The sequence below is a fragment of the Tasmannia lanceolata genome, unplaced genomic scaffold (assembly GCF_043159265.1).
Source record: "Tasmannia lanceolata isolate RefF3 unplaced genomic scaffold, GAP_Taslan_0.1 ptg000002l, whole genome shotgun sequence".
In the NCBI taxonomy this organism is placed as follows: Eukaryota; Viridiplantae; Streptophyta; class Magnoliopsida; order Canellales; family Winteraceae; genus Tasmannia; species Tasmannia lanceolata.
In genome coordinates this window covers 24439188-24511276 of record NW_027518679.1, presented here as the reverse complement: position 1 = coordinate 24511276, position 72089 = coordinate 24439188, and the positions used below count along the sequence as shown (strand labels likewise).

The window sequence follows — 72089 nt, the reverse complement described above, 5'->3', positions numbered from 1 at the left end:
CAAAATATTGCTCTCCTTGGAGGATTTGAACATATTAGATAAGTTTCTAATCCATTCCATAATGAGCATAATAAATAGTTGGTAGTGCAATAATTATCTTCCCATCGTCTCTTACATCTGTGTTTCCAGACCTCCCACACACAGTTGCAGCTGTCCATAATGTTGGATACTAATGAGTCAACATCTCCAACTTATCCCCCATCAATCTCGCCCACTACCTCAAATTATTTGCAAGCAATCTCTCTAATTGTCAAATTAACAAACCCTATCTTTCTCTCAAAGATTAAATCCTTACTAGAGATGGTTGCCCGACCTTGGTGCTCTATTGCATTCCCTCTACCTCCTTTATCTGTCCAATAAGGCATGAGTTAAGGAATTCCCTTCTCTGCATCAATTCTTTAGTTTCAACCATCAGTTCCTATCTACATCATTAAAAATCAAAGTGTTTTTAACCTCAATATTCATGTGGCAAACTGATGTGAACCTAGGTCTGATACCAAATTGATGCAAATCCAGGGGTTTGCGGCTCATGTCTAGGCTCTAGAATAATAATATGCTAAAATAAATGGTCCTAAATACAAAAAATGAAAACAAAATCAATGCAGTCACTCTAAACACGTGTAGTTATGGCCGGATCACATCACAAAAACGATGGACTAGAAACACAGCTTCAGGTGAAATTCAAGCTTTGGCCACAACAAAAATAACCTTGGCCTTGGAAGCGTTAAAGGATAATATTATACATAACCATGTGTGTGTAAACCAAAAGGAAAAAAAAAAACAAATTTAGGGGGGAGATATTACAACCTCAATTGGCATTTCCACCGAGTTTCTACTATATGTAAGGAAGAAAATAGATCAAATAGGAAAAGCTAGCATAGATGTAAGTGCACAAATTTATAAGTGGCAATACTAACCCCAAATCCCCAACAAATTTGTATGCATAAAGATATACAGTTTTTAAACGGTGTCTGGGCGGACATGCGTGTAATCAAGGTTCTGCCCTTGATATTTGATCCAACAGTAGGACACTTTTTAAGAAGCTTTTGTTGGATCAAATACCAAGGGTGGCATTTCTGTTGCACCCCCATTACGTGCATGTAAGCGCATACACCGTATAATTTCTCTTATATGCATGTGTGTGTACAACATATAATTTCTCTTATGTGCATATGTGTGTGTATGTATAATGGGGAGGACGAGCCTTGGCGAAACGGGAAAGTTGCTCCATTGTGACCCGGTGGTCACGTGTTCGAGTCACGGAAACAGCCCTCCCCATACCCCTCAATGGCGGGAGCCTCGTGCATTGAGCCGCCCTTTCTATATATAATGGTATTGCAATCCTTGAGAGCAGTTCCACCTAGGTCAGTCACTCCTATATGGAGAATAGTATAAGTATATCAAATAGAACAAACTGACATGGTGGAACTATATATTTATTGGTAGAAATATCAGCCCCATATATTTGACCTAAAAATTTCTATTTTAGTTTCCAAATATTGCTTAGCTAAATCCAGTGGGGCACATTGCATAGGCTATCCCAGGAATTTGGATGGTCTCTTGGTACTCACTATATCGACAAATATCTCCAAGATTTTCAAAATTTCCTTACAGTTTAAAAAAAAAAGATTTTTTGATAGAAATGCAGTAATATCAGAATATATCTCAAAATTTCATGAGGCTTCCATATTATTTATATTTATCTGTAAATTTTCTACAAAAAAAAAAAAAAAACTTTACTTTTGATTTTATTTTGCATTTTTGTAATTTTATTTTTGGCAAGATTTTCACAATATATCCCAGGACAAAAGTAAAAAATTGGATTATCGAGAAACACCCATGGCATGGAATTCATGAGAACAATATTTATTACGATGGCATTCGCACATATTGAGTTTGCTTCTTCGTGTGGTACCATAGCTAGGAATCGTTCATTGATAAGTTCCATAGCCTATCAACTTCTAATTTCTGGTTTATTGTTTAAATTTCTGGGTAGATATACTGATTCATTTGATTCCTACTTTTATGATCAACTGACACCACATAAAAAAATTGCTATGGGTATGAATGTTTGATCCAAGCATAGAAACTTCTTTTTACGGTCTCACAAGACTCTGATCAGAAAGCACATTTCTATCAAGAATTTCGGGACCAAAACTTCTCAAAAATGAGAATATAGTTCTGAATTGCAATAATTTTATAAATCTGGTCGCCAAAATCGAACCATGGTGTCATTACAAGCATCTGGCAATGATAATGTGCCATACTGTATCCATAAATAATTATACACAGTTAGTTTCTCTTTCAATTTTTTTTAAATTACTATATTAACTATGTTAATAATTAAATAATGTGAATTTAGGAAGCCCTTCAGTAATGAATCGCAAATTCCGTGGCGACTAGAACTTATTGAACAAAACAATGTGCATGGAATCACCACTTTGTGATTTCAAACATGGAAAATAATAAAGGAAAACATTATTGAACAAAGTATCAAAAGGAATGGAGAGGCAAAGCTCTGAAGTATGCTAGTACCGCCCAAATCGGCCACTGAATCATATTCCATGGATGGATCAAATTTCGGTCGATAGAACACGTGTCTAAGAACTCCAGAAACTCTCCTCGACGAACTTAACAAACCATTATCTGCATCCGACAAACCTAAGAACAAGACAATAGGAATAATTCAAAATAACATAAATGTATAAAAAGAAAACAGGTAGTCATCATATAAAAATAGGTAGCACAAGATGATAAATAAAATTCCCCAATCACATGCTGATGCAAACGCGAAGGCACTGCAACCCCCAAGGATCATGAATAAGAAGAAAGAAAGAGAAGTCGGCCCAAAAGAGAAATTTCAGATTACATAAACAAGAACTCCCCATCCCTGCTCCTTTTTAATTTCTGAATTTAGTAAATTTATCCATAATTATCTGGAGTATTTTGACTAGGATTTGTAAGCCACCAATTCAATTAAGACCATAAGATTGCTTTTGAGCACTGATTCGATTTGGTAAAATGAGTGCATGTCAGGGTCTCAGGATTGGAAAGTTGGACTGTTGGGCCGACTCTAAGACTAGAAGAGGTCCACTTCTGTGTATGACTCGAAAAAGGAAGTTTCTAATCTGATTTTAGGAGTTTTATGTGATTTAAGAGCTGGTTTCTGGTTTCTCAGGATTTGTACAACATTTCCTCTCATATTTGAATGGAAATTATTCTACACTTAGGGATTTGATCATGAAAGAAAATGGATGCAGACTGCAGTTGATTGTTACTAAGGCCTGAGAATTTTTATTTTTTTTTGAAGGGTGGCCAATTTCATTGAAAAAAAAAAGACCAAGATGGTCAAATACAAAAGAGAGAGAGAGAGAGAGAGAGAGAGAGAGATAGGAAAAAGAATAGATAAAAACTACAAAAACTCAAGGAGTAAGGAAGTCAAAGAACGCTAGAGCTTTTTTGGAAACCCCCTCCCGAGCAAGACGATCAGCCACTTCGTTGGCGGATCTCCGAACATGCTTGAAGACGATGGATGAAGAACCCTTGCGATCACAAATCTCATCAAAGAACCTATCGAACCGCCAAGGATGTTTGAAAGGACCCTTTAGCCATCGAATCACGTTAAGAGAGTCCCCCCTCCACAACCACCGATCTAAAACATTTTTATCCAACAACTTAAAACCTTGATGCATGGCCCGCACCTCCACCTCTGTAGCGTCGACAATACCAATGGGCCTGGCAAAAGCCCATAACACCTCACCTAGCTCATTCCTCAACACTCCACCGATTCCCGCAGGTCCAGGATTCCCAAGACTAGAGTCATCAAAATTAAACTTTAAGAAACCGGGGCCGGTGGCTCCAATACCGAACAAATCTTGGGTTTTAATTCACCACTCCAACAGATCTCCTTCCACCCGTGCCATAAATCATAGTCTGGGCTACGGCTTTAACATAAAGGAAGCTCTTTTTGCTTTCCCATCAAAGACTAGCGTTCCTTTCTTTCCATAGGACCCAAATGATAGCCAAGAAGTCCACATCCCAAATGATAACCAAGGCCTGAGATTAAGATCCCTGAGCTATTGTGATATGTCTACAGAAATCAATAGCAGTCTATGATTTTGTATACTCACTTGAGGAGATTAAGATCACAAAAGAAGGTGGATACAGGCTGTGGTTGCTTGTTACCAAGGTCTGAGAATAAGATTGAAGAATCCTGAGTTTATGAGCTATTGTGATATGTCTAAAGAAATCAATAGCAGTCTAAGATTTTGTTTACTCACTATTTTCTAGTGCTGTTGCATGAAATTTACCACTGCTTTATCAGTTTTCAAGCTATTTATTCTTTCTATATTTTTACTAAAAATCACATGATATGGAATAACTTGTTCGAATCAACTTTCACAGATAGTTTCGTAGGCTAGTTGGTGGTTCCTTATGGGAGGCCGAAATTCCAGGGAGTTGGATTTGTTAGGCAGATTCAAAGAGACTGAATTTTATCAGTTTAGTATTACAGCAAGTTTTCTTGGGTTACATTTGTGGATTCCATAGCTCCAAAGAAGGTTTCTGCCGGTCTTCATAAGAAAATAGAGTCTCAAGGTGATTCTCAAAGAAGTAATGCAATGACAGATCAGTTTGCTATAGTCGTAGATTTGATGGGAGATGGAACCCCCAGAACAGTGGAGCAAGCATGCAAAATAGTCCTCTTCAACGAAATAGGTCTCCAATCAATTTACTAATGGTTGAATAGACAAGGACCAACTCGGTTGGTGTTCTATTCATAGATTGGCTCCCCAAGGTGGCAAATGTTTTGAGTACAAGGAGATGGTGACGATAAGAAGGTGACACTCATTACCGCCATGTTGTCCAGTTATACTTTAACTTAGTCGAATAAGATCCAAAACAATCACTTCAATATGGAAAGAAGATCCATTCATGCAAAAGGAGGTTCAAAAAATATCGTGCAAGTCAATTCTGCCCATGAGCACTCTCAATCATGCCAATCAAATATCGATCATACGTAACCTCAACGGATTTTGTTTGCACCATTCAATAAGGGTTGGATTTCAGAGTCTTCAATCTGATGCATATCACTTAGCATTGATGGTGGAGGAGATCCAAAATTCAAAGGCTCTTTTGTCAAAGAATTTTCCATGCCTCTTCTTCAAGACAAGTATCAAAGCCCAAGAACTAAGGATCATGGGGATTGTTCTAGCCATATGATCCAATCCTTACAACCTAACTATCTATCAGGGTAGCTAAGCTGACCTTTGATAAAACAAGTGTCCTCGAAGAGCTAAAATACAACAACTTGCTGAAACCGAAGATGAGTTGGAAGAAGTTGAACATCGTGACAAATGAGTGGATGAATGGCAGGGCCATGAAGAATCAAGCATAATTTGGAGATTTCGTAAAACTCTCCTCTTTCCAATAGTTGATGATGAGGTATACTTTGAATTGAACAAAGTGTACTTTGGGGGAGAAAGTTGTCACCTTGTCATTGAATGGCTCAAGTGCAATTTCAGGGTGGAAGAGAATGATTAACAAGCCCAAGAAAAGCATTCAAGGCTACATAAGATTCAATGGCTCTGCATATAATGACAGTATGTATAGTGTGACATTGCTCGAGTAGATGCATGCATGGTACTTCTCAAAAACCAATGGCAATATAATTAAGATCATCCATCATGATAGAAGCAGTATTTATCTTTTGTGAAAGATTGGCATACAATATTTACAATTTCACCAATTTAGGAGTTTCAAACCAAATCTCAAAAAGAGGAGAGTGATAAAGTTCTAAATTTACAAAAGTCTGTCAAGTAAAGCAAGAAAAAGGGAAGAGTGTGTGCAGTAATTACTAAAGAAAACACTCTACTGACTCCCATCAGGATGGCTCTTCAGTTTCTTCTGAAATAGTATGAAGGTTCAACACTAAAAGCACTTTATCTTGAGAGGAAGATTCAACGCCACACATGAAATTGCCAGATGAACCCAACAAATCAAAAAGAACCTCAGAAAGAGTTGATCAGGGAGTGCATTGTATCCAAGTGCCATTCCATCTCTCCTCACTCCGAAGAAAGAAGAAAGTTGAAGGATGCGCATCAATTGTTGCACCACCACCAAAATTATGACTGAAAATTTCTTTCCGGTCAGTGTTGGACGCACTTCATGATTCACAGGTCTTCATAATGATAGGCCTCAGAAGCTCTAAAACAAGTACCACCAATCGGTATGCCTTCGAGAAATTAATGGAAGCTCACTTGGAAGACAATGACTTTATGACAGGTTAGTGGTGTTATTTCAATTTTCTAATGTTCTTAATGAGGTTTATAGTTGCCTATTTCCACAGTATTCCAGTTTCATCACCATCCTGATAAACATGTATAACATATATGTGTTGTACAATACTTGATTAATAAAATTATGTCTGAAAAATGCACAACATAAGATTTCTTGCAACAAGAAATGTTGTACTTGAATCTCAAAAGTGCACTTTTCCTTCCAGTTTGTATTTTTGGGTTATATTGTGTCACCTTAGGGTTTCAAAGTGGAAGATTTGAAGGTCAAGGCAATTTTAGATTGGCCCTTGTCAGCTAAACTCATTCCAGTTAGAAGCTTCGACGGACTCGGAACACTTTGTTGCCATTTCATAAGACATTTCAGCATGGCGGTAGCTCCAATTACTGTGTATGAAGGCTGAAAACTTCATGTGGCACATGCCGCCAGTGAAAACTTTCGAATTGATCGTAGAAATGAATTGTTCCCGACCCCGAAATTGGTAGCTATTGTCAAGTTTCAAGGTGGCACTTCCAAAATAATATTTCTACACACCATTGTCTATTCCATGTGAGACACGGGAAAATCCAACTATGGATTTGGTGTTGGGTTTGTAGCACAACAAGCTATGGACTTTTATGTTGGGTTTGCTGCAAACTCAATGACTCGTTTCATGAGACAACCAAAAATTTTATGGTCATTGCTTCCATGATAGCGCGACATCAAAGGGTATTTCAAAGGATATTTCAACTCTATACATAAAGTATGATGATTAATTGGCCAATATGTTCACCAGAGATCTTTGGGCATCACTTCCATCATATCCTAGCCAATATGGGCAATGGGCATTATAAATATGCCATGACTTACAAGCAGTGGACTCTTTCCAGCCTTCACTCCTCTTCTTCTTCCTCTCTTCTCTAAACCTAGATCACTTCTAACAAAGTCTTTCCTCACTGTTTCTACTCAAGTTGTTTTCGGTCTACCCCTACCTCTTTTTACTCTATCAATTTGGCACACAAGTTGCCTCTTCTCACCGGAGCATCCAAAGGCCTACGTTGGATATGTCCAAACCATCTTAAGCGGTGCTCTCTCATCTTCTCCTCAATTGGTGCCACCCCCACCTTTTTACGAATGTCTTCATTTTTAATTCTATCTAACCTTGTGCGGCCGCACATCCATCTTCAACCAACCTGCTCTTATTCTATGGTTAGAGGAGAATGCATACGTGAAAAAAGGAGAATGCATACGTGAAAAAGAAAAGGGGAAATTTTATTAGTGTTTCTTGCCAAACTTCTCTTGGTGAGAATCAGGAGTGTTCTTCATCAGCTTATACGCAAACATCATAGTGCTTTCATAGTGGGTCACCGTATTCTAGATGGGGGTTAATTGCCCAAGAGTGTATTGACTCGCACGCCAGGACCAACAGGGCGTGGGGACTTCCTTGATTACATGTTCTGTTGCATGGGTTTTGGTGTGAGATGGAGAGGCTGTATGAGATGTTGCTATTGTTCAACCTGGCACTCCAAACTAGTCAATGGCTTCCCAAAAGGATTTTTTTGGGGGGATTGCAAATTCTCCTATAGGGAGACCAGCTATCCCCATTTTTGTAAGAGTCGGTAGTAATGAGAGTGGAGCGAACAGGCCTTCCGAGTTCTTCGATGAAAACATTACTGCAAGAGTAACCCATGCCTGCTTTGAAACTCCTGAGCATGCTCAATGCAACAGACCATTTCTAGGCATAAATACCATTATTTCAACTTCTAAAATCCCACTTTAGGAAACATCTTGTTATTTTCTGCAACTCCTTCCTCTAAAGTTAAAAGACTCATTTGGATTCCTAGAAGAAATGAATATTCAACATATAATTGTTGTGCCTCATAATTGCTCAGGTTTGTGACAGTACTACATTATGTGGTTTAACACAACAAAAAACCCAGAGTACACACAGGAGAGTAAAGCAATCTAAAGGAAAGAAGAGTGCTAAATGCCATAACACTCTATAATACCCCATGTACTTAAAGTCTTTTTCTGTATGATTCACCTATCTCCACTCTCTTCACCTCAACTTTCTAGGGCTGGCTACCTAACCCTAACCCTAACCCATTCCAGTGCCTAATAAAGTTACCCATAACTGTAAAAAAATCCAACTGTTGAAGCCCATTAAAACTGACTTCACAACATGACAATTCAGAGCAATAATCAAATAATTATCAAAGGAATAAAGAGGAAACACTTGTGGTAAGTAAAAATGGGTGAAAATGAAATAGAAATTTGGGTTTCATTCTAACCAATCTATAGAATCAGAAAGAGTTGTAAAATGCAGTAATTATAAAACAAGACCCATCAACATCAAGAACATGGACCCATTAGAAATTACCTATTTCAAGCTCAAGTGACACTACCTGAGGAAAAGAAACGAAGATGTTGGGCATATGCGGGCACTCCCTTTCTCCAAAAACTAGACCGGGCAAAAAGTACCCCGGACCACGGGTCCACCCTACCCACCTGTAACTTATGGGCCTGGGTCACTAAATTAGTGACCCGTTTAAATTTGACCCGGCCGGCCCAGCCCGTCAAAACTGGGCCTGGCTGGGTAAACCCGTGGGCGCACACGGGTGCCCGTAAAAGCCCAAATGACCGAGATTTTATATAGTGTGAGCTCTTATAGTACTGTCAGAAACCACTATAGGACCACATCATAAGATGATCTAAACCGTCCATGTGATGGAACACAACATTAATAGGTTGTGCTCCAAAAATCATTTCCATAGGATGATACTAGCCCTCCGATCTAAAGAGGTTTCCATAAATAATAATATGCAATTCCTTCATAGAGCAGAGGGCTAGGATCATCCTACGGAAATTATTTTTTGGGGCACAGCCTATTTACGTTACGGCCCATCACATGGACGGTTTGGATCATTATATGGTGTGGGAATAGAAACGGCAAAAAAAAAAAACAAAGAAAGAAAACCTGGGTGACCCGCGGTCGACCTGGCCCCTATGGGCGGGGTCTTGGTTCACAAAATAGTGACCCCTAAGATTCCAGGTCATTTGTGACCCAGCCCGTACCACCCGGCGGCCCACCCATTTGCCAGGTCTACCAAAAAACAGAAAGCCAGAAATGCTCCAAGTGGGGACGCGACCTCATCGTTCAACAATGTGGCTCGCCCACTACAGCCTAGTGGGTCCCACCTCTGAATGATCGGAACCGTTCATCTAAGTGGCTTTGCTTTGGATCTCCTTTGGACCATGAATAAAGTATTAAATTTCATTGCAGTCCATGTTCATCATCTAAGAGGCCTTATGGATTATATCACTTTCCTAGCTAAATTGAAATATGACATTTTAATGATAAATTCAACTCCGAAGGTTTACCATGGATCCTTCGTGTCGATAATATTTAATAGATCGAGAATTTAATGGCCTGTTCGTTTGAGATTGTGACATCAGTTGTGAGCCCAAAACCTATCATTGGCCTCAAAAGTACATTCAAATTTGAGTCTGATAATTGGTTTGGGGCTCGCAATCGGTTGTCACAATCTCAAACGTACAGGGACTAATTGTGTAGCTTACAACAAGCGGTTTTCTTTTATCTTGATGCACCCATCTTAATATTCTTCTTTAATGAATACAAAAAAATGTAAGATAACACACTTTCTATCTGTTCATTTTGTAGCTATGATTTGTGGACACGAACACGAGTGTCGCTTCTTGACACAGACATGGGTGTCAGGCATGTCAAATTCCCAAAATTTAGAAACGGGGACACGGCTAAAATAGAAAGTATATGTACTCATAATTTGTGGGCACGGATTCATGTGCCGAGTTTCGACATGGATATAAGGTATCTGACATGGAAACCCCTAAAAAACTAAAAATAGTGTCACGCTCATACACACACATACATATAAAGTTGCTAACACTTCTAGCATCACATCTAAAAGTGTCTTAAGGAGTGTCGATACATGTGGACACGGGCGACACGACACTTGTGTTGCCAATAAATTCAAAGTGTCGGCTAAATCTTAGTTTTGTAGGTATGTGACCTAGTGAATTGCAAGAAGCAAACGACCATCGTTCCCACTCACATGGCATCTATCAATAGTTTCACAACAATGCCAGTGACACGGAAAATGAGGTGGATGACCAAGGAAGTGGACTTGTAGAGCTAGAAAGGAGAACGGTATGGAAGAAGATAGGAGGAAGATAGAGGGATGGAGGGAGATAGTGTGAACAAGTTGAAGAAGAAAACACCCAAAGGTGTGAGGGTAGAGGGGCTCTACGCTCTACCAATGACACGAAAAATGACCGCACTTACAATATACGACAAGAGGGCAACTAGCAAAATGGGAATTCTTTTGGAAAATAAAGAAGAAACCTCATGTTGTGAAACTTGCACAAGAAGACGATGAAGTAACAGTCGGCCAATCCCACTATCGTTTGAATACATTACTTTTACAACTCAGGATTGTAAAATTCCCGGATTTTATGAGTTAATTAAAATATGGATTTATCAAGTTCAAACCTGTATTTTATAAGCTAAAACTTGGATTTTACATTCCATGATTTAGCTTATCAAAACAAGGTTTTAGCTATAAAATGCATCTTTTAGCCTGTAAAATCAAGGATTTTACAATCCCGAACTATAAAACCCGTGTATCCAAATGGCCTTCACAGTTTGTACCGTGATGGCGGCTGATTTTAAGTACTATTTTACCACCCCCTTTCCTTTTGTTTTTAGAATGATTTTTTTAATTATTTTTTGGGAGATGATTTTTTTCAGACCTTATCATCCTTAGAACAGCCAGGATCTGTCCCACTCCTAAAAGACAAGCCACAAGAGCCAGCTCCATTCTTGGTTAAGCCACCATCTGAAAAGTCCAGACTTTGGAGTCTATTCCATGTTGGCCAAACAAAGCCGTGACTTTCTTTGATACTTTTGAACAGGGTAAGTCTTGTAAAAGACGTCAACAAAGACAAAGTTAGGACAAGCGGAAAAGACTACTATTAAGAAAAGTCTAGAGAACTGCGCGCAAGACTCAATAAGACTGAGAATTCTAATAGGGATTCAGCAACTGGCGATCCCTGGGTCCCTGGATCCCTAGCCTCAGTGATCCACTCCAATTTTTACAAAATAAGTTTTCAGACGAAATGTTTTGTACAAAGAACCTGCCCTTGCATCTTGCTAATGTTGTGGCGAGGATCTTAAAAAACTTCACTAGGCTCGCTTGATCTCATACAATGGTTGACTCCACTTTCTCTCATGCTGCCAAAAAATGAATAAAGTGGTTAAAGCAGCATAATAAGCGCTGTAATGGTATAATAGATAGGCACTTCTCACGAAAAAGCATAGACCTCATTTCTTGCCATGTACCAACTTCTTAGCTCTGCTTTCGCTAAAGCTCACTTCGCTTAAGCTCTATGACCTGCCAGGGTTGTCTAAACTTTGTTGACTCCACTTTATTAAAGACGAGCTCGAAAGCGACGTTCGCGAAAGTCCAACTTCGGTTCAATAGTAGACGTTTACGCAAAGCTTTGCCGAAGTTCACGTCGAGACATTTAGGCAATGAAGATTGAATACTTCTCCAGGAGGTACGAGTATCGGTACACATACGTAGGGCTTTGTTCACTACCTTTTTCCCGAAAGGAGGTGACCGAAGGGAATGAACGAGAGTTAAATAGTATATAATAAATGAGCGAGAGAGAAATACAGAAGAGCGTACAGCGAAGAGTCGAAAGAGGTCAACTCTAAACCAGTAATTCCTCAGCCCTAATAAAGTCTTCTTCAGTCGCGATCTTTGCTATAATTAAAAAGAAATGACAAGGTAGTTAGTCAAAGACAGAAGGCGGTCTTATGGTAGTCATTTCTTTGTTGAGATTGGATGAGCATGATAGGATTGTCCTGGACAAGATGTCCATGATTGGTCTTAAAGAAGCGGAGTACCATTTTGCTTAAGATGGATAGACAATAGCTGATATTCATCTTTCCCCTACGCCTAAGACTTGTCCGTGAAAGTCAAATCACAGAACAGACAAGGCCTATAAACATCACCGTTTACAGACCACTCTACTTCTCTTCAAGCAGAGGTAACAGCAATAAACTCTAATTCCATGAAGTAATGAGTTATGCCTGTCTGCCACTTGATTTCGATGAAATCGCTCCTCCACCTAATGGTGAAGACTCAGGCAGACACCGACTTGGAATATTCATGATCTGAATTCCAGTCGCGTCACTGTAATCCTCCTCGATCACAGCAGGGAATTTCCCTCAGTGCTACATGTAATCCATTTGACCTCTTAGGTAACTCAGAACTCTGGTCAGAGCACTCCACTGCTCTTTCCCTGGATTACTTGAGTTCTTGCTCAACATCTCCATAGCAAAAGCTATGTCTGGTCTCGTACAGTACATTACGTACATGAGACTCCCAATTTAGAATAATATTCAGTTGAGCCACAATTCTGCCTTTGTTCCGTATCAACTGGATACTGGGACTCAATGGAGTTGGAGCAGGCGCACACTCGAAGTGATTAAGCTTCTTGAGAATCTTCTCAATGTAACTCGACTGGGTAAAGGTTAACCCGTCCTTCTGTCTGACAATCTTGATTCTCAGAATCACATTAGCCTCTCCCATTTCCTTAATGTTTACATTATAAATGTCTGTCCCAAATCCTCATACTGGCAGATTCTCGCTCAAGAGTTCTCTATTCATTTGCTGAAGATGCAAATGTCACCTCCATTTATCACGAAACCGTTGGAAAACATCACTTCCTGAACCAGTCATGCCACTGCTAAGGAGCTTGTTTTAGGCCGTATAGTTACTTTCTCAGCTTGTAGACCTTCTTCTCATTTCAGGAGTGACGAATCCTTCAGGCTGCTCCATATACATCTCTTCTTCCAAATCACCGTTTAGGAAGGCAGATTTCACATCCCTCTGATGAATAATCAGATTAAGGATAGCAATTAACAGCCGTATTACTGTGATCCTCGCTACAGGAGCAAAGGTATCGAAGTGATCGAAACCTTCCGTCTGCTTGAACCCTTTTGCTACTAATCTGGCCTTACACTTGTCCAATGATCCATCAGCTTGAATTTTCTCCTGATGATCTACTTGCAACCAAAAGGTTCGCATCCTGGTGGTACGTCTACCTGAATCCGGGTGTTATTGGACATAATATAGTGCAATTAATTTTCTATTGCTTAAACAGCATCATGTGATGACGTAGCTTCAGCATGCGTCTCAGGGTCCTTTTCAACCAAGAGACCATAAAAACGGGTCAAAAGTCTTTTGAGTCTCCACTCTCAAGCTCTTTCTCAGTTCCTGTAGCCTCAGAGATCTCAATCTCTTTCCTCTTCAGCTAATTACTAATTAAAAGACAAAGCAACTTCTATCTCATCCATTTCGGATTTTAGAAGGAAAAGTTCTCGAAGAAGGTTGCATTGATTGACTCCACTATTACACCCCTTGTGACTTTTTGAGTATCCAAACACCATTACAGTCGATACCTCTGTATCCAACCTTTTGAGTCTTCAGGTCCGGCAACTTGACGTGAGCTAGACAATCCCATACTCTAAAACTGGCTTTCTGCTATTCCATACCTCGTACGGAGTAACGTCAAGCTTCTTATGTGGGACTCGGTTGAGAAAATAACTCGCTGAAAGCAGTTCTTCAACCCACATATATTCTGTAAAACCCGAACCTATCCGCATGGACTTGATCATCTCATGATCTTCACTGCAAACTTGATCTTGATATACTCTTTTCCTCTGTCCAATCTGATGGTCTTGATCTTCAGGTATAGGCAATTCTGCACCAGAGCTTTAAGAGCCTCATCCCTAGTTCTCATAGGCATATCTCAGGCATGATGTAATATCACTTTAATCAACATTTGGCTTAACCAAGCCTTTTCCAGAACCAGAATAGCCCTTCTCAACGAATACACTGGTCAGAATCAATTTCTCAGACTCGAAGACCATCTTAAAGCCGAATACGCACCCCTTCTGGGGGGGTCCAAAATTTCAGATTTCGGTCAAGTCCGAAACCGAAACGTACTGAAACTGAAATTCCCGAAATTTACCAAATTTCAGCCGGAATTTCTGAAATCTCGGGAATTTTGGCCAAAATTTCAAAACAAAAATGCCCTTTTTATTTCTTTACAGAATTTCGGTCGAAATTTCAGGACTTTCTATCGAATTTTGGCCAAAATTTCGGGATTTCAGTGAGGACCGAAATTTTATCGAAAACGAAATTTAAAACCACGAGTGGTAGTCCCATGAATGCCACCTTCCTTAAGCGCCCTTAAATAATTTTTCATTCGGTAACTTGAAAAAAATAAGACAATTATAACCATTATTTGCAAACAAGATTGTGTGTAAATATTTTTAAACCTTAATTTCCAAGCTCCCACACTGTTGGGAGGTGCCCAAACCCTTTTAAGCCCATCCACATCTCTTTATCTTTCTGATGTGAGATATGTGCTTTCATGTGGACCCCCCAACAATCTCACCCTCCGTGTGAAGCACCGCGGACACTTTCACGTGGACCCCCCAACAGTCTCCCCCTCTGTGTGGAAGCACAACGGACAATCTCGCCCCTCCACGTGATTGGAACGTGGGAACTACAAGATCTTCCATGTGGGATTTTTTCATCCTCGAAGGCATGTGGGGTTACTCGAGGGATTTTTTTCCATCCTCTAACCGTTAAGGGGAGGGTGCCCAAGCCCTTTTATACCTTTTCCGATGTGGAAACTTGCTTGTGCGTGGAACCTCCCAATAATCTCCCCATCCAAGTGGGGGCAATGTGGACAATCTCACCCCTCCAAGCTAGAGCAATATAGGAACTACAAGATCTTCCCGGAGAGATTTTCTCCATCCTCAAGGGCACACTACGGTTATTGAGATCTTCCCCAAGGGACTTTTCCATCCTCGGAGGCACATCAGAGCTATCACGCCCCGGCTTTGATACCACTTGTTCGGACCCGGGTAGAAAAGCTAGCCGTTAAGAGGAGGGTGCCCAAGCTCTTTTCAGCCCATCCACATCTCTTCATCTTTTCTCTATGGGAACTTTTCTTTCACGTGGAACCCTCAACACACCCAACTCTTCTGTCAGTACGACCATATGACAAACATGCCTATCTTTCCTAGTGTTTGAGAAGCCTTTCATGGATGTTTCCGTAGGCAGGGGCCTTTAATTTATCGGAAATAATAAATAAATGAGAAATTATACGGTGTGACTCCGCAAACTCATACTTTCAAAAGTACAGTACTGCCCAATCCATAGGATGATCCAAACCGTCCATTTGTTGGGCCACAACAAGAAGCAATTTTGTCCACCAAAATTATTTTTATGCATATGGAACTCAACTCAATTCTTTCATATTAGTAAGAAGTCCAATAAGTATGTATTCATCACACATATCATAACATTTTGGAATACAGTACAAAATTCACCTTTTTAGGCCAAATATTTTGAGTAAACTTCTATATATTTGAGGTTTAGGATCATTCAAATGATTTTTGCCACAATCAATTTATGCTGTGGCCCAAGAAATGGACGGTTTGGATCATCCAATGATGTCCGTACCGTACTTTTTGAAGAATACTGGTTTATAGGGTCCCGCATCATATGAATTTAGGGGAAAAAATATTTAAAAATAGAGTTTTTATATGGTGTAAGCTCTTATAGTCCCGTATATTTTTCAAAAAGTATTGTACGGGCCACATCATAGGATGATCCAAACTGTCCATGTGATGGAATACAACATAAATAATTTCCATAGGTTGATCCTAGCCCTCCGATCTACAAGGTTTCCATAATCTTCAGTTCTTCTACGGATTGGAGGGTTGGGATCATCCTATAGAAATGAGTTTTTTAGGCACAACATACATGGACGGTTTGGATCATCCCAAAAAATAAGTACCATCAGATGCTTAGTAGTTGTTGCAGTAGTGACAGTGACAAAGCACAAGAAGAGGACTTTCTTGGAAATAAAACTAAGAAATGGCGCCATATTCTAAAACTCCAAAACCTAACACTCATCTCTCAAACCCAAAAAACTCCTCATGAAAACCCTAAAATTCATCTCCTCCTCTTTTCCTTCATCTTCTCCACTTTTTCACTCCATTAATCTCTCTCGTGTCTTGAAACCTTTTCTCTTCTCTCTCTTTAGCTCGTTCCAACAGGTATTCTACTCTCATTTCTTAGTTTTTTTCTTCTCTGTTTTCTCTCTCTTTCTGTACATATGATTCCGATGAAAAATTATTTCATATGTTTATTCTCTTTAACCGCGACTGTGACTGATTGATTTTTGCTGCTTTATGAATTAAACGATCTCATCGATACATTAGAATCCGATGATTTTTGGAAGAATTTCATTTTCTCATTGTTGGGTTGTTGCAAACCCTAGAAATAGTCTGAAGACTTGGAGTTGTTATCTACTCTCTTGTTAAAGTGAGTTAGTGCAGTTATCAAAACATGGTAGTACCAACATTAGTAGCCTATACCAGTGCAATCATAAAAAATTATGTTATCTGTTTGTTTTGTTTAATTGACTGCGACTGATGGATTTTCACTGCTTTATTAATTAAACGATCTCATCGATTCATTAGAATCTGATGAAAGGAGCGATTTTTCTTCATGGCATTATTTTTTCTTTTTATTTGTCCTTTTTTGGCTGCAAGTTTGGAAGAATTTCATGTTCTCATTGTTGGGTTGTTGCAAACCCTAGAAATAGTCTGAAGACTTGGAGTTGTTATGTACTTTCTTGTTAATGATATATTAGGGTTACTGATATTGGCACTATCATGTTTTAATAATTGCACAGACTCAGCTTGTTTTTTTTTTTAAATTTTAAATTGGCTTCTTAGGGCTTTTTGGGAGCTGTAAAAACTTTTGACAGCTTTTTTAATAATAAAAGACAAACTGAGTTAGTGCAGTTATCAAAACACGGCAGTCCCAACATCAGTAGCCTATATCCGGGAAAATGTACCTTCTCAGTTGATTTATAAGGGTTCATCTGGTAGGGGCCCACAATGGATGGTCCATGTACCAAATATTTACCTTTCTCAGATGATTTATAAGGATTGTTATTTAAGTTAGATTTACATCATCATTTTATTGTGATTTTTTTATTTATGTTATTTTGTTATTTCGCATTATTAGCATGGAGCCCATCATAGATGGACCACTTATTCTCCTCTACTTTCATCATTTGTGATTCTCCTTCTTCCCTACAAGTTGGAGGCCGTGGATTGTTAAAAGATTAACATGGTATCATAGCGTGGTTCATCGTAAACAAGATTCAAGAGGTCTGTTCATCAATCTGAAACCCTAATGCTCCATAATAATGAATTGGCAACTAGAATTTTCATAAAAATCCAAAGCTTTTAAAAGTAGTCATCAATAGATATCAATTCATCCGAGTAAAGTATCAACAATAAATTCTAATGTAAGAAAATGTTAACCAATCAATCAAAGAAATCAGATCTCAATGTATGTCTAACAAACAACATAAGATCTACTGAATAATGTCTAACTATGAACCAAAAAGTCTAGCAAAATATAGGAATGATGTGGTGATGGGTTCAGGTTGTGTTGCAACGGGGAATGAGATGGGGAATATTAGGATTAAGGTTGAGGAGAAGATTCAAAAGGGGAATATGGGTAGGTTGATGCAAAAATATGATGGTTTCGTACCTGTAATGTCTTATTGGGCTCGGGCATCGCCCTGCTGCAGGTCTTCAAGAAGGGGAAGAGAGATAGCTATAGTAGAGCTGAAAATGAGCTGATTTAACGCTATTTATGAAACTGGTATTTTGGGACCTCATATGGGTGTCATTGATTCTCTGCTATGTTCTCATGTCCAACAACATTTCCATAACTTCTTTTAGATTCTGCTTCACTTGTTTCATTTGTGATGCTTGTCTTTATGACTTATTGCTGTTGTGATGGTTTTCCCGTCCGGATGGATTAGCATTTTCTTTCAATTGCTGTTTATGACTCAATGTTGTGTGTATATGGTTTTGTGCGTAATTTTTTTTTTCTATGGTTAATTTATAGTTTGCCGGATTGTATAATTTTGCTTTGTAGAATGGAAAAAGAGATGGAATCGCTTCTATTGGGATACACACTCATTCTCTTGCTTCTCAAGGTATCAGCACTTGACATTTAATTTTCCAGCCATGCTTTGAGCATTTACTGTTTTTGGTGTGACACTGTTGCTAATTTTCTACAGGTGGTATTGTGCATGAACATCAAAGTTAAATTTGTCTTATGTAACTTTTATTTGCATTTCTTGGATTCGTAAGTTGGATAGGTATGCTGCAGATGTTTTTTTTGAATGGTTGCATGCAAATTTTGCTGTTCTGTTATCCATTTGAGTTACAACTTACAACACTTCGTACTGTGGATTGAGATAGCCTGCAAATGTTGTGTTTCTGTTTTTTTTAAATGGTAGCCAATTTTATTGCATAGAAAAAGGACCGAGATGGTCAAGATACATAAAAGTCGGAAACAAATAAGAACAATGCTAAACTCTACTACAAAGGCAACAAAAATCAAGGCCGAAGAGAATCAAACAGAGTCAAACCTTCTTTAGAGACTCCTCTCGCTAGACTGTCCGCCACCGAGTTGGCGGATCTGCAAACGTGCTGGAACCTTGGATTTAAATTTCAGTTTCGGCCTTGGCCAAATCCGAAATTTCGGAAAAATACTAAAATTTTTGAAAAAAAGTTCTAATTTTTCGACGAATTTTTCAAAATTTCGGTCGAAATTTCCGAAATATTTCCGATTTCGCGAAATTTGGTTTCGTTCCGAACTGAAATCCGAAATTTAGGCCCGAAATTTCAGATTTCGGACGAAATTTAAAACCATGGCTAGAACACTACAGAAAAAGATCCGACCCAATCAAGTATCTCATCGAAGAGCCTATCAAATCTCCAAGGGTGTTTATGTGAGCTGTTAAGCCACCGGATGAGATTTAGGGAGTCCCCTTCAACCGCTACCGTTAGCCATTTGAGTTCTCCCCATCAATTTTAAACCTTGCCTTAGTGTAGTGCACGCACTTCTGCCTCCGTTGCATCTGCTACCCCTAATGGGCCTGCGAAGGCCCAAATCACCTCCCCAAGCTCGTTTCTCAGGGCACCTCTAGTACTAACCGGACCAGGATTCCCCATGCTAGATCCATCAAAGTTAAATTTAACAAAGCCCTGTGGAGGCGTACCCATTCTTGCGCCACATTTTGCTTTACCTCCACATTATTACATACTTCCCTCTAACCTTCCCATAAGTCATATGCTGAAACAAATTTAAAACACCCTGATGGTAGCTAGGAAGGACATGTTCCATTGAATTTTCCCTTTTTTTCTTCCATGGGACTAACGGCCATCTCAAGAGGAGATCCAAGAGTTTTGATGGAAAAACCCAAACAATACCAACTCTACTCGGTAATTTAGCCCATACTTTCCTAGCAAGTTTGCAATGCATGAATAGATGATCCACGGTTTCCCCGGCCTCAATACATTAGGCACAATGGTTGATGATGCAAACCTTCCTTTCGCAAAAAGTCCACAGCTCGAATCCTTTCCTCTAAAGCCGCCCAACCAAAGGTGCACACTCTAGGAGGTGCCTGGAATGAGCACACTCTAGCTACCTAGAGTGACCGCCCTCAACCATTTGGAATGACCACACAACTAAATCTACCCAGTATTTATTTTTTCTGCTGTCCAATGGAGTTACGAGACTTAGATCTGAACAGGTTCAGATTTGTCCTTCCCCTCTAAAATGTTGGTATCTGTGTTCCATGCCCACACTTCTTCCACCCATATTCTGATTTTGGCTGTTACATCATATAAATTGGAAATTTTAGTGAAACCATAGTATGTGTGAAATAAAGAGAAGAAATGAGAAAGGGAGGGGGGAGTGCAATTTGTATAATCTAACATGTTCTCATATGTACAATCTGCCATGTTGTCACCTTCTCCTTGATGAAGTGGAAGTCAACTTCTATATATTTTCATATTTTGTCCTCTCATGGGACACTGGATTAACAATGAGATGAATAGTTGCCTTATTATCACAATGAAGTACAGGTGGGTCAACATGAACACCAATCTCTGTCAATAAAGTGTGAAGCCACAGAAGCTCTGCTATAGCTTGAGCCAACCTAACAACCTCCACACTTGATCTAGGCACATTTACCCTTTCCTAGATAAAATAAAGAAAGCCATTTCCTCCCTTCAAATGTGAAGGATATGGTGGACAATCTTCGTATGAGATGTACGAGGCGTACGTAGAATTGGCAGACCACTCCAACTGTATATGCGATAGATCAGCATCCACACGACCCATCGATACCATCTTGGTCTTCAAGCAAGTCCCATTCTTTCAATTTTGAGTGCAAACTATAATCTAAAGGAGTGATATCAGGTTTTGCACCCATTTCATTTGTCTTGTTCCTTGTAATAGGTTTATGCCATTTTTTCTGTGTTATAATGATACCTTTCTGTGGCCATGCAAATTCAATCCCTAGCAAATATTTAACAGGTCCTAGATCTTTAGTTTCAAACTTAATTTGTAAATATTCCTTCAACTGAATAATTGAATCATGATTATCACCTGCAACATCAACATAAACAGTTAAGATAATGGGTTTACCCTTCACTTTCTTAACAAAGGCAAAATGATCTATTGCACTTGTTTGAAAACCAACCTCCAATAAAGCCTTGCTAACTTTGTCAAAACCATGCTCTATGGGATTGTTTCATTCTATAAATGACATACCTTTCGTTTTATAGTAGTTAAGTATCCATGCGTCATTTCTGTATAATCATGTAATTTATTTTAAGCAATAGGTTCTCATTCAAAAGCCTTGAACTGTTGCCAATTGTAGGCATCAGTCCTGAAAGCAATCTAAATCATCATAAGGACATTCTCTCTGTATGTTCCTGATGAGAAGAAGACTTAGTTGATCTTTTCCTAAGCCATCATTTTAATCATGTCAATTTGAATGCTCCCTTGTTTTCAGTTGAATCTATAACAGAATATGAAAGAGATCAACCATTTGACGATGGCAAAGTTATGGAGAAAGATGCCGCACTCCATCTGGCTCTCTCTCAGCTTGCTGGCGATTTTGGTAAAGAATCTATGTTATCGTTGCAGCGTTTTTATGGTTCACGATATGCACCAGTTATCTCCACAGGCTCTTTAAAGCTTGATCTGGCTCTTGGGATTGGAGGATTGCCAAAGGTAATCATGACTAACAATATCCACCGATTGGAACTCATGTCACATCTCTATGAATTACTAAAATGTCCTATATTTTGTTTGTATATATATTATTTGTTATGGCGTGTTGGTCTATTTTCAATCATGAAATATACATTTTTTGGAATATATACCATGCATTTGGTACTTTGTACTTGTTGAATAATATGTAAGGGTAGTTTAGGTATTACTTGTAGTCTTAGGGGTATAGTAGTCATTGTACATTGGATGCCCTATTTGGGCCTATATATACATCGTATACACGAGGAGCTCCCTTAGTGGAGACTTCACATCTTCTCTACTCCTCTTCTTCTTCCTCTCTTCTTACCCTAACTCCATTTCTAACAGTACTATATGAAGATCTCATGTGTCCAAGTGGAAGGAGATCTCAGATTCTTTGGTATTTTAGCACCAAGCTTGATCTTCTGGGCGGTGGCGAAGCAATTTTGTCATAGGAAAGGATCCAATGTTTAAACACTTTTTTCTCCCTAATAGTATCTAATAATGTAAATATGGGACATGAGAATGTGATGTCTGGACTCTGGAGTGATCATGCAAGAGGCCCTATCCTGGATGGGCCATAGCCCAAAATTACACAAATCAGACAATCCTGATTGTCCATTAGGCTTTCTTGTGCTCATTAAATGTAGACCCTTATCGCTCTTTGTCCGCCCTAAGTATCCATCTGTATTTCTTAAAAGGTCCTCTGATTGGACATTAAGGGTCATTCAATTGTGGCCCAATCATAGTGTAGCCTGCTGGATAAATGGTCTGTATCTTTTTAAACATGTGCCCCATCTATGCTATTAAATTCACTAATTAGGGGTAAGTGTCATTTGTTTCATTTCTTACTTCGTTATAATTTAGTTCTACTACAATTATAGGAAATCACAATTAAGAACTAAAGGCCAAAAAGGAGACTTAAGATAATGCATCCCCTTTCTTTCCGTAGTTTTCCAAGTCTTCTGCAGTTTCATCAAATGCGTGAAATGAATACGTTTTATCGGTAAGCTTGTCAACTTTAAAAAGACTTATTTTGAGCAGTTTGAAGTTCGAACAACTGATTATGTTAGAATGCCTCCCCTTCAACCTGAAGACAAGGGCGGGAATTTATGCTTGAAAAAAATTTCAAGTCCTTATCTATTCTAGTGCCTGAGGTTCTTCTGCCTCCACCTTGCTGCCAGGCAAGCAATAAAATCACAAATATATTTGGATCATGGAAATTCCTATGGATTATAGCAGTTTCTATGGTACACCTTATGGAAGTAGGAGTTGACTTATAGAGTTATAGTTATGTCTATGATGGCTTGAGCTGACATCTAGAGGACACCAACCTCTAGTTGCAAAATTCTTGTAAAGTAGGTAACTGCATGAGAGCGATGATCTGTGGACACTGGCTCCACCATGCTTGGAGGCATGCCGACACGCGCCGACTCTAATGCAGCTGTGGACATCAGTTTAGACACACCCAGCACAGGGAGGGAGGGAGGCGACAAGTTTCATTATCTGTTTAAAAGTAACAACATGTTTGGAGCTTCATAATTTCGTTTTCCCTTCCCTTTTTCCTTGTATTTTCCCTTTCTTTTTCTAGATTTTGGAGGTGGGAGGGTGGGGTTGGCATGGATTGCCATGTCCATGTTAATACATGACAGTTATGTCCATGTCCACAGAGCATAGTATCAGAGTAACATCACTTGGATATGAAATATGATGTATATACATGATTTAAATTATGGCCAACATGTAGTTGTAAGTATCTTTGAAAGAAGAAATACTTGGGGGTTAGAGTACTATCTTTGAGTTTAGGATCAGTCCTAGATTCAAAATTGGGAATGCTGAAAACTCAGGTTCTAATTAGAGTGGATAAATGTTTGTGAAGCTTTTCTCCAATGTTGCTTTGAACGTTCTCGATGAAAATTTTGAATGAATAAGTCCTGGTGTTTTGTGGGTGCTGAGGTGTAGAGAAGCTCGTAGGTGCAAGTCTTTGAGAGAATTTCGTAATCATTCAACACTCCCAAGGTTTTAAATTTCGACCGAAATCGAAATCCCAATTACCTGAAACGTTAACTTATTTCGAGGAAATTTCGGGAGATTTGTATTTCGTCCGAAATTTATGGCATCTAAATAGGTGGTTGAAATTTCGACGAAATTGTAACGAAAATTTCAAAATTTCAACCAAAATTTCGAAAATTTCACCCAAAATTTCGGAAAGGTCGAGATTTGAGAATATTCAATTGTCACAGAAACCGTTTTGACACCACCGGGATTACAAGTTCTTCCAGTTACTTTTTCCCTCTTTAATAGGCATTAATTACGGGATTCTAATTGCGTTTTTTCACAATACATATCGTTTTACCAATCTCCCATTAATTACGGGGGTCTAATTTAGCCATCTCTCTGTCTCTCTGTCTCTCTGTCTCTCTCTCTCTCTCTCTCTCTCTCTCACCTGTGAGTCTAAACTTCCTCTTAAAAAATAGGGAAAACTACTAGAAACCAGAATTTCCGGAAAAAAAATAGGGAGAACTCTACAATTTCGAAATTAACCGGAATTTCTTATTTTTTTTTTGTGTAAAATATAGTAATTTCTCGAAATTTCGGCTGAAATTACCCAGATTTCGGTCGAAAATCTAATAGTAAATTTTAATTTAATTAGAGAATATGTTTCCCAAAAATTTCGTCCAAAATTGTTTATTGCGTATAATATTATTTTTTTAATCGAATACGGTATTTCGTCCGAAATTTCGGTATTTCGGTTTCACTAGGGTCTGAAATGCATAACGAAACCAAAATTTAAAACCTTGAACACTCCTTTGGTTTGGTGCCTTGTACTGGCTTCCTCTTGGTTTGACTTTGCTCCATCTTGAGCCGCTTTTCTGTTCATTCCTCTTTACCACTATGTAATGGGAGTAGGTATAGCAGATAAGATTGGTTGCTGTCATTGATGCCAATTTTTGAAGGCAAGGTTTTAAATGTCGGTTTCGGCCACCTTGGTGGAAATTTCGGCCGTAATCATGTAAAATTTTGACAAAAATGTCGGTTTTTTTATAATTTCCATCAAAATGTAAAATTTCTGTGGAAATTTTTGCTATTTCGGTGGAAATCTTTAAATTCCGGTAGAAATTTTCTAAATAAGGGTGAAAAACGAAATTTCGGGGAAATCATGTAAAAATCCGACTCAATGTCCTTTCAGTTTCGGTCCAACCCGAAACCGAAATATTCGGCCGAAATTTCGGATTTTGGCCGATATTTAAAACTATGTTTGAAGGTTAGGATTTTCAGTTATGTTATTGTTCATGATGCAGATTATATTCTATAAGTGATAGATGCTTAAGACTAGATCACATTTAGTATTTCTTTTCCTTCTGTCCAATGGATGGAGAATTGTGTATGAAAGTGATTCTATTCTTTGCTTCTTTCATGTGCTGATGGTGAAATATTAAATGCCCTTCCATGCTAGGGACCCAAGCAGTTGTATTTGAGTTAGAGATGCAGACGGTTATTAATCCAAAAAATGCATGCAAGTTAATTGACAGAAAACAACTGCTTATAATTTGACTATTTTTATGACACAACTCAATCCAGCTAACTATAGATATCAAACTTATAGACTGAAGTCCGCACTGCAGGGAAGAATGGTTGAGATTTATGGGAAGGAGGCATCGGGAAAGACAACACTTGCCCTTCATATTGTTAAGGAAGCTCAGAAGCTTGGAGGTTCTTGCTTTTACCTGATAACTTTTGTGTTTTAAATGCTTGGGAGAGGTTCTAAATTATATTTTCATGGTTTCCATTAAATAGCAGGAATTGGTAAGGATTTTCATTTTTAATGGACACTGACACTTCGAGTTCCAACTTCTGAATTGCAGATAAGCATCGACATATATGATAAATTTCTTAGTCGCTTCAAAATTCTAGGCAAATGAGAGTGGATATTGAATATGCAACTTATCACATTCTAACCTAGTTTACTACTACTAGTTGGGAGCTTCGATTGTGCTGGTGGAATTTTCCACAGTACATTTTTGTGGCATCTGAAACAAATTTCCACAGTACATTGTTGTGGCATCAGAAGCCATTTTTTATTTTCCATGTATTTATATCTCAGAAATCATGTTGTGATAGTTGATAAAAACTTGTCATCGCATTGAGTCCTCTGGTAATTCTGGGCTTAGAGTTTCTAGCCTTGGAATTTGGGTTGCATGATTGCCTGTTGGTTACCATTTGCTTTTAGTTTTAATGTTATGTGAATGCATTTATTGCATTCATTCTTATTATTGCATGACCACGTCACCTATGAATATTCAACTAACTTATCAAATCCATCTCTATTGCATTGAATGCAAATGGACAAAAGATTCATCATGCGTGATAGGCCGGTGCAACGTTTTCTTCTTTTCTCTGATTTGCGGCGATTTGCTCCGATTCTCCATTAATGACAATTTGACTTTGCTCTTCAACCTAGCTTATAAATTAAAGCGATTGCAGAACGTTTTGGGCAGAGAAAAAAGAGAGAGATATCCCAAGTTCAGAAAGTTTGGCAGAAATTTTTATATACCCAATTTTATGTAAATCATCCGTGAGGATAATTGGGTGTATTTTGTACTTGGGTTTGAGTGTTTGAACTGCTACCGCTTGTATTCCTATTTTTCCATAGTGAATACTTTTGATCCGTCTTCGGCCGTGGAGTAGGCTTTACACCGAACCACGTTAAATACTTGTCTCCTTTTGTGTGTGCAATTTACATTCATTTACTTTTACCATAAATTATCTCGTGATCATTTAACTCCAATATCCGATCCGGGTGGTACCGTTTTACAATTAACGGTCCAATTCACAACATTTAATGTGCTAAAACATTCAAAAATAAAATAAAAAATGATTGCCTGGTCGTCAATTTTCGCACAGCTACATAGTATGCGGTTATGGGGCCTGTGGCTAGTTTTAAAACATGTATTGTCACTTGAAGCTTTGCCAAGTTGACTTGAACATGATAGAATTCCGTTCTATGTCGAACTAAAACTTTTTTTTTTTGAATGGCTTAGTCAAACTAAACTTTTTTTTTTTTAATTCTGTCTTCGTACCAGTCCAACCAGCCCAGCCCTGCCATTCCATACCCAACCACGAAATCGTCTACGCCCGCACAACGGTAAGGATGGATCCAATTCGCAAAAGATGACGAGGAGACTACATTGACAACGGACCAAGTCTATTGCCCGGAAGGCGAAGAATGATCCACAGAATATCGTCCCCTCAAGGATGAATCGTCAATCTATGTTAGAGGAGAATCCCTTCGTTCTCTCGTTGTTTATAGATGCGCCCCTCAGGTAGAGCTTAATGGGGAGTACAGACAGAGGGGGGAAAGCCCCCTAAATGTAAGGGTACTCCCTTGCGGATTCACTGCACTCAAATTCAATCTAAAAATAGAAAGAAAGAAAACAAACTCACTCGCAGCATTCGTAGACTCATTCGCAGCGTTCGCCTGGCTCGCTCTGTAGACCCCTAGTCGGCACAGTGAAGGAAGTTCGGTCACTTTCTCGCTCTCCTCAAACAAATCATCAACTCTGGGCTCTTACCCAACACCCCTCATTTACCTCCCCCTTCTGTCCCATGCACCAGTTGTCAACTACCTAAGCAAAGGACTCTTCTCTTTTCCTCTTCTTATTCACCGCCTCCTGCCCCCAGTCTTCAAAGAAATTGGGGATTATTCCCTTCATCAAAACTTTTGTTTATCCCCTTGGCACCTTCTTTTGCAGTCGATCGAGGGACTGATCCTTTCGAAGTGATGAGATCGGGTGAACAGAGTTGCTGTGTCAGATTCCGTCATTAGTGTATCCCATATAGTGTTACAAACCCTCGTTCGAACCTTTATTGGTTGTCAGTCCGTCAATAGCAGTCCCTCTACAGTCCTTTGTTACCAACACTATCTTGTCATACCCAAATTAGGTATCATGGGGTACATAATTGGGTCTTTGACCCCTAGAACTGGAAGGGCATAATGCGGAAATTAGGTTATTAGCATACTCACTCTAGGCAACGAGAAGAAGATAAGAACTCAGGAGGTAATTGGGTCAGATGAGTGCATGGTTTTGATCCCCCCCCCTTCCCCAAGAGAATTTTTTTTTTAGAAATTGCCTTTCACCTCGGCCCCGGTTCATTACACCCGGTTCATTACACTTTCTTGGATCGTAAGTAGTCCCATCGGGAAGCACTTTCCGTCTTTCGGTTGGGAAAGTCAACCTACTCTAGGCCCATCTTTAGTAAGGCTGTTGAGTGTAGCATTGACATGTAAAACAAACATGAGAGCCCCAGGGTAGTTTATTTGCTCCGAATGAGCGTCCATTACAGAAATGGTGAAGTCCTCACCTTTTCCACTTATGTGAAGAGGTTCCGCGCCAGACTGAATTCACGTATTCATATTTGGCTCTCCCCTACTTGTTTCCACCTTCCTTCAATACCAGCTTACTTTCACACAAGAGAAACGACCACCTCAATTATAAATATTTTCAAAATTAGCAAATGAAAAAGGAAGGAGTCGGATTGAGAAGTTGTAAAGGTCTCTTATCACATAAGAAAGAATAACGATTCTTGAAGCACGCACGATGTAATAAATCATTGAGATCTTTTTCATTTTAAGTAAATCATAGATAAAGCATTACAGAGGAGTTTCTTTTTCTGCTTCGGTTGGCGCGTTGCAGTAACGAGGAAGAATTTTAATTTGGTTCTTCTAATGACCGGCATATGAATATCTATGATTTTTTTCTCCCAGGTGAAGCAGCAGGCATCGTTCCGATTCTTTCGCTAGGGGCTTGACTTGACGGTTCTCCTCTCGTTCGATCTGTTTTAAGATCTCGAGGGGAGCTTCGTTGTCGACTTCATCCCGTCGGCATTCATACCAATGAATGGCCTTTCCTCATCAGCTATCTCCTCGGAACGGAACACCTGTGAAATGCCTTGTCAAGCCGACCTAACAGATCATGAGGTCTTTACTCTATGAAGTGCATGAGAATTTAAATTGTACTTTTGATCGAAAAATCAATCATATTGATTTCGTACCCTTCGCTCGATGAGAAAATGGGTCAGATTCTACAGGAACTAGATTCTACTGGAAGCGAGTAGCAGGAGAAGATCGGTAGTAGAAGGTAACGAACTAGAGACTCAGAGAGAGATCAGAAGTGAAACTCGGCAAGAAGAAGGCTGAACGCAGGTGCTACACTACAATAGGTGTCACCCGGGTCCGCCTTAGGCTACGAGAAAGTGGAATGCATTTTTCAATATCGCTATCGAAAAAGGAGGGATTAGCTTGATTCATGTCTCCTGTGCCGGTTTCCTATAAAAGATCAAACTTAGGTTTCCTCTCTATTTCTTTGATCTACCGCTTGAGCGTGTCCTTGGGTGACCAATCAACACTATTCACATGCGATGATCACCGTTTGGTGTAGTTCCGTCAGTTCCTCTGTTTGCTAGGTCTTGCTATTGATAGCCGGAGCTTGCTTGCTGGCCCTACTTATTATAAGGCTTAGTCAATTCAAGCCGCAGCGTGAATTGACTCCACTCCAATTTCTAGAAGTAGGCAACGTCAAGTCAAGCACGATACACAGGCACAGTTCTTCCGCAAATCTATATATCCTCCTTCTGTCTGTTTATAAAAATAAAAATATGTCCGATTGTGCCGTGGATAAAAAAAATCTATAAAAAAGACATTAAACATGATTCACTTTTCTTTATAAACATGTAAAGTCGAGACGGTATCGAAGCAAGGGGAAGTGGAACCCAAAAATGGAGGAGACGGTTTCGAGTATCCCACGGGTAATCAATAGACCAAAGGGAGTTGAAATGCAAGCTGGGATGGCTGCGAAACTTCACTTTTACGAGCGATGGACTTCACTTGACAGGACCACTTATTGGTAGCACTCTGAAGATCAAATGAGAAAAAAACCTAACACCCCTGCAATCTATCAAGAGGACGAAGCTGGGAGAATGTCCCATTAGTGGGGATCCTCTTCAGAACCTCCATCAACCAATCATGAAATGGTTTCAAGATGTTAGAATAAACCTAGTAGGGGCGTTATCGTCATTGTACTTCTCTCTTTTTATATAAATACTGTACTGAGGGGTAGCCACATGCTCTAACTCACAATTCTCTTTCTCTATTTCCTTCAACATGGTATCTGAGCCCTAGGGTTTTGATCCCCTAGGGACCACCATCGTCGACCCCCTCACCAAGCTCTCCTCCCTCCATCCCTCGGCCTCTCCTCCCTCCATCCTTCGGCCTCTCCGTATACCCCTAATCCTCTCCTGTCGACCCACCCTCTCCCGATCCTTTGTCCTCTCCGCATACCCCCAACCCTCTCCCATCGACCCACCCTCTCCTGTAATACCCCTCCCACCCCGTACCTGTATTCCCCCCGTAACCCATCCGACCCCCTTTCCGTATCCCCTCGTAACCGTATTCCCACCCTCTCCGTAACCCCATACCCATCCCACCCTCTCCGTCCCCCCGTAACCGTATTCCCACCCTCTCCTCCCACCCCCTCACCCGTAAACTAGGGTTGCAACTTGGGTCGGGTAAAACCCGACCCGCATCAACCCGACCCGAAAAACTCATGGGTCGGGTTCAAGGAGGGTGGGTTTCGGGTCGGGTTGGGTTTAAAATTCAAAAACCCGGCGTATTCTCGGGTAGGGCCGGGTTTAACGGTCGAAAACCCGAAAAACCCGCCCAAGTTCTCGTATTTAGAATTTATAAAGGGAAAAGATAAATTTCGCTCCTTTTCTTACTTGGGACAACTCTCCCGTCAAGTGTAAAAGATATGTAAAAAGTACACTAGAGAGGGCTGTAGCATGTAAGAAAAAGGTGTCGAGTATATCACTTCCCTTTATAAAATGCTACGAGAGGATAAGTTAGAAAATGAAACTGCTTTATCCCCACGTCAAACTTTCCTCCGTTTTTTTACGTTACTCTCTCTCTCTGACGGTCTGACCAAAGATTAAAAAAAAAAGAAATGTAAAATACCTAGTTATGAATTTTTATCAGAGGCATGAATGGAGCAAAAACGAACAATGAATTTGTGTCCGATGGTTAAAAAAAAAGTTAAATTGGTTAATGACGAAATCATTAACCAATTTCAAATTCAAAATCCTGTAATTATAGCTTTGATGAATGCTATGGCTTCCAATCCTCTGGTGGCTCCCAGACTGATTTGGTTAATGACAAGACTGAATTGGCTTCCATCTAGGAAGCACGGGTACTCTCCCAGGGCTCCCGCACCCGCACCGACACGTATGGGGTGCGGGTACGTTCGGGTACGCCCCGGGTACGTACCCCATTATTTATAATAAAAAAAACCTAGTTTTGGTGGTTGGGTGCGTGTCGGGTGCGCACCACGCGTACCCGACACGTCCTGCTTCTTCCTACTGCTTCTCTTTCCTCTCCTGTACTTCTCTCTACTTTCCTGTACTGGGTAGTTACATGTAAAAAATGCCTTTACTATTTTATTGTCCATTTACTTAAGATTTACATGTAAATAACGGAATACCCCCCTTTTGGATTTATTAAAAATAGTTTCAACACCCAAATCTAAAAGGAAAAAAAGTCAACTCTCCAGTTCTAGTACAAAATTCAAAGAAAAAGGGTCGGGTCAAAATTTTAACTTTCTTAACTTCCAAATGGTGGGGTATTTTTCAAATTTTAAAAATTCATAAAATCTATTTTGTCCAAACATTATTAAATCCCAAAAGTCCGGTAAAAAAAATCTCATAATTTGGTCTCTAAAAATTATTCATCTTGTCAGGCACTGGTCAACATACTGGTGACAGACTTTTTTTTCTAATGAATGATGTATTGATGCCTCATGTTATGAAATATGGAACTTAATCACTTATGAAATGAAGAGTAATATTAGAATTTTCCATTTTGGTGATGTTATTGTTATTTGATTGCTCTACAATTTTTAATTTTTTGTTAATTTTTATAAATATATAATAAAATATTAAAATATGTTATTATATTCGGCGTACCCGAACGTACCCGCACCCGGTTTTTTTGGCAAATCACGTACCCACGTACCCGTGTCGTGTCATACCCGCACCCGTACCCGTGCTTCATAGGCTTCCATTTATGTTGGGCCCACTATATCCCCTTGCATTGTGCTTCAGTGTGTGTCTGTTGGATCCCCACCTTGGATCGTGAAACCTTCGATTTTTAGATTAAATATATTGTCGTAATTAGTAATTACTCCTAGCACTGAGAACTAGGAAATTCTCAGCTGTTTTCGAGACTTCCTTGCAGAAGATTATGCAAATTGACTGACATTTGTAAAAAATGTGCTTTGCCGATTGTGAGTTGAGTGAGGCATTACATTCGGATCTTGTTACTGCTAAAAAGAAAATATACTTGGCTTGCATTTGTGGGGTGTTCGCATCAATTGAAAATTCTATCTATATGGCTATACATACTATACATTTGTAAAATCAAGGAACCTCATCGAGAATTTGAAAAACCCCGACCCGGCCCGGCCCGAGAAACTATCTCGGGTAGGGCCGGGTTTATGAATCTTGGGTTTTCCCAAAAAAACCCGACCCGAGATTGTTTCTCGGGTAGCGTAGGGTATTGGAAAGCCCGACCCGAGTTGCAACCGTATCGTAAACAGAGTAACAGACCCCTAACACCCCCCCCCCCCCCCCCCCCCCCAAAAAAAAAATAAAAATAAAAATAAAAATAAAATAATAATAATAAATCTATACACAAACCCCCCTTCTAGCCGTACGCCCTCACATCCGTATACGGTACATCCCCTTCTAGCCGTACGCCCTCACATCCGTATACGGTACATCCCCTCTCTTCCGCCACCCTACCCCCTCCACGACCACATCAGCCCCCTCCTCCGTAGCCATTCCCCACCATCCCTTGCCTTATTTGCCATCCGTTCCCTCCTAAACCTCTATTTCTTGAACCCTAACCCTAGTTTCCGAACTTAGTATTTCTTACACTCTCATGTGTTGATTTGTTTCATTCCTTTTGACATTTCTTTTGCGGCTTCGTCTCATTTTCTCCATGTCTCCCTCTCTTCTCTTGTCCCTTGTCCGCAGAGCCGCGATACGATCCATTATTTCGGTTAGTTGGTTTCTCCATCTCGTCTTTCACTCTCTGGTGCCCGATTGTTGTGGGTATTTCTTCCTCGTCGTTTGTTGTCATTATGGAACCACCTGTCATTGTGATCCCTCTCTCGGCATGACCACTGAAGTTCGTGCTCCACCACCCCCTTCGGCTACCCCTTCTTCTTCTCCTATCTTGTCACCTGTGGAGGGCTCTTACCCACAGCTAACCACTGCCAAGCTTGATGGGACCAACTACTTATCATTGGAAAGTTGCGGTTGAGACATATCTTCTTGGACGGCGCAAGGTCAGTTTCCTTCGTCAGGATCCTCCACCGTCCAAGGATCCTACCTATGCTTGTTGGGAACAGGAGGACGCACTGATTTGGACTGTTCTTTGGCAGAGCATGACCCCTTCCATTTCTTCTACCGACCGCGAAGGAGATATGGGATCACACTGCTTTGACATATTCTGGGGCTGAGAACCTCAAGCGTATTTGTGCCACATATTCTGAGTGGATGCGGCTGCGCCGTGGTGATATGTCCCTTGAGGCTTACTATGGCCAGTTTGTTTCTTTGTGTCAGCAGCTTGACATATTCATGCCTCTTACCTCTGATGTTGCCGTCCTTCGCGGTTCGCGGGATCAGATTTGTGTGGTCCACTATCTTGACAGCCTAGGCCCCGAGTTCACTCATATGCGCCATCAGATTCTTGGTTTAGGCAACATTCCATCACTGACTGAGGCCCACTCACGTGCCCAACAGTGTCTTGGCGAGTCTCCGTCGAGGCTTCCTGTTGACAGTTCTGCTCTAGCTACGTATGATGGTGATGGTCGCTCTATTCGGGGTGGTGGTTCATTTCCACGAGGCCGTGGCCATAGTGATGGGCGAGTTGGTGGTGGATGTGGTCGTCCTTATTGTACCCACTATCAGTGTGATGGCCACCAGATTGAGACTTGCTACACTCTATGAAGCACGGGTACGGGTATGGGGTGTGGGTACGACACGACACGGGTACATGATTTGCCAAAAAAACCGGGTGCGGGTACGTTCGGGTACGCCGAATATAATAATATATTTTAATATTTTATTATATATTTATAAAAATAAAAAATAATAATTGTAGAGCAATCAAATAACAATAACATCACCAAAATGGAAAAGTCTAATATTACTCTTCATTTCATAAGTGATTAAGTTCCATATTTCATAACACGAGGCATCAGTACATCATTAGAAAAAAAGTCTGTCGCTAGTGTGTTGACCAGTGCCTGACAAGATGAGTAATCTTTAGAGACCAAATTATGAGATTTTTTTTTACAGGACTGTTGGGATTTAATAATGTTTGGACACGATAGATTTTATGAATTTTTAAAATTTGAAAAATACCCCACCGTTTGGAAGTTAAGAAAGTTAAAATTTTAACCCGACCCTTTTTCTTTGAATTTTGTACTAGAACATGAGAGTTGACTTTTTTTCCTTTAGATTTGGGTCTTGAAACTATTTTTAATAAATCCAAATGGGGGGTATTCCGTTATTTACACAGTAAAGACATTTACTTAAATGGTTTACATGTAAATACCGAGTACAGGAAAGGAGAGAGAAGTACAGGAGAGGAAAGAGAAGCAACATGAATAAGCAGGACGTGTCGGGTACGCCACGTGCACGTACCCAGGACGTACCCGGGGCATACCCGGACGTACCCGCACCCCATACGTGTCCGGGTACGGGTGCGGGAGCCCCGAGACAGTACCCGTGCTTCCTAGGCTACACTCTTCATCCTGAGCGTTGTCAGTCTCGCTCAGGACATCTCACGATAGCTAGCCCCTCCGAAGTTGTTGCCTCTAGCTCTGCCCCTGCACTTGTTGATGATTCCTTCACTTTTACTAGGGCGGATTATGAGGAGTTACAGCGCATACGTTTGAGTGCTCGTCCTCCCACTGCAAGCTTTGTTCAGCCAGGTAGTTCATCCACCACCTTACTCTCTAGCTTCGGGTCCTGGATTATTGACTCAGGAGCCTCAAATCATCTGACTGGTAACTCATCTCAGCTCTCTTCTTTTCGTTCTTTTTCATTTGATTATCAGACCATTACTTTAGCTAATGGCTCCACTACTCCCATTACTGGTATTGGCACCACGTGTCCCTCTTCTAACCTTCCATTATCTTCTGTATTGTGTGTTCCTAAGTCACCTTTCAGTTTATTTTCTGTTAGTCAGCTTACGAAAAATCTTGATTGCTCAATCTCATTTTCCCTTCTTATTGTGTGTTTCAAGATCTTTCGACTGGGAAGACGATTGGATCGGGTTGTGAGGTGGATGGCCTCTATCGTCTTGACTGCCGTCCTTCTCCTACCATTTTACATAGTTCTGTGGATGCCTTTCAGTGGCACTGTCGTCTTGGCCACCCATTACTTTAGCGCTTCCGGCAGACATCCTTAGTTCCTGCTTCTATTTCCTCATTTCAGTGCGAGTCTTGTGAACTCGGGAAGCACCACAGAGTGTCCTTCCCTTCCCGTGTCGCTAGTCGAGTCACTAGTCCTTTTTATCTGGTTCATTTTGATGTATGGGGATTCCTCTAGGGTCGCGTGAAATAATGGATTCAAGTATTTTATAGTCTTTATCGATGATTATTCACGTATGACATGGGTGTATTTGCTGAAGGACCGTTCTCAGGTCGTTTTTGCCTTTCGAACTTTTCATGCTGAAATAAAGAATCATTTTAGTTGCAATATTAAATGTCTCCATACTTATAATGCTCGGGAGTTTTTCTCTGGTACTCACGGTTTTTCAGGATTACCTTTCCTCTAATGGAATTACTCATCAATTCTCCTGTGCCTACACCTCGTAATAGAACGGTGTGGCCGAGAGGAAATTGCGATATTTCCTCGAGGTTGCCTGCACCCTACTCTTTTAGATGCGGGTGTCTAAGCCTTTTTGGGGTGAGACTATTTTGAGTGCTTGCTTTCTTTCGAATTGTCTTCCGTCCTCTGTCCTATGTGGTGACTCCCCATTTCACGCTTTATATCCACAGCAGGATCCTTTTTCCCGTACACCTCGTGTGTTTTGGTGTGCCTGTCTTGTTCATCATTTAGGTCCTGGTCGGGACGAACTCGATCCCTCGGTCAGAACGTTGTGCCTTTCTGGGTTACTCTCGTACTCAGAAAGGCTATCGCTGTTACAATCCCCGTCTGCATAGCGATTTGTGTCGGCCGATGTTACATTTTTTGAGTTTGAGTTCTTCTTTAGTCGTCCGCCTGTGCCTACTCCCTCTCTGCTGGAGCCCGAGATGTTCGTCTCTCTCCCTTTGCTTCCGGACATTGTTCCGGCCCCATTACCATCGCCCTCTGAACCTCCAGTTGGTCAAGCCGAATCTTCTTCTTCGCAATTGGCTGCACCGCCTATTACAAAGCAATATCAGAGACGTCATGGGCCGCCTCCTTGACTCGAGACATCGCCTTCACAAAGATGGGCCGCCTCGTCCTTGACTCGAGACATCGCCTTCACAGGAAGAGATCCCTTTACCCTCTACCTAGGTTTCACCTATCGCCTCGTACTCGTTCTCATTTACTGCACACCCTATATCTAATTTTGTTACCTATGATCGTCTAAGTCCTTCTTTCAAAAGTTTTGTGTTGTCTATGTCTTCTGTTGTGTTGTCACAGTCTTTGGATAAGGCTCTGGATCACCCAGGATGGCGTGCTGCCATGGACCTTGAGATGGGTGCTCTACATTCCAACCAGACGTGGGATCTGGTTCCCCTCCCCTCTGGTGCTAGACCTGTTGGCTGTCGCAGGGTATTCTCTATCAAATATTTGCCAGATGGTACTGTTGAGGGATTGAAAGCACGTCTCGTGGTAAAGGATTGCTCAGACGCTTGCAGTTGATTACAATGAAACTTTCTCTCAAGTTGCGAAGATACCTCTGTTCGCGTTCTTCTGTCACTTGCAGTCAATCATGGTTGGCATCTTCATCAATTAGATGTGAAAAATGCGTTATTAAATGGCGACCTTCATGAAGAGGTGTATATGGAGCAACCTCCAGGGTATGTTGCTCAGGAGGAGATGTCCTCTTCTGTCTGTCGCCTCAGGAAATCTCTATATGGCTTGAAGCAGTCTCCACGAGCATGGTTTGGCAGATTCAGTGAGGCAGTTATGCGGTTTGGTTTGAGACAGTGTGCTGTAGATCATTCGGTATTCAGTCAACAGTCCTTAGTAGGGTGCATTCTATTGATTGTATAGGTTGACGATATCATCATCACAGCCAGTAATTTAGGGGGAATACAGAAATTGAAGACCTTCTTACAAAGAGAGTTTGCTACAAAAGACTTGGGACACGTCAAATATTTTCTTGGGATAGAGGTGGCATACTCCTCTTGTGGTTTATCTCTATCACAAAGGAAGTATGGTTTGGATTTATTGGAGGAGATGGGAAATCTTGGCGTAAAACCTGTGTATGCACCTATGGATCCCAATGTAAAACTAGTTCTAGAAGAAGACCTGTTGGAGGACCCTGGCAGGTATAGAAGACTTGTGGGCAAGCTCATATAACTTACCGTTACTCGTCCTGATATATCTTATGCTGTACGGGTAGTCAGTCAGTACATGAGCTCCCCACGTACCTCACACTGGAGTGTAGTGATTGAGATCCTTAAATACCTTAAGGGTGCACTAGGAAAGGGCCTATTCTTCAAGAGACATTGTCATATGCGAATTGAGGGATTCTCTGATGCTGATTGGGCTGGATCTCCTGCAGACAGGAGATCAATTACCGGATGTTGTACCTTTATAGGAGGTAACCTGGTGTCATGGAAAAGCAAGAAGCAGGACGTCATTGCAAAGTCAAGTGATGAGGCAAAATACAGAGCGATGGCACACACGAGTACAGAGATTATTTGGTTGAGATCACTTCTGTCTGAGATTTGTATTGTACCCTCTTCGCCTTCACAGTTGTACTGTGACAACAAGGTTGCCATCTATATTGCGACAAACCCAGGCTGCCATGAGCGAACAAAGCACATCGAAGTCGATTGTCACTTCATTCACCAGATGATTCAAAGAGGGGAGATATGTACTGTTTTCACTCGTTCTGCAGATCAGTTGGCTGATATGTTCACAAAGGCATTGAATAAAGCAAAGTTGATCGATATTTATAACAAGCTAGGAATGTATAATTTATACATTCCGACTTGAGGGGGAGTGTTAGAATAGGCCTAGTAGGGGCATTATCGTCATTGCACTTCTCTCTTTTTATATAAATACTATAGTGAGGGGGGTGGGGGGCAAGCTCTAACTTACAATTCTCTTTCTCCATTTCCTTCAACACAAGACGATCTGATTGATGCCATCCATTGTAGCAGAGCTCTTTCATGAGAGAAAGAGGAAGGAGGGAGAGAGAGTTGGGGGGGGGGGGGGGGGGGGGGGGTGCCAAGCGCAGTTCTTTGAATCAAATGTTGAATGAATCAGTTTCACAATATCCAAATCTAAATCAGATAGGGTTTCATCATTCTCAGCCTCTGCTTTTTTGGACGAGCGTCCGGGTAAGTCGGTATCTTATGTTGCACAATGTCTGTACTTAATCCTGGCATGTCCTCATAAGACCATGCAAAGACATACTTGAACTCTTTGAGGAGGTCAAGCATTTCTGCACGGTCTCTTGGGGATAGGGTTGCGCTGATCCTAGTCTCTTTGGGATCAGTTTCGTTTGGAAATTTTGGTGTAAATCTTGTAAAATCACAGAAATGTTTGGAAACATAAGAGAATGATGAAATTTTATTGTGAAACTGATTCATATTGTGGGCCCCATAATCGGCATATGTGCCCATTAGGACTTTTACAGATTTATTTTCATGCTATTTAGTTTCTAGGACATTTATGTTCATATTTTTTTAGAGTTATGGATTTTGTTTTCGTGGAATTTTATTTCCACTCCCTATATATAGGCCACATGTATTAGAGAGTAGTACTTCTGATGAATTAATGAATTGAGAATACATTTCTTCCCTTTGCATTCTTCTTCTTCTTTTTCCTCCCCTCTATTCTTTCCCTTCTATTCTTCATCTTCTTTCTTCTCCTACTCTTCTCCTACTCTTCTCCTCTCCTTTTCTTCTTCTTCTTCTTCTTCTTCTTCTTACTCTTTTTCTTCTTCCCTCTATCTTCTATTTCTCTCCTCTCTGGATGACATCATCATGCAAGCCAAGGTCCACATCCACCTCTTGATCTGCATCCATCTTCGACCTAGAAACAACAACAGCTCTTCCATGGTCGATACAGACCGCCACTCATGAAACCCCATTGCCTTCTTGGATCCCTATTAGCCCATCCTCCTGCATTCACTTCCACAAGCACGACACTCTACTGTGTGCTTGCCAATTCCTTTGATTTCACTCCAATTCACTCAATTCATCTGAAAATTTGGTCATACATGCCATTCCAAAAAAAATAAAATCTGATCATATCTCCATAACCCACCTATTCAAGAAGATTCTTCGATGATGAGTATAATTTGCAGGCTCTGTGACATCTTACCTTGGCTCGGGTGTCCATACAACTATGAGATGAAAGGCTCCTCTAAGCTTACACCTCACCAAGTAGCAGGGATCCTAGAAATCCATAATTGCTTGCGATTCATCAAAGATTTACAGGTTGAGTCTGGTCTTTCTGTGTCCCATGTCATATTATGAGCATCTATTATGGTTTTATGTTGGCTTATTTCATTGATGTAAACCACTAGGGGTATTTTAATGAATATTTTAGTCTTTTTCATGAGATTTCCGATCCTAGGACTAGATTCTACCATAGAACCTATGTAAATTTATGCTTGTAGGTCTAGTTATGGCTTAATATAGATATAGCCTTTGCCAATCAGTACGTTGTGTCTCTTTTTTGGTGGCACATCATGCTATCAGTATTTGCAAATGAAAATTGTCATACTTTATTGTAAGTTTGTTACTATTAGCTCATAATTTTTTCTTTATTTATATGTGAATGGGCTTGGGTGACCAACTTTTTTTTGGTTAAATGAGTTATCTATTTTTGATTTCCTACATAATAAAAGTTAGAGTTTAGCTTTGTCTAATCAGGTCAACAATTGGTTGGCTCTGTTCTCACTTCTGCTTTTAGGGCGATACTATCTTTATAGTTTCTTTTGTTCAATTCAAAATAACTATAATGTAAGGTACCTCTCTTGCTATTTGCATAAGTTCTTATTTATCATCCTTGCACTTATCATATACTTCTATGACTTTTCATTGAACCTTTATAAAGCACGCGACATCTCCTCAAGAATACTTTGTGGTTTTTTTCTTTGAACACCGGTTGCAATATTTATTCTCTTGAAAGTATATTACTATTTTCTATTAAATGACCACATTTCCATATTTTGCAGGATATTGTGCATATTTTGATGTAGAGAATGCTATGGATCCTTCTCTTGCAGAAGCTGTTGGTGTCAATACGGAAAATCTACTTATTGCACGTCCTAACTGTGCTGAAAACTCCCTTAGTGTTGTGGATACTCTGGTCAAGAGTGGATCTATAGACGTTATTGTGGTTGATAGTGTAAGTAAATTCTTTGAAATCTTTAAATTTTCATACACTCGTGCCTATTTTGTGCTCGAGTACAATTGTTGTAGGTTGATTCGTCATATTGTTGTGTATAATATTGTCCTTAACTAAAGGCAGGCTGTGTTTCTAGGTATGACTCATTTTGGAAGTTCAAATTTTGAATGCGAATGTTTAATGGTGAAGTAAATCGATCAAAATTTGTAATTCAAGTTCAATCGCTTGAATCAGTAGTGGTGCAACCTTAGTGACGTGGTGATACTGTTTTCTTTAGTGGTGAAACCTTGAAATAACATTGATAAAAAGAGGAGAAATTTTTATATTATTCCTTAGCTAAACTCGATCCAAATTTGTACTTCAAGTTCGATCTATTGACTCAGTTGTGGTGCACCGTTAGTGGCGTGGTGGTGATACTGTTTTCTCAAGTGTTGAAACCTTGAAAGAACTACTAAAGATAAAAATAGTGACTTCAAAATGGTCGAGGATTAATCATATCATCTTTTGATGCTAGTTTACAGATTCTCAAGTCATTTGAACTGAAACTTTTGAATAATTCATGACAACTTCAAGTATTATAATTTGCATTTCCATTCTTTATTTGTTATTTTTCTAGGCAATTCTTACATTTTTAATTCATCTCCACATGTATAGATGATGAAATATAAGATGATCAGACCGAAACAGCAAATTGGAAGCTCAAACTGAGAAACTATGGCCACCACATGGATTTTTCTAATATTCTGAATTTTCATTGTATCAAAATCTGCAAAAGTATGTAAGAATAACCTTAATTATGACCTCCAGAACAAACTACACATAATTCAATTTCCTAGTAGTCAGGAAAATCCCGAAAAGTTCACTAAAACCTCCTAAAATTTGGAAAACTAGGATTGCTCATGCACAGCCCTTAGGTTCCAAAGCTGTGACCCATGAAAACCTTGTATAAGTGTTCATGATTCTCTCAAACTCTTTCCAAACCTGTTCCTATGCTTCTACATCTTTCTAAATAAACCAGACCCCAACTCCGGCGTCGAATTTAAAAATAAGAAAAATTGTGAAACCTACAATCTACTGTTCGTAACAAATTTCACATGCATGAAAAGGGAAATCACACATATAAAATAAATTGAGATCAAATTTCCCTCTTGCTAGAAGTGGTTTTATTAATTTTGGTAGGGATCGTACACTTTCGCTTTATTGGCCGTTAATTACATTTCTTGAAAAAAGAAAATACGTTTGATTCAAGAGGTTCCCTATCCAAATACAATTTTTAATTAATTATCCTCCAGAAAGATTTGATTTTTGTTAAGAGATTTACTCGGAGGAAATAGAAAAGTCATCTTTTTTCATTTTTCCTTTGGGGAAACGTCATCTTTATCATTTTTCTCCGTTTAGAAAGTCCCTGGAAGTCTGGAAGAGACTTTAAAGGGAGTCTTTTCCTTTCTCTTGAAATAGAAAAGCCTTCTTTCTTTTGGGGAAACCGACGTCTTTATCTTTTGGGGAAAACCACCGTCTTTGTCTTCTTTCTCCCTTTACGAAGCCCCTGGAAGAGACTCTAAAAGGAGTCTTTTCATCTCTTTCCCTTACAAAGTCCCTGGAAGAGACTTTAAACGGAGTCTTCATTATCTTTCTCCCCTTAGAAAGTCCCTGTAAGAGACTTTAAAGGGAGTTTCCATCGTCTTTTTCCGTTTAGATAGTCCCTAAAAGAGACTTAAAAGGGAGCCTTCATCATCATCTTCCCTTTAGAAAGTCCCTGGAAGAGACTTTAAAGGGAGTCTTCATCATCTTTCTCCGTTTAGAAAGTCCTTGGAAGAGACTCTAAAGAGAAAAATGTCTTCCCTGAAGGAAACCCACAAAAAGAAAGAGAGAAAAAAAGAAATTGTTAGCCCCAAATCTTTTCTCACATTTCTCTCTTTTTTCTTCTGTTTCTCCTTTCACGTCACTTTTCTTCCTTGAAGATCCGATCCCTTGCTAAAGGGTCTTTCCTCTATTTATAGAATTCTATTGAAGTGGTTGGCAATTGTTAAATCACCCATTTTCTCTCAACTTCACGATCTCCACTTCCTCTTTTTTTGAGCTGTTGCGAGTGGCACCTCACCCCTTATCCGGGATTCCACGATCACTTCCCCTTTTGTGGGGAGTTACGTAACCTCTCATTTTGAAACATGGGTGACTCATTTTATTTTTCGCGAGAGTTATTTTGTTCCCTTAAATTTAGGGATTTCTTTTCCGTTAGTCGTGGGCTCTCTTTTCCTCTTTTGAATTAAAGTATTTTAACTTTTACGTTTATCCTTTTACTTTTAGGAATAGCATGACGTATAATCACTCATTTTCTCTCTTTTCTTAATTTAATAAGGGATTTCACTATTCTGCCCTTGTTGTAAAATTTCGAGTCCAACAAATGCCCCTCAAGTCTTGTAAGTGGAAGGATTTTTGAGGCTTGCAAGACTGGATTTGATATAAAGATATTATAGTAATTTCCATTTTCTTGGCCCGAACGTTTTTACCTGATTTGACGGTATCTTGACCATTTTCCTTGACCCGAGGGTATTCTAGTCGTTTTTACCTGACTTAGCAGTATCTTGACCATTTTCCTTGACCCGAGGGTATTCTTGTCTTTTTAACCTGGACTTGGCGCTATCTTGACCATTTTCCTTGACCCGAGGAGGGTATTTTGGTCTTCTTTACCTGACTTGGCTGTATCTTGACTATTTTCCTCTAACTGAGGGTATTCTGGTCTTTTTTACCTGACTTGACGGTATCTTGACCATTTTTCTTGACCTGAGAGTATTCTGATCCTTTCACCTGATTTGGTTGTAATCTGACCATTTTTCTTTGACCCGAAGGTATTTTGGTCCTTTCACCTGATTTGGTGGTAATCTGACCATTTTTCTTTGACCCGAGGGTATTCTGGTCCTTTCACCTGATTTGGTGGTATTCTGACCATTTTTCTTGACCTGAGGGTATATTATGGTCTTTTTACCTGACTTGGCGGTATCTTGACCAATTCCTTGACCCGAGGGTATTCTGGTCTTTTTACCTAACTTGGTGAGCTTCCACTATTCTGCGGTTCAATCTGGCAATCCTAATCTGATTTATTTTTTGTGTTCTATCTGTTGTGCCCAACAAATTTAGGTTTGATCCGAAGAGGTCAACCACGCAATCTAAACCAGTGGTCGAGATTGGCTTCCAATGTGACGGTGAAGCTCAAATAATGTAATCTGGAGAGGAACCATGATTCCATAGTGCGATCTAAAAATTATGATCTTATTCTTATGTCTAATTGATGGCATGCACCAAATTTCGACTAGATCTGATTAAGATATTTATTCGGTCTTAATGAATGGCCATGCTTGATCCTTGATTTGAACTATGGATTACTTGATCTAATTCAGAGAGTCGGGAGGTTTCCGTGGTTTGATCTGATGGTTCGGATCTGATTTTCACATTCAATTTGAGGTGAAATGAATTCCTCCTCAATTCGAGGAAACTTCCCACTGGATTCACACGAACGGCTGAGATTAATCTTCATTCCGATGTGACCACTATTTCATATTACAGATAGGGTGGTGCGGCTACTATTCCACACCTCATGCCTCATGCCTTAATCCGAAAATTATTGAGATTAGGAATGCCAGATTGAACTGCAGAATAGTGGGAGGCCACCAAGTCAGGTAAAATGACCAGAATACGCTCGGGTCAAGGAAAATGGTCAAGAAACTGCCAAGTCAGGTAAAAAAGACTAGAATATCCTCGTGTCAAGAAAAATGGTCAGAATACCACCAAATCAGGTGAAAGGACCAAAATACCCTTGATTCAAAGAAAAATGGTCAAATTACCATCAAATCACCCTTGATTCAAAGAAAAATGGTTAGATTATCACCAAATTAAGTGAAAGGACTAGAATACCCTCGGGTTAAAAAAAATGGTCAAGATACCGTCAAGTCAGGTAAAAAAGACGAGAATACCCTCGGGCAAGGAAAATGGTCAAGATACAGCAAAGTCAGATAAAAAAGACCAGAATACCCTTGGGTGAAGGAAAATGGTCAAGATACCGCTAAGTCAGATGAAAAGGACCAGAATACCCTCCGGTCAAGGAAAATAGTCAAGATATTGACAAGTCATGTAAAAAAAGACCAGAATACCCTTAGGTCAAGGAAAATGGTCAAGATACCGCCGAGTCAGGGAAAAAAGACCAGGATACCCTCGGGTCAAGATACCGCCAAATCAGGTAAAAAAGACCAGAATAATACCTTCGGGCCATGGAAATTACTATGATATCTTTATATCAAAATCCAGTCTTGCAAGCCTCAGAACCCCTTCTACTTATAAGACTTGAGGGGCATTTGTTGGACTCGAAATTTTACAACAAAGGCAGAATAGTAAAATCCCTTATTAAATTAAGAAGAGAGACAAAATGAGTAATTATACGTTATGCTATTTCTAAAAGTAAAAGGGATAAACGTAAAAGTTAAAATACTTTATTTCAAAAGAGGAAAAGAGAGCCCACGACTAAGGGAAAAGAAATCCCTAAATTTAAGGGAACAAAATGACTCACGAAAAGGGAAATGAGTCACCCATGTTTCAAAAGGGGTGGTTACGTAACTCCCCACAAAAGGGGAAGTGATCGTGAAATCCCGGATAAGGGATGAGGTGTCACCCACAACAGCTCAAAAAAAGAGGAAGTGGAGATCGTGAAGTTGAGAGAAAAGTGGTGATGCAACAGTTGCCAACCACTTTAATAGAATTCTATAAATAGAGGAAAGATCCTTTAGCAAGGGATCGGATCTTGGAGGGAGAAAAGTTACGTGAAAGGAGAAACAGAAGAAAAATGAGAGAAATGTGAGAAAATATTTGGGGCTAACAATTTCTTTTTTTCTCTCTTTCTTTTTGCGTGTTTCCTTGAGGGAAGACTTTTCTCTCTTTAGAGTCTTTTCCAAGGATTTTCTAAACGGAGAAAGATGATGAAGACTCCCTTTAAAGTCTTTTCCAGGGACTTTTTAAAGGGAAGAAGATGATGAAGGCCCCTTTAAACTCTCTTTCAGGGATTGTCTAAACGGGGAAAGACGATAAAGACTCCCTTTAAAGTCTCTTACATGGACTTTCTAAAATGAGAAAGATAATGAAGACTCCCTTTAAAGTCTCTTCCAGGGACTTTCTAAGGGAGAAAGATGAAAAGACTGCCTTTAGAGTCTCTTCTAAGGACTTCCTAATGGGAGAAAGATGACAAAGACAGTGGTTTTCCCCAAAAGATAAATACGACGGTTTCCCCAAAAGAAAGAAGGTTTTTCTATTTCAAGAGAAAGGAAAAGACTCCCTTTAAAGTCTTTTCGAGGGACTTTCTAAACGGAGAAAGACGATAAAGATGGCGTTTCCCCAAAGGAAAAATGAAGAAAGTTTGAGAAGATGAAATTTTCTCCGAGTAGATCTCTTAATAAAGATCAAATCTTTCTGGAGGATAATTAATTAAAAATTGTATTTAGATAGGGAATCTCTTGATGGATAATCAGAGGTATTTTCTTTTTTCAAGAAATGTAATTAACGGCCAATAAAGATGGAAGTGTACGATCCCTACCAAAATTAATAAAACCTCTTCCCGTAAGATGGAAATTTGATCTCAATTTATTTTGTGTGTGATTTCCCTTTTTTCGCAACAAATTTGACATGCATGAAAAGAGAAATCACACACAAAATAAATTGAGATCAAATTCCCCTATTGCGAGAAGAGTTTTTATTAATTTTGGTAGGGATCGTACACTTCCGGTTTTATTGGCCGTCGGCCAATAAAACCTCTTTTCCCGCAAGATGGAAATTTGATCTAAATTTATTTTATGTGTGCGATTTCCCTTTTGTTCGCAACAAATTTCACATGCATGAAATGGGAAATCACACACATAAAATAAGTTGAGATCAAATTTCCCTATTGCGAGAAGAGTTTTTATTAATTTTGGTAGGGATCGTACACTTCCATCTTTATTGGCCGTTAATTACATTTCTTGAAAAAAGAAAATACCTCTGATTATCCATCAAGAGGTTCCCTATCTAAATACAATTTTTAATTAATTATCCTCCAGAAAGATTTCTTTTTTGTTAACAGATCTTCTTGGAGGAAATTTCATCTTTCAAACTTTCTTCATTTTTCCTTTTGGGAAACACAATCTTTATTGTCTTTTTCCGTTTAAAAAGTCTCTGGAAGAGACTTTAAATGGAGTCTTTTCCTTGCTCTTGAAATAGAAAAGCCTTATTCTTTTGGGGAAACCACCGTCTTTATCTTTTGGGGAAAACCACCGTCTTTGTCATCTTTGTCCTTTATTCTCCTCCGTTTGGTTGCCGGATTTTTTTTGGTTCTTTGGATTTTTGTGGAACAAAAAACTTCCTGTCCTTTATTCTCCTCCGTTTGGTTGCCGGATTTTTTTTGGTTCTTTGGATTTTTGTGGAACAAAAAACTTCCTGGGAGATTGGTAGGAAAAAAAAAGTAAAAAACTCCCTTGAAATATCCCGGTAAAATAAAAATCCCATGTTTGGTTGACCGGACATGGGATTTTGGGCGCGGTTATTTTGATTCCTGGGATTATTTTGGGCCCACCAACCAAACGTGGGTTTCTTGCGGAAATTCCACAAAAGTCTCAAGCATAAAAAAAATTCCGGCAACCAAACGGAGCATTAGGAAGTCCTTGGAAGAGGCTCTAAAGGAAGCCTTTTCATCTTTCTCCCTTATAAAGTCCCTAGAAGAGATTTTAAAGGGAGTCTTCATCAACTTTCTCCATTTAGAAATTCCCTCGAGGAGACTTTAAAATGAGTCTTCATCGTCTTTCTCCATTTAGAAAGTCCCTGGAAGAGACTTTAAAGGTAGTCTTCATCATCTTTCTCCATTTAGAAAGTCCCTCGAAGAGACTCTAAAGAGAGAGAGGTCTTCTTCCCTAAAGGAAACCTGCAAAATGAAAGAGAGAAAAAAAAAGAAATTGTTAGCCCCAAATCTTTTCTCACCTTTCTCTCATTTTGTTTCTCCTTTCACGTAAGTTTTCTACCTCGAAGATCCGATCGCTTGCTAAATGATCTTTCCTCTATTTATAGAATTCTATTGAAGTGATTGGCAACTGCTACTTCGCCCATTTTCTCTCAACTTAACAATCTCCACTTCCTCTTTCTTTGAGCCGTTGTAGGTGCCACTTCATTCCTTATCCGGGATTCGACGATCACTTTCCCTTTTGTGGGGAGTTACGTAACATCCCATTTTGAAACATGGGTGACTCATTTCCCTTTTCGCGAGTCATTTTGTTCCCTTAAATTTAGTGATTTCTTTTCCCTTAGCCGTGGGCTCTTTTTTCCTGTTTTGAATTAAAGTATTTTAACTTTTACGTTTATCCCTTTTACTTTAGGAATAGCATGACGTCTAATCACTAATTTTCTCTCTTCTTAATTTAATGAAGAATTTTACTATTCTGGCCTTGTTGTAAGATTTTGAGTCCAACATCTACCAATACTATTTAATCATCCACCTAAAGTCAACATATTGTAGAACTGTTCACATGATCCATTTAAAGAGAGTTTTGCTATTGCCCCACATATCATTTGATTGGTGATGGTTTTTCAACCAAAGAGGCCTTTGAAGCAAACGAACTCCTCTAAGAAGTGGCAAAAATGTAAAAAGGAAAGAAAACCATAATAGACCAGAACGATTGGAACAATCAGAATAGTGTGGAGCCACAGTCATGGTTCGCTCAAACACCATACTGACAAACCTTATTGGGAACGGGTATGTGCGAACTGGTTCACAACAATTTGCCAAAACTAGCAGACTACAAACCAGCATGGAAGGCAAGCAGTTTGATGTTCAGACTTTCCACTTTTGAGGTTTGACTTCCAGATCCCATATATTTAGAGATTGGAGGAGGATTGGAATGCTTTTCTTAAGTACAACCTATGTGAATCAAATCAGTTAACGAAACAGATGCACCCATGACAAACCGGGTTCATATAAGGGTTGTGAACCCGCAATCCCAAACCACAGCTAAGAGAATTGATGAACCGAGTAACATAGCTCTGAATATCTAGAATAGATTGTGGCATAGGCCTACACACTCCAGTCTAGGTTCCGTGAATTCCGTTTAGAACTTAATAGAATAGATAACTATGAGAAAACGAAATGAAAGGTTCTATGAAGATTTGTCTTTTGGCCACTTGGTGTGGGTCATTTGGAAAGAAAAGACTTCTGTGTGTGAAGGGGTGGCTAAAGCTCCTTATTGGCTTTATGTAAGGGTTATAGCTGTTTCAATTCTTTGGGCTAGAAGTCTTCCCCTCTTTAGATTTGTATTGGCATTTGATCTTTTGGAAGGTTGGCAAATAATTTGCAATGAAGGGGAGCGCAAAGTTCAAATTATTCAACATTGGGAAGCCCCTCCTGCAGATTCGGTGAAATTGAATTTTGATGGTTCTTGTTAAGGCAATCCAGAAGCGGCTGGAATTGGAGGCTTGTGTAGCTCTTTGGGAGAGGTTTTATGGGCGTATTCTGGGCCCATCGGATAAGTGATTCAAATGAGGCAGAGGTGAGGGCGTCTTACCATGGTATCAAGCATCTGGATAGTGAACTTTATGACAAGGTTGTTGTGGAAGGCGACTCTTCAAATGTTATCAGTTGGCTTTCGGGAGTTGTGGCTCCTCCGTGGAGATTTCTTTCCTTTTTTGAGGAGATTTCGATCTAATTCGTGATTCTTCTACTGTTTTTAAGCATGTAAGAGCATGTAAGGAGGTCTGCTAATGGTGAAGCAGATTCCCTAGCTAGGGTGGGTGTGTCTAGGATGGGTTTGGAATGGTTTGACTTCCTCCCGCCTTGATTTTGTATGCTTCCTTTCTTTGTTTGTAATCCTTAAGGACCATCTCGGTTCTTTTTTCAATATATATCATGTTGCCATTTCTAAAAAAGAATAGATAACTATGATACCATGTAATACAATTCTTAAAACTAAAATCAAAAGAGAAGAACAAGAACTAGATAGAAAAGAAACTGTAACCAACAAACCAGAGGGCTAAATCGGGGAAATAGATAACCAAATAAATTTTACTAATTCTGTGAAATTTCATTACATCAAAATCTCCAGAAATCTGTACCAAAACCTTATTTATGACCACTAAACAAATGTTAACTTTTGTTACAATTAGAAACCACTTTCCTAATTACATCAACTTTAAAAATAAATAAAAATAACCTTTCTTTATCGAGAATCTTGTAATGCTTCTTAAATTAAGAGCATACCAACTTTTCCATAGCCATGCCTTTACCAGACTTACTGGAGGAGGAAATAATTTCATTTGGAATAACAATATTATTGAGGAGTTGTATGCCTTCAGCAAGGCTTGATTGGTTTTGGGCCACTAGTAGAGGCATTTTTTTATTCTCAAATCCAAGACTACTGAATGATTTTGTAGACGCCACCAACTAAAATGAGAGGGCAAAAATCTTTGATATCTTTTACATTCCTAGATTTAGGGATGAGAGCAATAAAAGATGGGTTGAAAGCTTTGAAAGTTTTATGCTCAATAGTCTTCCAGAATTCTTCCTACTCTAAACTAATTTCTTGCCTTCTCGGCTTAAAGTTGACCTTGACTTTCGATTTTCACCTCTTTTGGTACAGTAAAGAAAAGTAAACATGGTGTCTTTTGGCTGGCTGGAGTCTATTAAAATCTCTGACACAAATATCTCCGGGATTTTCAAAATATAGAGATTTTATCGTGGCATTTTGATAAAATGACAAAATCCCAAAATAATCTCGAGAATTTAAAAATATTGCAATATTTTCGAGGATAATATCATGGTATTTTTATTTTGTATTTTATCTTGATTTATATATTTTTTAAATAATTTTATCTTTATCGTTTCCCCCCCGAAATAAACCCGAAAAAATAAAACAAATTTAATATATCCCAAGATTTTCCCTTGCCGAGAAATTCCCGAGAACGATATTTGTGACATAGCTTAAAATGAATCCCCCCCCACCCCCCACGCCCACCAACACACAGCCCGACAATCTCCCATGATGAAGTTGTAGTAATAATTGTATTTTACCTTTTGTTGATTTCCCTCCCTCATCACCCCATGCCAATTTCTTTATGTGCTCAAAATTAAGATTCACATTCAAGAGGAAATTCATTTAAGTACCTAATCGAGATCTTCCCCGAGGGATTTTTCCATCCTTGGAGGCATACTGGGGTTACCGAGATCTTTCCTTAGGGATATTTCCATCCTCGGAGGCACACCAGGGTTACCACGCCCCGTCTCTGATGCCACTTGTCTGGACCTGGGTAGAACGCACCCTCAAAAGCTAGCCGTTAAAGGGGAGGGAGCCCAAGTCCTTATAAGCCCTTCCACTTCCACTCACTTTTCTGATGTGGGATCTTTGCTTTCACGTGGAACCCCAACAATAAATTAATCAATTGTGTACCTAAAATTCAATTACAGGCCCAATTCCAATCCAACAAGAAAACAGAAAGGTATCCTAAAAAGTAAGAAATAAGTAATAGTAAAAAAATCAAGGTTTCGGGCAGGGTTTTAAATCCCGGTTTCGGTCGCCTCATAAACGAAAATGTTTTTCGGTTTCGATTGAAAATTTTGGTGGATATCCAATAAAATCACGGAAATGTAGGGAAAGATACACAAATGATAGAGTTTTAAGATGAAGCTTTAGGAAATACTAGAATAAGAACAAATACACACTTAAAAACTATTATATAATCAAGACAATCATTCATGATAGTTATAGTATGGAACACCTTGTGACGTGTGTTCTCGCACATGCCTGATAATTCAATACATATAACATTTCACTTGTAATTCGTATAAATATTTTTACATAAAACATACACCACATTTCACATAAAATTCTTCGAAGTATAATTATGTAACACACTCTTATAGTATATCAATACTACACTTGCGATTTTGGTTTCGGTATACGTTTCGATTTTGATATCGTTTCGGTGGGGATGGAAATGGAAACATTTTGGTCGTTCTGTGTAGGTTTCGATAGAAAATTAAAACTATGGTTTCTGGTTTTAGTTTTGGTGTGTGTTTCGATCGTGTTGGAAATGGAAGCGTGTTGGCTTCGGGTGAAAATTTCGGTGGAATTCTTGTGAAATCACCAAAACGTATTGAAGCATATGCAAATTATAGAAATTTAAAATGAAACTTTAGAAAATTCTAGAATAAGCACAAATACACACTCAAAAACCATCTCATAAAAAAAAACCACTCATAATAGTTTAGCAACATCAAACCAGTAGTGATATGCGTTTGTCACGCATATCTGATAATGTAATAAATATCACATTTTGCATGTAATTGATATAAACATTTATACAAAACACATACATTATATTTCACATGCAATGCATCTAAATATAATTATATAACCCATATTGGTGTCATATACCACTAATACACTTATGGTTTTGGTTTCGGTATACATTTCAGTGTGGATGGATACAAAATACAAAAATATTTTGGCCGTTTCGTGTCGGTTTTGATCGAAATTTTAAACTACAACTCTCACACTATAGTTTGGGTGGTTTTCTCCAAGAAAGTCATCTTTCTTTCACGTAAACAAAAATGTACTCAGGTTTGAAGAGAAATAAGCGGGGGAGGATTTCTCCCTAAAACTCATTTTTTCTGTGTAAAGGTGAGTACTCTCATGTTTCACATGAATATTTTAGCCAAAACAATGATGTTTTGGTATGTTCAAGCAATAAAACATGAAACAAACTGAAGCCAAGATGAAACATGTTGAAACATTAAAAACAACATTGCAACAGACCTTTATATTCTTGTGTGGGTTAGTTCTGTATCGCTATAAGCTGAAGCCAAGTCTTTTTGGTTGAAAATACTCGCTTTCATCCAAGTTTTATTCACTAAGGTGGGACTGTTATATTTCCATGGAGGCTAGCAAATTTCAGTAAGGAGATCATAGGCTTTTGTGATATTGTCAGGTCTCCTTTCATGTAATTTAGAGCTTAATTTTGAGGCATGTATGTTAATGAAGGAAATTGTGAACTGTGGATGTGTGTTGGTCCTCAGTTTCTAACTCCTTCCTCATCTGACCAATTTGGTCATTGTAGTTTTTTAGCTTTCTAAAGCTTTATTGTTATTGGCTTATTGCCATTCAGAAAAAAAACTTTATTGTTATTAATAATTTATTATTAAGATTGTTTCCTTTAGAAAATAACATTATATTTGGTCCCCAGGATACCGTGCTTATGTTTGATTCACTCGACTGGTTGGCCTCTGGTTTTTTATAACCTTAGCTAGAGCCTGGCTACCTTTGTAAATGGTTACATTAAAGCAATTACTATGACAATTCAATTTCTATCCACTAGGTATTATGAGTAAATATTGGTGAATGCCTCGCACTAACTGATCATGTAGGCTCATGAATCATGATATTAGTTTATAAGGAAATTACATAAACACCCTTGAGTGGTGTGCAGCACATGAACCACTAGAAGGGGCATAAAAGTCAATAGGTAATGAGATAATAGAAAAATGTCAATATGCATCTCTCTTCAAAACTCCCCATTAGGTTGTACTTTGGTGTTACAAACTTCAAACATGCTTTGAAACTATTGTGATTTCTCTTTATTTAGAGACTTGTAAAACTGTTTTATGCTCAAGGATAGACATAAGATAGACATTTTTGAGATCTCCAAGTGCAACTTTCTCTACAATGCTATAATTACCAATCTCAAGCTGCTTGGTCTGTTTGTGAATGAATGGATCCGCCGCAATATGAATTACATTGAGATCGCTGTATTGCAAAACTGTTGGGCAAAGGATGTAAATTTCAAGATCACAGAACAGAAAGGAGAGCCAAGTCATATTGGCAGTGGTAAAGCTAGTAAAGCTAATGATCTGTATTTGGTTGCTGAACTTGAATGCACTACTTTGTTTGTTTCTTGAAAAGTAGGGGTGCAACTCGGGTCATGTTGGGTCGGGTTGAGGCCAACCCGACCCCGACCCGAGGAACCCTTTTTTCCAACCCGACCCCGACCCGACCTGAGTTCAACCCGACCAACCTGAGTTTTTAAGCTTACTAGATAAAAATATGATAAAAAAATGTTGGGTTTCACTTGGGTCGGGTTGTTCAAGCCTCAACCCGAACCCAACCCAAACTCAACTCGGGTTGGGAAAACTCAATCTGGACCCGAACCTGACCCGAACTCAACCCAACCCGACCCAACTTTTTTTCCGGTTGAACCCAACCCGAGTTGCCCCCCTATTGGAAAGTCTAAACCAATTTATCAGCAAGAAAAATTCCATATCTGGTGACCGAGTGATGATGACTTGCTCAACCAGCCTGTCTACATCATAGAACACATTGAGTTAGCTGTTTCACCATAAATCTTATTATGCTTGTCATTTCAATATATTCTCTAAATCTGTGCAATGTATTAGTGTTTCCACCCCCATTAATTCAGTTCATTAGCTATGACATGAATCTTTTACATTTGTAGTTTTGTACTTAGTGTGGTTTGAGATTTTTGTCACCATAGCTCTCCATTGTTAGTCTGACTTTATCCTGGATATTATTAAGTAATAATTATTGAAATAGGTCACTGTTTACATTCTTATCTTTTCATGGTGTCCTTCCAATTACTGTTTATATATGCCAGGTTGCAGCTCTTGTTCCCCAATGCGAACTTGATAGTGTGATAGATGACTCCTGCTGGGCACAACGATCACGATTAATTACCCAAGCACTACGAAAAATTCATTCTTCATTGTGCCGGTCTCAAACTCTTCTGGTTCTTATTAATCAGGTAGATTCCCTACTATTTTCATATTTTTCTTCGCACTTGTTTCCATTTTTGGTGTCTAACAAGGGATTGGAAGTGGAGGTATTAGTTATTGATGGCTATGCAATGCTATTTTCTTTTTCTGTCCAGGTCAGATCAAATATGAGATCGTTCCAAGGTTCTGGGCATATAAGTGAGGCGACTTGTGGGGGAAATGCCTTGAGATTTTATGCAGCAATACGATTGAGAATTATAAGAAGTGGCCTGCTAAAGACTGAAGATGAGGTAAACCTTATATAACTAGTAACGGTTAAGAAGCATGGAGAGGGTTTTGCAACTCTTAGTTCCAAATACTCCCGCTCTTTACTAGATGCTCATATGTTTGTAGATTCCTTTGTCACAAATATCTCTGATATTTTCAAAATATCATGTTTTATCGCGGCATTTTGATAAAACTACAAAATCCCAAATTAATCCTGAGATTTAAAAAACATAGTGATATTTTCTTTTTTATTATAAAATATCATAAAATATCGCAATAATATCACGATATTATCCTGATACTATCCCGATACTTTTATTTAATATTCTTTTCTTAAATTTTTTTATATTTTTATCTATTTTAAATAATTTAATTTTTATCGTTTCTCTAGATATAAACCTGTAAACAGTAAAAAAATTAATATATCCCGAAATCTCCCTGCCGAGAAATTCCTGGGAATGATATTTGTGACATAGCTAGATTCTAGCCTTCATTCAATACACCCTAGTACCTTTGCAAGGACTCTTATGTGTTAACGTGTTAATTTACCATCTTAATTGGAAATGTCTGGGCTCAAGAGTAATTCTATGTGATTTCTCTAAAAGCAAAGGTATCTATCTCCGAAGCATATAATAACTCAATCTGCATGCTTTTACATCCATAGACACTGTGGAACAAGGATGCAAATGGCTAATTATTATTTTTTGAATTGCAATGATATATTAAAAGCAAAGGCCGAAGCTCGAGGACAATAACAAGAAAAAGCAAGGAAAAAGCCAAAAACTAAAAACAAGAAGAACAAAAACTCAAAAATCTCAAGGGATAAGAAATAAAAAGTCTCCAAAGCCAGCCTTGCCACCCCAAAGCAGGCCAAGTGATAAGCCTCATTATTGGCTGAGCGCCAAAGATGAAACTCTTCGGAATGCCCTCCTCAACACGGTCTAAAATCTCTTCGACAGCATCCGCAAAACACCACAAGTAGCTAGCCACATCTTTCATTAACCGAATCACGTTCATTGAATCGTCTTCCACAATAAGGTTATTGATAACAGAATCGTCAATGAGACAAATGCCAGCCGACAAAGCCTCCTTTGTTTTGTTAGTGTAATTCTGACCAATAGGGCCAGAAAACACCCATTGAAAATGACTGGGTTACGAAGGAGGCCCCTAATGCCATCAGGTCCCGTATTCCATCTTAGTCATGAACTCTGCAACCCTTATTATTGTATATTTAAGTTGTCTGTTTTCTTTTCAACGGTAGTAATAACAATGCTTATTTTTTTGGACTTCAAAAAAATTTGGACCTTTTCTCGATTTGTGCGTGTCATCTTTGTGCAAGGGCCAAGCTAATCTTATTTTTATCGTTCAAATTTTATTTGATCTGTCCAAAGAGACTTAATATTAATAACAACACGTATTAACGAAGAACATGTCCAATTGGAATGAAGCAAAAACCTAGGAGTGCCCAAAGAGAATGTAAGTTAAAGTTTTTATGAATGACCGATTAACTCCCTCTCCACCCTCTCTCCACCTGATTAGACCAAAGCATTAGTTTTTATAGTGACAGCATCTAATCGTCTCAATAGATATTACATGAGTTGCATAAAAAACTTATAGAATCTTTTAAAATCATTAAAAGCTCCATTTTAGCCAATCAGGGTTTTTAAACTTCCACCTTCATGGGTCGATTTTGGTTGTCATGTGTCCACTTCCGTGTGGACCAGAGTCTGAAGTTCGGACCAAAGTTTGAATTTTGATTACTTGATGTACCCACATGACTAAAAAGTCCTATGTATCAATCAAAGATTAATGCCTACTCTATTAGTAAGGTAAGCAAAAAAGCTAAAAGAAATGGCATGATCATCATCTTTCAAAATATGTGAAATATCTATGTTTGTAATGAACCTTACTGTTCTAGGCATGCACGGAGGCACATGTCACTTGGTGTTTAATCTTGTTAAACCATTACGGATGATTGTCTGGGATATGTGATATTATTTAAATATTTGTTGTGCTTATTCTTGCATTTCATAAAATTCCATCTTATATTTTCATTATTTCCATGCACTTCTATGAAGTTTCACCAGTTTTAGAAGACTTCCATGGGCTTCCATAAACTTCCACTACGTACTTCACTTTCGTGAGGCTTCTGATATTAGAGAAAGCATTGATGGATGGGGCAAGTGTTTCAAAATTCAGATGTGGCGTGGAAAGCGTCCGAAGAAAATCCTAGTCGACACGGCATGGCACGGCACGACACGTCGAGTGGTCGGTTGATGTGGCTGAGTACTTGGTTGAAGCGGTCATAATTCAGGAGAGTCAAAGTTTTTATTGATTCCGTAGTGCAAAACGCGGAGAGTGGCGGCAAAACGCGGAATCCGGCCAAGATAAAAGAGAGTCGACTCGAGAGAGTCCACGATAACGCGGGGAAGTCTTAAAACTATGGGCTTGGTCATGTCAAGGCCGTCGATATTGATGATTCGTTAGCCAAGAAGGGGTTTACGAGAGATTCTTTAGTTTGGGTGGGGTGGGGGTGGGGGCAATATCTGCCCCTTCTGTAATGTAGCTATTTCTTCCTTAGTTTTGAATTCCGTTCCGTTTTGGCCGCAATGTACAAAATATTTCGTTCCAGTCCGGAAAACAGAACATAAACACCTAGTATTCTGTTTCGCTTAGGATTTCGTCCTGTTCTGGTCCATTCTGGTGCGTTCCAGCTAAAGCAGGGCCTTATTTTGGCCAGAACACAGTTTTTTTTAAATTTTTTTTACAGAAATGCCATCAAACAGCTATATTTCTGTTTTTACTGCTTTCCCCTTATTTTAGCAGTTTTTTACCGTTTTGTAACTGTTTGAAGGGTATTTTCCACCTTTTGCCTCCCCAAACTAGAAAAACCGTATATAAACCTGTCTAAGCCTCATTTTATCTCTTCTTCAGCTCAACCTCTCTCTAAATTTCTCTCAATAAATTTAATTTTCCAAGTATTAAAATTTGTTTTTTGTTAAGTTTGGTTCATATAATGGTTTCTTATATTTTTCTAGCAATTTACCATCTTTTGGATTTTTAAAAATTTTTAACTCTTAAAAAAAAATCTCCGGTTGTAGCGCCTTTTTTCGAAACGGAACTCCGAAATGATCGAAGCACTGGAATGTTCCGTTTCACTGACCAAAAAGAAATGGCGAACGAAACGGAATCGGCAGCTAAGATCTTCTTCTCTTCTTTTTAATGGAGCTTGTTATCTTCGAAAAATTTGAAGCTTGGTGGAAACTTTGAACTTGTTTTGGTGGAGTAGTCATCTGCCTTTAGGACTAAACAAATATGGAAATGAAATTTGTTACTGCTATGTTGAAGTCCTAAATGATTATGATTATGTTGACATTTTAATAATTAACATGAATATTGATGACTTTATAAAATTTTCTCAAGCATCTTTAAAATGTTTGGTAGGAGGGGAGATGAATCTTGGGAGAGCAAATATGATTATCAGTAGCTTGAACAAAATGTAAAGGTGCAACCGCTAGATACACGCATACATTGGTAGTTTTGTACATACTATAGTACACATTACATGTTCATATTAAGTACCTTTATCTTTAACATCATTTGTGAGAGGTGAGACAAATCTGGTAAGAATATGGACGATTCTCATTAGTTCCAACATGAGATAAAAAGTAAAAACACTGACCCTATGTGACAATACTGTCAATATTAAAACACTTATATGGGGGCGTGCACTCAAATACACCGTGAGTCTGTGACCTACAAACTTGGCAAGTACACAGATGTTCAAATTTACATGCATACACATTGTATGCCCCATCATTGGATATTTTCTACCATGTTACCTTTTTTACACAAGCGGGCATTCATGCAGAACCAATGGGTTTTGCTTCCTCCATAAACAGCTTTTAATTTTGTAGGTTCAATTCTCTCCATTTAATTGGGCATTCATCGGGGATTATTTCTGCCTTTATTTAATCACATCACTTTTAGCAGTTCATTAACGTGAACTCGGCTAAATTGACAGCTCTCTTTTCAGTCATTGATATTAAGTGCCCTACTCTATTAATGTCTGTATCCCAGGTTAGTGGTATCAGCATCTCGGTGGAAGTTGTGAAAAACAAACTAGCACCTGCAATGAAGAAGGCTGACCTTGATATAGGCTTTGGCAAGGGCATTTGCCTTGAATCAGAGGTCTTAGAGATGGCTTCTAAACACGGAGTCATCTTGAAAACAGGAAATGGTTACCACATAGATGGAGAAAATTTCAAAGATAAGTCGGAAGCCGTAGACTATCTGTCAGAAAATGGTGAAATTGTTGATGAACTTGTCATGGTCTTAAGAAACCAGTTGTTCGAGAGATGAACATAATCACAAGGAGTCCATAAAGTCTACTTCACACCATTTCTTCCTATTTGACTCTTGGGAGGTGATGCAATTATATCTTGAATCAAGGTGAGTTTGTATATATATTGCTCACAAATTTGTAGGGTAAAGTGAGAATCACAGAATACATTCAGCTGAAAAAGGTCATTGACTATTTCCCCATTGAGGTTGAGCTTTTCATTAACCGTTTGGAGCGCCAATCATTGACAGATCTTATTTCTGAATCGTTGTCCGATTCCTCCCTATGTAAGCGTTCTTGACAGATCATTCATATCAAACTGATTGTCTGTTACAGGGTGTATTTAGATTAGCCGTCTTCCTACTCTTCAAATCATTGAGACTATTGTATTTGTAAAATTATGAGCTGATAAAATTCCATGACATGATTCAAGCTGAATCTCATTGGAAAGTGATTCATGATTCAATTTGAATCCTAATGTGACAAGAAATGTACATGCATCTAATTAAATGATTTTAAAGTTTATTTTCTTTTAAGGATTGTAGAGGAATGAAACGAAATTCCAGGTGATTGACGTATACAATTTGATTTGAAATGTATGATGCTTTTTTCTTCTTCCTCTCTCTGTCACCCTTTATTTTTATTTTAAATAAGTTATTCTTTTTTGATGGGTTATTTATTTACTTATTTTTATCTTTCGATTTGCTAGGGACCATAGCAGAAGGCATTTCACGCCTGGGCTGTTGCATGTGAGAGCAGCCACTTCAGAGGAATTAAATGAATAAGACAAAATCTGAACCTATGTTGCTGCTCTCACATGCAACAGCCCAGTCGTGAAATGCCTTCTGCTATGGTCCCTAGCAAATCCCTCTTATCCTATTTGTAGATGATTCCTCGTATTTTTTTCATCCAGTTCTTGAAAGGTTTTACAATTTGCTTGCCCAATTTATGATTTGACGTTTGGTTGTTTGATAATTTGATAATCCAGGTTGATTTTTTAGGATGATAGAAATTATTATTACTATGAGAGTTCTAAACTGAAGGGTGCCCTTGCAAAAAAAGGGATGAAAGGGCGCCCCCATTGGTTGTAAATCACCAAAGTGTGGAAAGTTAAAGAACATTTAGGCCCCATTTGGATGCAGAGAAGATTTTGATTTGGATTTCTCACATTTTGCAGCCCATTTTACGTTGTGAATTGGATCCGGATCAAATCCTTGGATTTCCAAATCAGCCACCGATTTAGATCCCTCAGATCTGGCAGTTTCCTTCACCGTCTTTGCTCCTCGACCTCTCCCGTCCAGTAGGAAGCACCCCGTCTCCCTCAACATAAGCTGGCGGATCTATTCATTTTGTATTCAAAACTCAATTCCAAATCCAAATACGAAATATGAGGTATCCAAACGGGCCCTTAATGCACTTTGGTGATTTACAACCAATGGGGGCACCCTTTGATCCCTTTTTTGCAAGGGTTTCCTTCAGTTTAGAAGACCTCTTATTATGATTGATGTTTTCAATCATAATCTACTTTGAAATTAAAACAATGATTGTTAAAGAGCAAAACACCCTTTTAATTTGAAGATTTGATGTTGAAGTAGGGTTATTTTAGTCATTTCAGTAGAATCAATATTTTATTGAGAAGCTCCCTATCTGTTTTTATCTGCCCGTGTCTTTTTATAAAAGCTTACTCCCATGTTGCTAGCAACTCTATTTTTTTTTTTATTTTTTTTAAATTTTCTGTTAAAAATCTATTCAGGGAACCTCTACCAAGCTTTTGAAAGAAACTGTGGTGGAAATTCAATGGTTGAATTTCCCTTTGAAAGGACATGAATTACGTGCAAAGTGATCATTGTTAGAAAACGTCAACAGATAACAGCCACACAGGCTCATTTTTCAGCGAAATGGCTGTTCTCTCATGCAAAATTCAGCTGACTTCTTCGAAATTGCCTAGCAAATCCCGTGTGGACCCCATGTTGACCCATGAAAAGTTAGGGGTGTCACAAAAGAAGGTCGAACACGCCCATTTTTGTGCACAAACATGGTTTGGTAACAAAGTTGCTTTCGAGTTTCTTAAGGCCCTATTCATTTTGGATTTTGAGAATGGGTTTTAAGTAGGAAACTGATTATTAGGCTGAAAATTGTGTTTAATGCTGAGTCAAGTAATAAGTTTTGGACTCAAAAATCATTTCTCAAAATCTAAAACAAGTTCAGCCTAAGTTTTTTTTTTTTTTTTTTTTGAAATTTTAAATTATGAACTTGAATTTTCCAAAGAAAACAAAACCAAAGGAAAAGAGAGGCATGACTTTTCCTGAGAGAATGAGAACGCATGTTTTGGGTTTTCAAAGAAAGGAACAAAAAAGTCTCTAATGTGTTGGGTTTTTCAATGTATGATTACTTCCATCCCTCTATATATGAGGGGCTATAAGCCAAGGAGGAGAGGTGTGAGGTATCTATCTCTATAGCTATGTATGCCTTCTCTACAACTACTGCCATGCTTTCAGGAATGCTTCTTAATCTTATTGGGCTCCTACTAATGCTCACCCTACAAATAGCAGGTCTCTCTCTCTCTCTCTCTCTCTCTCTCTCTCTATATATATATATATATATATATATATATATATATATATATATATATATATATATATATATAGGGGTTGATGTTTCTAGTCAGCCGACTAGAAAAGTTTTCTAGTCCGTCCGCCAAAAAATCAGTTCGGGCCCACAGTTTTTGTGTGATCTGAAGCATTCATTTAATAGGCTCTGACATGGATAGGGTGTGCCCAAAAAATCAGCTCCATAGGATCATTCCAACCCTACGATTTGTGGAGGTTAAAATGGATGGGTATAAAACTTCACTAACTTGTCCAATTTTTAGCTCCACAAATCGAAGGGTTAAGATGATCCTATGGAACTGATTTTTTGGGCACACCCTATCTATGTCAGGGCCTATCAAATGAATGCTTTGGATCATCCAAACATTGTGGGCCCACTGTGTTTTGGGTAGGCGGACTAGAGACACTTTTCTCATATATATATATATATATATATATATATATATATATATATATCTGGAAAGCTATTTCGCGACTGACTTTTGCAAGTGAGAACAGCCTCCACAGGAAAACATTTTAGCAGATTTTGTCTTATTCATTTTGTGAGATGGCTGTCCTCTCATGCAAAAGTCAGCCTCTAAATGGGTTTCCACAAAATCGCCTACCAAATCCCGTCTATTAAAAATATCTTTTACTTGTAAATTTCTTTGATCGGTTTTGCTAACGAGCAAGGGTACTCGGTAAGGTGCATTGGAAACGAAAATGTACCCATGTTTTGATAAAAAGTCTCAAAACATATGTAAAATGGTTGTGAAATTTATTTCCCATTGCACCTTAACGAGTGCCCTAAACACGGTTAGAGCCCTTGCTTGATAGCTATTCAATACCTTAGAGATAAATTTTTTTTGTGTAACTTTTAAATAAGGAAAATTTTAAGCTCTCGCTTGATTTTTAGCACATAAAAAATTTAGTCATAAAAGCACCTATTTTTCACAAGAGAGTGCCATTTTCTTGTGTTCATTAGGGGTGCAACTTGGGCTGGGTTGAGTTGGGTTAAAAACCTAGCCTAACCCGAGGACCCAAAACTCTAACCCAACCCAACCTGAGCTGAAATCAAGTTGAATCTGTCGGGTTAGGGTTGAGCCTGACCCATGTTGTTCCCAACCTTAGCAAAATCTGAGGACCCAAAACCTCAACCCTAACCCAAGCTAACCCAAGCCGAAATTAAGTTGAATCTGTCAGCTTCGGGGTTGAGTGCGACCCATGTTGCACCCAACACTAGCTCAACCTGAGGACCCAATACCTGAACCCTAACCCTAACCCTAACCCTAACCCAACCCAACCCGAGCGGAAATCAAGTTGAATTCGTGGGTTCGGGTTGAGCCTGACCCAGGTTGCACCCCTAGTGTTCCTTATTACCGGTCCGCAGTATTAAAGTTTGCTGCAATATAAATGCAGCTGGAAATTCGATTGGCGTTTGCTATGGAGATTCGGCCGACAATTTACCTTCGGCACAAGAAGTCATAGACCTTTATAAATCAAAACAAATTGGACTAACAAGACTCTACTGGGAAAAACCCGAAGCTCTCCAAGCACTTAGAGGATCCAACATTGGAGTCCTTATCGACGTCCCAAACTACAGTCTCCAAGAGTTCGCGACCAATCCTTCGGCCGCAAATTCATGGGTCCAAAATTACATAGTAAACTATTGGCCCGATGTGAGGTTCCGATACATCGCAGTTGGTAACGAGGCGATCCCAGGTGATTTAGCTCAATATGTACTTGGCGCCATGCGAAACGTTTACAATGCAATTGTATCATCAACTCTACAAGACCAAATCAAGGTGTCCACATCCATCTCCTCAGGGGTCCTAGGAAACTCCTACCACATTCCCTCCCAAGGGACTTTTACCGATGAATCGCGCCCCTACTTAGAGCCAATTGTTCAATTTATAACCACCAATGGTGCACCACTCTTGATCAATGTGTACCCTTACTTTAGCTACATTTATAATCCTAATGACATCTTAATTTCCTATGCCTTGTTCACTTCGCAAGCAAATGTAGTAACTGATGGCCAATTCCAATATCAAAACCTTTTTGATGGTATGGTTGATGCTTGTTACTCCGCACTAGAGAAGGTGGGTGGGTCCAATGTGGAGATTGTTGTTTCGGAGAGCGGTTGGCCGTCGGATGGTGGGACCGCCGCGACTATTGAGAATGCTCGGACGTACAATTCTAATCTGATCCGACACGTGGCGCAATCGCAAGGGACTCCTAAGAGACCTGGGAAGGTTATAGAGACTTATGTGTTTGCTATGTTCAATGAGAACTTGAAAAAACCAGAAGGGATTGAGAATAATTTTGGGCTGTTTTATCCAAATAAAGAGCCTGTGTACCCAATTGATTTCCCTTAGTATAAGGGTCCTTATCTTATGTATTTCTTATCTTAAAAATAAAACTATTGGCCAAGGCTATGGTCACTTACTCTAAGAAAGTGCAAGAAGAAGGTACACTTGTTAGTGTTTAGAGGGTCCTTTATATGTAATTGTTGGAGAAGTATCATTTACAATTAGAATAATGGTATGTTTTGGGAACTATATATGTGTTTTAATTTAAACATTCCTAGGTACTATTGCAAGAGTTTTAATTATTATTCTTGATTTTAGATTGTCATCTTACACACAAATTACACACAAAAATGCAATTTGATGGAACACCCAAATGGGCCTTTGAACAAGAAACAACCCTTTGGTTTTGTTTCACAAAGTTGAAAAATTCATACAAAACATAAGATTTCATAGCATTTTATTTAAAAGTTTCTGTCTTATACTGATATGCCCGCCAAATGTTCGATTGAATGCCTGAGAGAGATAAAATGACTATATGATTACTGGGTAAGTGGGTACGTAATCTCTAGCCCTATCTTAATCATTGCATTTTGGTATTGGTTGAACTTAGTATGCCAGATTAGTACAATCATTTTATAAAGAAAGAGAAACCAATTTTTACTCCAAACAGTGACTGTTTTCTAAGATCAGTTTCTTAAAAATTTAGAAATTTAACCTATGCTTCAAATATTGTACGAGTTTTTAAATTTTACACTTTGATTCAGAAACAGAGATAGTTTTTTTCATGGTAGGATTATCCAATCACTAAGGTTGCAAAGCAAGCTACAAACGTGGAAAGCATGTTTTAATTCAGCAGCTGAGTTTTAATGGGGTGAGATGAGCTCTTGGAAAACATGTTTAATCAAGGTTTTTTTTTTTTTTTTTTTGGTTTTATTTGTTTGGCTTCTCTATTATGTAAATGCTCACTTCAGTTCTTTGCATATGATCACATGGAAAGCTTCTCTAATAATGTTTCTGGCGTGTAATTTTTGCTTCCATGTTTTCTAATACCCAACAGCTGTATACTGTTGTTTTGAGCACATTGCTTGTGTTCTCTTGGATTTATTTTTTGACTGAGAGTGCTCGGAAGATATCCCGTAAATCAACCTTTTATTTACATTCAATCTTTGGCATGTATTTTCTATGGGGGAAATTCAATTTTTCTTAATTCATGTGTTCTCTTAGGCCATGTTTGGATACCCACAAGATTTAGATTTGGATTTCTCACATTTGCAGTTGAGATTTGGAACTGGATCAGATCCTTCGATTTCCAAATCAGCTACAGCAGTGAAAAAAAATCTGATTTTCAAATTTGTTCTGCAAAACATTATTTGGAAATCAATATTTGTGGCAAATTACCTTCACCCTCGCTGCAGCAGCCAGACGTCTCTCCCTCCCTCTCTTTCTCTCTCTCTCATACAACATGAGCAGGACAATGATTGATGGATTTTGTATCCAAAACTCAAATCAAAATCCAAATACCTCAGGTATCCAAACGTGGCCTTATTTTTTCTTGGAAACTTGGACTTCAAAATCATCCTTACTCATGGTTAATATTGCACATGACATTCAGGTTTTTGACCATTTTAAGGAGTCAATATACTTGAGGTTTTCGTTATCACTGTCTGGCGCTACGTTCTAATAGTTGGCATATGTTTAGTTGATAAGTTTCCAAGGTGGAGGTGAAAATAAGGATATTTTTTCTTAGATGAGTCTCATTGGATGGACGATCTGGATCATTATACATTATGCCAAGTGTATGGTGATGACGTATCGTGCCCATATGACCCATCATGCCTATGGATACTAAGGGTCCTGTCTGAGTACAATACCTTACCATTTATTCTTTGTTCACAAATTATCCTGGGATATGGTGATATCGTTCAGTGCATGAACCATTCACAGCACCCATGCTGTCTGCTTAGGCTCTCTACCCCAGTTACTGTGATAAGCCACCCCAATGCCCGTATGGAGGCTAGACCTGATGCGAGTTGTGTACAAGAAGTCCAATCTCAACCCCAAAGGGCTAGAATATGATATTTCCCTGTCCCTTAGGATCTGTGAATCCATGGGCATGACATTGCTACTTTGCTACGTACGTAGGAAAAAGGTGTTACAATGCAAAAAGCATGTTATACATTCCTTTCAATTTACCCAATAAATGTCACCGAATCAATCAATAAATAATGGTTTATTACTATAAAACTTGTCTTTTAGGGCATATACACCAACATTAGAGCCCCAACTATATAATTAAATTCTTAAGTTAATTAAAAAAAGCTAAAGAAGATAAAGGGTCTAGATCTTTCACAAATTTTGCATGTCCAAATTCGATTGTTGATGGCGGGTTTGTAACATAAGGATGTAAGTATAAGGGTATAATGGTTGAGATGAGAATGAGGAGAATGCAGGGCTGAGAGACTAATTTGCTATCTTGACTTGGAGTCCTCTTTCTTTTCTTTGTGTGTGTGTGTGCATATATATATATATATATATATATATATATATATATATATATATATATATATATATATATATATATATATATATATATATATATATATATATATATATATATATATAGAGAGAGAGAGAGAGAGAGAGAGAGAGAGAGAGAGAGAGAGAGAGAGAGAAGTGTTGGCGAGACGCAGCCTTTGGAGAAGGTGGCTAGCAAATCATGATTTGCTTTTTCAAATAATTCCAAAAATGGGGTAGGATTGAAATTATGGGGCTTTAATGGGTGCCTTTGTTAAAAAGCATAAAAGAGGGGGTAGGATTGAAAATATGTGGGTTAAATGGTTTGCCTTTGTTAAAAAAAGTAAAAAAAATGATGTGTAATTCTCTTAGAATTTTGGGAGAAATTCAAACAATTCTCTCATTTTCTCTCCTGCTATATAGTATATAGATATATATACTAGTAAAAAGCCCCGTGCGATGCACGGGCAAACAAAGAACTGTACGGACCACATCATAGGTTGATCGAAACCGTCCATGTGATGGAACACAACATCAATACGTTGTGCCCGTAAAATCATTCCCATAGGCTGATCCAAGCCCTCCAATCTATAGAGGTTTCCATAATATGTTGTTCCTCTTAAGGTGCCTGGAATTCGTAAATATTTTTAAAGGTTTGTCGAATTCGAAATATCCTCAAAAAATTACTAAGGAAAAGTAGTTTTTTCGTAATTGTCATATTTCGATATCTCTTCTTTGTAGTTTTTTCCCGTAATTGTCATATACAGGTACCCGTTGTCCGTAATTTCCCTCCAAAACTGTACTACGTAATGATTATTATTGCTAGCTCCTTTCGGTACTTATTATCAAGGTTTAAAATTTCGGTTTCGGTACCGGTTTCAGACCGTGAAATTTCAAAACTTTGGTCGAAATTTGGTACTTGACTTAAAACTAATATTTTATTCAATATTAAATTTCGGCCGAAATTTCGGTGAAATATTAAATTAATATTAAAAAAAACCTATTTTTTGGGTCAAATTTCGGAAAAATAGAAATTTCGGCCGAAATAAATGAACGTTTCGGGTTTACTCGATTTCGGTCGAAATTTAAAACCAAGCTTGTTATTGCTAGCCACCTTTCAAGAAATAGAATTTCTGTGCAGTTTTTCACCACGTCTAACAAGACAAATCTCTGAACACATACAATTGCAAAGGATGGGCGAGACGTAGCCTTTGGAGAACGTGGCTAGCAAATCATGATTTACTTTCTCAAATAATTCCAAAAAGGGGTAGGATTGAAATTATGGGGCTTTAATGGGTGCCTTTGTTAAAAAGCATAAAGGAGGGCGTAGGATTGAAAATATGTGGTTTGAATGGTTGCCTTTGTTAAAAAAAGTAAAAAAAAGTGATGTGTAATTCTCATAGAATTTTGGGAGAAATTCAAACAATTCTCTCATTTTCTCTTCAGCTATATAGTATATAGATATATATACTAGTAAAAAACCCCGTGCGATGCACGGGCCAACAAAGAACTGTACGGACCACATCATAGGTTGATCCAAACCGTCCATGTGATGGAACACAACATCAATACGTGGTGCCCGTAAAATCATTTTCATAGGCTGATCCTCGCCCTCCAATCTATAGAGGTTTCCATAATATGTTGTTCCTCTTAAGGTGCCTGGAATTCGTAAATATTTTTAAAGGTTTGTGGAGTTCGTAATATCCTCAAAAAATTACTAAGGAAAAGTAGTTTTTTCATAATTGTCATATTTCGATACCTCTTCTTTGTAGTTTTTCCTCGTAATTGTCATATACAGGTACCCGTTGTCCATAATTTCCCTCCAAAACTATACTACGTAATGATGATTACTGCTAGCTCCTTTTGGTACTTATTATCAAGGTTTAAAATTTCGGTTTCGGTACGGTTTCAGACCGTGAAATTTTGAAATTTCGGTCGAAATCTGGTACTTGTCCCGAAACTAATATTTTATTCAATATTAAATTTCGGCCAAAATTTCGGTGAAATATTAAATTAATATTTAAAAAAACCTACTTTTTGGGTCAAATTTCGAAAAAACCAAAATTTCGGCCGAAGTAAATGACCGTTTCGGGTTTACTCGATTTCGGTCGAAATTTAAAACCAAGCTTGTTATTGCTATCCACCTTTCAAGAAATAGTATTTCCGTGCAGTTTTTCACCACGTCTAATAAGACAAATCTCTGAACACATACAATTGCAAAGGATGGGCGAGACGTAGCCTTTGGAGAAGGTGGCTAGCAAATCATGATTTGCTTTTTCAAATAATTCCAAAAAGGGGTAGGATTGAAATTATGGGGCTTTAATGGGTGCCTTTGTTAGAAAGCATAAAGGAGGGGGTAGGATTGAAAATATGTGGGTTGAATGGTTGCCTTTGTTAAAAAAATTCAAAAAAAAGTGATGTGTAATTCTCATAGAATTTTGAGAGAAATTCAAATAACTCTCTCATTTTCTCTTATGCTAAGTATACAGATATATATCACCGGGAGTTGAGAGTGTGGAGAGAGAAACTTTGCTAATTACATTTTACGTCCGTAGTAGATGTTTTCTTTTTCGATTTATTTTAAATCTAATATGGGGAGGGAGGGATGTTTAAGTACCGATGGATAAGTGTTGATAATAGTATAGTTTATAACTTTGTATACATAATTTTATTTTATTAAAATTACGTATTTTACATATTTGGCCATCTTTGTCTGTGTTGTGTGCAATAAATAACAAAGAAGTAATGATGAGCAAAATTGAGCCATTAGTTTTAAATAACATGACTCTATAATAAGGGGACACCTATAAATTTCCCTTCTTAGATGCCCCATGTGAGAACATGTGAAAACCAAGAAGATAAACATAAGAATGAAGAAAATTATAAAGTAAAAGAAGTTATAGCAGACAGGAGGAAAGAAATTAGAATAAGAGGCAGCAATGAACATTGGCATCTATTTAAAAGTTATCCTTAGGTTTATAAGATAGTTCTGATATACAAAATAATATACACAATGCAACTAGTGATTACATGCTTCACTCAAAATCAATGCATCCATCACACTTTCCCTAAGCAAACATCAGAAACCTTCAAACAACACCTCTTACTGGAAATAACCCACTCCCCAAAACTGCACACATCAAACCCTATTGTAAATTGACATTTTTTCTCATTGCTCATTTGAATGAGAATATTCATAAACTAAGATAATCACTAACCTATGTTCTCTGAACACACAAACCTCTCCTTTTTTATCTGAATATTAAAGGATCCTTGTAAGTTCCTGGTAAGATACTATCAAATGCTTACACTCTGCACATATTTTGTTTACATGAGCTCTTAATGGCTTCAACTTGAAATTTCTTGCCTGTAAAAACCATAATCAACTATGAGATAGTGGTTAGCTTGTTTTAACCAACTTCAGAAAAAATCATCTGAAAGCACTGCGTCGATCCCAATTCAGCAACGAGCATTCGGAATCGATGCTGAGATCTTTCAAAGACCTTTGCGATTTTAATGGACCTGAGAGACCTTTTAACCGTGGAGAACCCTGTAGAGACCCAGGAGGCTTGATGCTCTTATTTAACATGGCATCACTATGGATCAAAGGGGAAGTAGAGTGTCTACCCTTAGATGGAGAATTGCTATCTGAGTAAGAATCTAGAACTCCCAACCTTTGTTTTGGCATGCTGGTTGACCTTGCTTTTGCCTTGGCGGACTCTGTTGATGCCATGTAATTAGGAAAAGTGGGAGAGGTTGAGAAGGATTCATAGTCTCTGATTGAGCTTCCCTTGGATAGCTGTAATGATTTTCTTGGTTGCAATATGGGAGATTGATAACCCATAAACTGCCGATGTTTCTGATATTCTGTTGGGTGAAGCTGGGACTCTGCCTTTTCGTCGTTGTGTATCAAATCTAAACAGGCAACTGCATCTGAAATCCAATGTTTCTCAACTTGGGTATTTTGGTCCAAGTTTAGTAAAAGTGAATTCAATTGTCTTTCCCTTCTCCATGGTTGGGAATCCATCCATTGCTCTAACCAGCTCCATCTCCAATTTAGCTTATCTGGTTTTGATTCTTTTATCATTGATGTAGTTGGTCTTTGAGCATTCCTCCTCTCCTGAAGAAAGATTACTCAATGAGGTAAAAACAACATAACACAAAACTTTTAACAACAATACGCTTAAAGAGGATATGAAAAAAACCAGAATTACTAGAAGAAATCAAATGTAACTGTTACAGTATAAAATATTAAATAACACCTTCTCCAACAGCTTAAGCTTTTGGAGTAATTGGTTGTTTCACATGGTATCAGAGCCATGGTTCTAGGTTAAAACTCCTTGATATTAAAAATCCACATGTAATTGCCAACCCAAAGAGGGGCCACATGTGGCATGTGTAGGCCAACCCCAAAAAGAGTGGCCACACGCGAGGGGGAGTGTTAGTATAAAAGATTAAATAACGCCTTCTCCAACGGCTTAAGCTTTTGGAGTAATTGGTTGTCTCACAGTAACCACAGGCATTACCTGACAGCCAAATATGTACTCCATTGCACGCTCTCTCTTGGATGCAGCGTCTCGCCTTCTTAGTATCATATCATCTAGTTCTTCCTTCGATAGAAAGCCATCATCCCACCTTCTCTGACTGTTAGATTCAAACTGCCCAAGAAAAGATAAATAAAAAATTCAGTACTCCACCTTGATTTGGACATTTTTTTTCCATGCTGTGATTGTAACACACAAAACAAAGTGTAGATGTTCTTATATAATTTCTTTCAATCTGCACAAAACCAGATGACTAGGGGTTGATGAATACAAAAGCAATGAATATGTGAGACTATAGATGCTTGAAATTCATTGAATTTTAGATGATCTTATATAATTTCTTTTAATCTGCACAAAAGCAGATGACTAGGAGTCGATAAATGAAAAAACAATGAATATGTGAGACTATAGATGCTTGAAATTCATCGAATTTAAACACTTTAGACAGATCATGTCAAGCTCTCTTAATAAATATTGGACAATGAAAAAACAGTATAAATGCTAAATGTGCCCATCTCACTTCTTTTAGAAGAACAATTTCAAATGGTTCAAGTAAAGGCGGACTACAAATTCACTGCATTTGAAACAACAAGTAGTTTCAGACCCTCACCATTGTTTTGATGTCTTCTAATTCCTTTGTTTGGCTGTGGACCTGTTCCTTTTCTTCATGAATTGGACTGTCCTCCGTCGTTCTTATCCTCCCTGTTCGGACCTGTGTCTGGATCTTTATAAGAGATTGCAAACTCCTGAGAGTAGTAGTTGTTTGGCGCCTCACAGCCCGGCCACGAACTAAAGCTTGAAGCCTCACCAATGCCTTCAATGCTCTCAATGCTTTTCTTGCCTTTAATAAAGCACGTATTACGTATAAATATACAGAAACCTGACTATCCTTAATTCAGCACCAAAAGAAAAGGCAACATAGAATCAATATTATCTAGCAGAAACTTCAATTATATTTAATTCTTGATGTTTGAGTACAATGATAAATATTGGTCCTAAAATGAATAAAACCATGGTACTAGTAATTGTGGGGAAGGGCAAGGGGCAATTTTGCTAGAATCAACTGTTGGGTTCGGCAAACATCGAACAGAGAGATTCGTGGAATCACCAAAATATTTTAATCATTCTCAAAATTTAATTATAACAAGTCATATATTGAAAATTTTAATGGATTAAGTAAATATAATGTTTTATTTTCATATAAAAAAGTTACTATCAGGATGGATAAAACTCAAAACATACGGTAATTGTAAAGTTACGGTAGTAGTTAAAAAAACAAATAAAAGAAACCAAGATGTGTCGCAGTGAATTTTGAAGTCTTATCCAAGACGTGTGTGACATGGTGATTTCTCCCATTAGGAAGAATCTGTATAACATAGGAGAGGGGGGGATCAAGTATTAAAGGATTCTGAAATATTCACTAGTTCCCAATCTTTACATGAGATTGGGAAATGTTAAAAATATAGAAAGGCAATCTTGAAACAGAAAAAATGAATGAAGTCGTTAGTTTATATTTTATTTCTTTAACCTAATTTGTTCATATGTTGGCGAGAAA

The 72089-nt window shown here is 38.6% G+C and overlaps 4 protein-coding genes and 1 non-coding gene across 5 annotated transcripts in view; 2 read left to right on the top strand and 3 right to left on the bottom strand.

The window, feature by feature from the left end:
* The window catches only part of LOC143891642 (uncharacterized), a 15723-nt gene extending 6819 nt beyond the window's left edge, over nucleotides 1-8904 (bottom strand). Inside the window, exons 1-2 of the mRNA XM_077396207.1 lie at nucleotides 8654-8904; nucleotides 2536-2661 (exon numbers count right to left, since the gene is read on the bottom strand). Coding sequence (XP_077252322.1) covers nucleotides 2536-2661; nucleotides 8654-8708 — 181 coding nt within the window. The 5' untranslated portion in view covers nucleotides 8709-8904. The remainder of the gene's footprint in view (nucleotides 1-2535; nucleotides 2662-8653) is intronic.
* A 7361-nt stretch (nucleotides 8905-16265) lies between these two features.
* Nucleotides 16266-59193, top strand: RECA3 (RECA homolog 3). Its single transcript, XM_077386470.1, has 8 exons — nucleotides 16266-16459; nucleotides 18366-18426; nucleotides 21301-21521; nucleotides 25166-25253; nucleotides 40015-40187; nucleotides 53850-53996; nucleotides 54123-54257; nucleotides 58315-59193. The coding sequence occupies exons 1-8, from the start codon at nucleotides 16340-16342 to the stop codon at nucleotides 58594-58596; spliced, it is 1227 nt and encodes a 408-aa protein (XP_077242585.1). The 5' UTR covers nucleotides 16266-16339; the 3' UTR covers nucleotides 58597-59193.
* LOC143846215 (U6 spliceosomal RNA) lies at nucleotides 55527-55631 on the bottom strand. Its single transcript, XR_013234700.1, has one exon. It is a non-coding gene; the product is annotated as a U6 spliceosomal RNA (small nuclear RNA).
* A 1785-nt stretch (nucleotides 59194-60978) lies between the features above and the next one.
* On the top strand, nucleotides 60979-63793 carry LOC143883099 (glucan endo-1,3-beta-glucosidase-like). Its single transcript, XM_077386465.1, has 2 exons — nucleotides 60979-61128; nucleotides 62584-63793. Exons 1-2 carry the CDS (start codon nucleotides 61038-61040, stop codon nucleotides 63540-63542), a joined length of 1050 nt encoding a protein of 349 aa, XP_077242580.1. The 5' UTR covers nucleotides 60979-61037; the 3' UTR covers nucleotides 63543-63793.
* Nucleotides 63794-68917: 5124 nt separating this feature from the next.
* LOC143891453 (protein IQ-DOMAIN 12-like) overlaps nucleotides 68918-72089 on the bottom strand; it is a 4913-nt gene continuing 1741 nt past the window's right edge. Inside the window, exons 4-6 of the mRNA XM_077396032.1 lie at nucleotides 71145-71375; nucleotides 70517-70648; nucleotides 68918-70110 (exon numbers count right to left, since the gene is read on the bottom strand). Of these exons, the coding sequence (XP_077252147.1) occupies nucleotides 69421-70110; nucleotides 70517-70648; nucleotides 71145-71375 (1053 nt within the window). The 3' untranslated portion in view covers nucleotides 68918-69420. The remainder of the gene's footprint in view (nucleotides 70111-70516; nucleotides 70649-71144; nucleotides 71376-72089) is intronic.

What these genes read in the sequence shown, in the direction of transcription:
- RECA3 (XM_077386470.1), top strand. Translation starts at nt 16,340, where the DNA reads ATGAAAACCCTAAAATTCATCTCCTCCTCTTTTCCTTCATCTTCTCCA. An exon ending in TCATTCTCTTGCTTCTCAAG is followed by an intron (nt 18,427 to 21,300) that starts GTATCAGCACTT and finishes CCTTGTTTTCAG; the next exon opens with TTGAATCTATAACAGAATAT. An exon ending in GGAAGCTCAGAAGCTTGGAG is followed by an intron (nt 25,254 to 40,014) that starts GTTCTTGCTTTT and finishes CATATTTTGCAG; the next exon opens with GATATTGTGCATATTTTGAT.
- LOC143883099 (XM_077386465.1), top strand. Translation starts at nt 61,038, where the DNA reads ATGTATGCCTTCTCTACAACTACTGCCATGCTTTCAGGAATGCTTCTT. An exon ending in GCTCACCCTACAAATAGCAG is followed by an intron (nt 61,129 to 62,583) that starts GTCTCTCTCTCT and finishes ATATAAATGCAG; the next exon opens with CTGGAAATTCGATTGGCGTT.